General features: G+C 44.4%; 1 protein-coding gene across 1 annotated transcript; it reads left to right on the plus strand.

Annotated features, from left to right (window-relative positions):
- Positions 1 to 25,582: 25,582 nt before the first annotated feature.
- LOC122935839 (amine sulfotransferase-like) lies at positions 25,583 to 60,547 on the plus strand. The gene is made up of 7 exons (XM_044291746.1): positions 25,583 to 25,650; positions 42,807 to 42,979; positions 44,850 to 45,070; positions 50,841 to 50,967; positions 57,995 to 58,089; positions 59,231 to 59,411; positions 60,223 to 60,547. The coding sequence occupies exons 2-7, from the start codon at positions 42,823 to 42,825 to the stop codon at positions 60,351 to 60,353; spliced, it is 912 nt and encodes a 303-aa protein (XP_044147681.1). The 5' UTR covers positions 25,583 to 25,650; positions 42,807 to 42,822; the 3' UTR covers positions 60,354 to 60,547.
- The last annotated feature ends 11,542 nt before the right edge of the window (positions 60,548 to 72,089 follow it).

Here is a 72,089-nt window from a genome sequence, read left to right on the forward strand (position 1 = left end):
TATAGACCACCTAGCCAAGTCAAAGAATTAGATGATCTACTAGTTGAGGAAATAGCTAAAATGACATTGAAGGGGGAAGTTATCATTATGGGAGACTTCAATCTTCCAGATGTAAACTGGAAAACCAAAATAGCTAAATCTGCCAGGAGTACAGATATTCTAAATTCCCTACTGGGATTATCTCTACAGCAAGCAGTGGAGGAGCCAATCCGGAAGGAGGCCATTTTAGTATTCACAAATGGGAATTTGGTATCTAATATTACTGTAGGGGAAAGCTTGGGATCTAGTGATCACCAGTCAGTGTGGTTTACTATAAGTACAGTGACTGAGTCACACCACACAAAAACAAAAGTTTTAGATTTTAGAAAAACAGACTTTTCTAAAATTAGATTAGTGGTATACGAGTCCCTATCAGTTTCACTGGAGTCCAGGAGAAATGGGACTACTTAAAAGTGGCACTATTGAAGGCAACAGAAAATTGCATTAGGCTTGTCAGTAAAAGCAAAAAAAAGGAAGAGACCACTGTGGTACTCAGCAGAAGTGGCCAAAATCATTAAAAACAAAAAGATAGCATTTAGGAATTATTTAAAAAAAAACGAGGATGACAGACAAATTAATAAGATTAGGCAGAGAGAGGCCAAACAAGTTATAAGAGCTTCTAAAGCACAGGCAGAAGAAAAATTAGCTCAGTCAGGGAAAAAAGGCGATAAGGCATTCTTCAGATACATAAATGAAAAAAGGAAACTAAAACAAGGAATTACCAAATTAAAAACAAAAGAAGGAAGGTATATGGAAGAAGATAAAGAACTAGCTGACTGCGTCAATGAATACTTCTGTTCAGTTTTTACAAAGGAAAATAAAGGAGAAGGACCTCAGTTAGGAAAGAAGACTAATGAATCTTTTGATGCATGTGTCTTTACAGAGGAAGAGGTTCTAAGTAGGGATGAGCGAACTCGAACTGTATAGTTCGGGTTCGTACCGAATTTTGGGGTGTCCGTGACACGGACCCGAACCCGGACATTTTCGTAAAAGTCCGGGTTCGGGTTCGGTGTTCGTCGCTTTCTTGGCGCTTTTGTGACGCTTTCTTGGCGCTTTTTGAAAGGCTGCAAAGCAGCCAATCAACAAGCGTCATACTACTTGCCCCAAGAGGCCATCACAGCCATGCCTACTATTGGCATGGCTGTGATTGGCCAGAGCACCATGTGACCCAGCCTCTATTTAAGCTGGAGTCACATAGCGCCGCCCATCACTCTGCTCTGATTAGCGTAGGGAGAGGTTGCGGCTGCGACAGTAGGGCGAGATTAGGCAGATTAACTCCTCCAAAGGACTTGATTAACTGATCGATCTGCAGCTGTGGATCATTGAGCTGCTGATCCTCAATTGCTCACTGTTTTTAGGCTGCCCAGACCGTTTGTCAGTCACATTTTTCTGGGGTGATCGGCGGCCATTTTGTGTCTTGTGGTGCGCCAGCACAAGCTGCGACCAAGTGCATTTAACCCTCAATGGTGTGGTTGTTTTTTGGCTAAAGCCTACATCAGGGTGAAGCTGTCACACCAAGTGCATTTAACCAGCAATAGTCTGTTCATTTTTTGGCCATATACAAAATCAGGGGCAAGCTGCGCCTGTCACCAAGTGCATTTAACCCTCAATGGTGTGGTTGTTTTTTGGCTAAAGCCTACATCAGGGTGAAGCTGTCACACCAAGTGCATTTAACCAGCAATAGTCTGTTCATTTTTTGGCCATATACAAAATCAGGGGCAAGCTGCGCCTGTCACCAAGTGCATTTAACCCTCAATGGTGTGGTTGTTTTTTGGCTAAAGCCTACATCAGGGTGAAGCTGTCACACCAAGTGCATTTAACCAGCAATAGTCTGTTCATTTTTTGGCCATATACAAAATCAGGGGCAAGCTGCGCCTGTCACCAAGTGCATTTAACCCTCAATGGTGTGGTTGTTTTTTGGCTAAAGCCTACATCAGGGTGAAGCTGTCACACCAAGGGCATTTAACCAGCAATAGTCTGTTCATTTTTTGGCCATATACAAAATCAGGGGCAAGCTGCGCCTGTCACCAAGTGCATTTAACCCTCAATGGTGTGGTTGTTTTCTGGCTAAAGCCTACATCAGGGTGAAGCTGTCACACCAAGTGCATTTAACCAGCAATAGTCTGTTTATTTTTTGGCCATATACTACATCAGGGGCAAGCTGCGCCCGTCACCAAGTGCATTTAACCCTCAGTAGTGTGGTTGGTCAAGCTGTGACACCAAGTGCATTTAACCAGCAATAGTCTGTTCATTTTTTGGCCATATACTACATCAGGGGCAAGCTGCGCCCGTCACCAAGTGCATTTAACCAGCAATAGTGTGGTTATTTTTTGGCCATATCCCAGTCTAATTCTGTCACTAAATCCATACCGGTCACCCAGCGCCTAAATACTAGGCCTCAAATTTATATCCCGCTAAATCTCTCGTTACCGCTGTCCTGTTGTAGCTGGGAAAGTTATTTAGTGTCCGTCAAAGCACATTTTTTGTTCTGGGTTGAAGTACAATTCCCAATTTAGCAATTTCATAATTTAGTGGTTTCTGCTATATCAGAGCTATTTGAAATCTATCCCTAAAAGGGTATATAATATTCAAGGTGCACATTGGGTCATTCAGAATAACTTCACACACACCCGCTACTGTGTATTTTCAAGTCTAATTCTGTCACTAAACCCATACCTGTCACCCAGCGCCTAAATACTAGGCCTCAAATTTATATCCTGCTAAATCTCTCGTTACCGCTGTCCTGTTGTAGCTGGGAAAGTTATTTAGTGTCCGTCAAAGCACATTTTTTGTTCTGGGTTGAAGTACAATTCCCAATTTAGCAATTTCATAATTTAGTGGTTTCTGCTATATCAGAGCTATTTGAAATCTATCCCTAAAAGGGTATATAATATTCAAGGTGCACATTGGGTCATTCAGAATAACTTCACACACACCCGCTACTGTGTATTTTCAAGTCTAATTCTGTCACTAAACCCATACCTGTCACCCAGCGCCTAAATACTAGGCCTCAAATTTATATCCTGCTAAATCTCTCGTTACCGCTGTCCTGTTGTAGCTGGGAAAGTTATTTAGTGTCCGTCAAAGCACATTTTTTGTTCTGGGTTGAAATACAATTCCCAATTTAGCAATTTCATAATTTAGTGGTTTCTGCTATATCAGAGCTATTTGAAATCTATCCCTAAAAGGGTAGATCATATTGAAGGTGCACATAGGGTCATTCAGAATAACTTCACACACACCCGCTACTGTGTATTTCCAAGTCTAATTCTGTCACTAAACCCATACCTGTCACCCAGCGCCTAAATACTAGGCCTCAAATTTATATCCCGCTAAATCTCTCGTTACCGCTGTCCTGTTGTAGCTGGGAAAGTTATTTAGTGTCCGTCAAAGCACATTTTTTGTTCTGGGTTGAAGTACAATTCCCAATTTAGCAATTTCATAATTTAGTGGTTTCTGCTATATCAGAGCTATTTGAAATCTATCCCTAAAAGGGTATATAATATTCAAGGTGCACATTGGGTCATTCAGAATAACTTCACACACACCCGCTACTGTGTATTTCCAAGTCTAATTCTGTCACTAAACCCATACCTGTCACCCAGCGCCTAAATACTAGGCCTCAAATTTATATCCTGCTAAATCTCTCGTTACCGCTGTACTGTTGTTGCTTGGAAAGATATTTAGTGTCCGTCAAAGCACATTTTTTGTTCTGGGTTGAAGTACAATTCCCAATTTAGCAATTTCATAATTTAGTGGTTTCTGCTATATCAGAGCTATTTGAAATCTATCCCTAAAAGGGTATATAATATTCAAGGTGCACATTGGGTCATTCAGAATAACTTCACACACACCCGCTACTGTGTATTTTCAAGTCTAATTCTGTCACTAAACCCATACCTGTCACCCAGCGCCTAAATACTAGGCCTCAAATTTATATCCTGCTAAATCTCTCGTTACCGCTGTCCTGTTGTAGCTGGGAAAGTTATTTAGTGTCCGTCAAAGCACATTTTTTGTTCTGGGTTGAAATACAATTCCCAATTTAGCAATTTCATAATTTAGTGGTTTCTGCTATATCAGAGCTATTTGAAATCTATCCCTAAAAGGGTAGATCATATTGAAGGTGCACATAGGGTCATTCAGAATAACTTCACACACACCCGCTACTGTGTATTTCCAAGTCTAATTCTGTCACTAAACCCATACCTGTCACCCAGCGCCTAAATACTAGGCCTCAAATTTATATCCCGCTAAATCTCTCGTTACCGCTGTCCTGTTGTAGCTGGGAAAGTTATTTAGTGTCCGTCAAAGCACATTTTTTGTTCTGGGTTGAAGTACAATTCCCAATTTAGCAATTTCATAATTTAGTGGTTTCTGCTATATCAGAGCTATTTGAAATCTATCCCTAAAAGGGTATATAATATTCAAGGTGCACATTGGGTCATTCAGAATAACTTCACACACACCCGCTACTGTGTATTTCCAAGTCTAATTCTGTCACTAAACCCATACCTGTCACCCAGCGCCTAAATACTAGGCCTCAAATTTATATCCTGCTAAATCTCTCGTTACCGCTGTACTGTTGTTGCTTGGAAAGATATTTAGTGTCCGTCAAAGCACATTTTTTGTTCTGGGTTGAAGTACAATTCCCAATTTAGCAATTTCATAATTTAGTGGTTTCTGCTATATCAGAGCTATTTGAAATCTATCCCTAAAAGGGTATATAATATTCAAGGTGCACATTGGGTCATTCAGAATAACTTCACACACACCCGCTACTGTGTATTTTCAAGTCTAATTCTGTCACTAAACCCATACCTGTCACCCAGCGCCTAAATACTAGGCCTCAAATTTATATCCTGCTAAATCTCTCGTTACCGCTGTCCTGTTGTAGCTGGGAAAGTTATTTAGTGTCCGTCAAAGCACATTTTTTGTTCTGGGTTGAAGTACAATTCCCAATTTAGCAATTTCATAATTTAGTGGTTTCTGCTATATCAGAGCTATTTGAAATCTATCCCTAAAAGGGTATATAATATTCAAGGTGCACATTGGGTCATTCAGAATAACTTCACACACACCCGCTACTGTGTATTTTCAAGTCTAATTCTGTCACTAAACCCATACCTGTCACCCAGCGCCTAAATACTAGGCCTCAAATTTATATCCTGCTAAATCTCTCGTTACCGCTGTCCTGTTGTAGCTGGGAAAGTTATTTAGTGTCCGTCAAAGCACATTTTTTGTTCTGGGTTGAAATACAATTCCCAATTTAGCAATTTCATAATTTAGTGGTTTCTGCTATATCAGAGCTATTTGAAATCTATCCCTAAAAGGGTAGATCATATTGAAGGTGCACATAGGGTCATTCAGAATAACTTCACACACACCCGCTACTGTGTATTTCCAAGTCTAATTCTGTCACTAAACCCATACCTGTCACCCAGCGCCTAAATACTAGGCCTCAAATTTATATCCCGCTAAATCTCTCGTTACCGCTGTCCTGTTGTAGCTGGGAAAGTTATTTAGTGTCCGTCAAAGCACATTTTTTGTTCTGGGTTGAAGTACAATTCCCAATTTAGCAATTTCATAATTTAGTGGTTTCTGCTATATCAGAGCTATTTGAAATCTATCCCTAAAAGGGTATATAATATTCAAGGTGCACATTGGGTCATTCAGAATAACTTCACACACACCCGCTACTGTGTATTTCCAAGTCTAATTCTGTCACTAAACCCATACCTGTCACCCAGCGCCTAAATACTAGGCCTCAAATTTATATCCTGCTAAATCTCTCGTTACCGCTGTACTGTTGTTGCTTGGAAAGATATTTAGTGTCCGTCAAAGCACATTTTTTGTTCTGGGTTGAAGTACAATTCCCAATTTAGCAATTTCATAATTTAGTGGTTTCTGCTATATCAGAGCTATTTGAAATCTATCCCTAAAAGGGTATATAATATTCAAGGTGCACATTGGGTCATTCAGAATAACTTCACACACACCCGCTACTGTGTATTTTCAAGTCTAATTCTGTCACTAAACCCATACCTGTCACCCAGCGCCTAAATACTAGGCCTCAAATTTATATCCTGCTAAATCTCTCGTTACCGCTGTACTGTTGTTGCTGGGCAAGATATTTAGTGTCCGTCAAAGCACATTTTTTGTTCTGGGTTGAAATACAATTCCCAATTTAGCAATTTCATAATTTAGTGGTTTCTGCTATATCAGAGCTATTTGAAATCTATCCCTAAAAGGGTATATAATATTCAAGGTGCACATTGGGTCATTCAGAATAACTTCACACACACCCGCTACTGTGTATTTTCAAGTCTAATTCTGTCACTAAACCCATACCTGTCACCCAGCGCCTAAATACTAGGCCTCAAATTTATATCCTGCTAAATCTCTCGTTACCGCTGTACTGTTGTTGCTGGGCAAGATATTTAGTGTCCGTCAAAGCACATTTTTTGTTCTGGGTTGAAATACAATTCCCAATTTAGCAATTTCATAATTTAGTGGTTTCTGCTATATCAGAGCTATTTGAAATCTATCCCTAAAAGGGTATATAATATTCAAGGTGCACATTGGGTCATTCAGAATAACTTCACACACACCCGCTACTGTGTATTTCCAAGTCTAATTCTGTCACTAAACCCATACCTGTCACCCAGCGCCTAAATACTAGGCCTCAAATTTATATCCCGCTAAATCTGTCCCTAGTGCTGTAGCTGGGCGAGTTATTTAGTGTCCGTTCAAGCACATTTCTTGTTCTGGGTTGAAATACAATTCCCAATTTAGCAATTTCATAATTTAGTGGTTTCTGCTATATCAGAGCTATTTGAAATCTATCCCTAAAAGGGTATATAATATTCAAGGTGCACATAGGGTTATTCAGAATAACTTCACACACCCGCTACTGTGCATTTCCAAATCTAATTCTGTCACTAAACCCATACCTGTCACCCAGCGCCTAAATACTAGGCCTCAAATTTATATCCCGCTAAATCTCTCGTTACCGCTGTCCTGTTGTGGCTGGGAAAGTTATTTAGTGTCCGTCAAAGCACATTTTTTGTTCTGGGTTGAAATACAATTCCCAATTTAGCAATTTCATAATTTAGTCGTTTCTGCTATATCAGAGCTATTTGAAATCTATCCCTAAAAGGGTAGATCATATTGAAGGTGCACATAGGGTCATTCAGAATAACTTCACACACACGCTTCTGTGCATTTCCAAGTCTAATTCTGTCACTAAATCCATACCGGTCACCCAGCGCCTAAATACTAGGCCTCAAATTTATATCCCGCTGAATTTGAATACAATACATTGGGCCAAATAATATATTTGTTGTTGTGGTGAACCATAACAATGAGAAAAACATCTAGTAAGGGACGCGGACGTGGACATGGTCGTGGTGGTGTTAGTGGACCCTCTGGTGCTGGGAGAGGACGTGGCCGTTCTGCCACATCCACACGTCCTAGTGTACCAACTACCTCAGGTCCCAGTAGCCGCCAGAATTTACAGCGATATATGGTGGGGCCCAATGCCGTTCTAAGGATGGTAAGGCCTGAGCAGGTACAGGCATTAGTCAATTGGGTGGCCGACAGTGGATCCAGCACGTTCACATTATCTCCCACCCAGTCTTCTGCAGAAAGCGCACAGATGGCGCCTGAAAACCAACCCCATCAGTCTGTCACATCACCCCCATGCATACCAGGGAAACTGTCTCAGCCTCAAGTTATGCAGCAGTCTCTTATGCTGTTTGAAGACTCCGCTGGCAGGGTTTCCCAAGGGCATCCACCTAGCCCTTCCCCAGCGGTGAAAGACATAGAATGCACTGACGCACAACCACTTATGTTTCCTGATGATGAGGACATGGGAATACCACCTCAGCATGTCTCTGATGATGACGAAACACAGGTGCCAACTGCTGCGTCTTTCTGCAGTGTGCAGACTGAACAGGAGGTCAGGGATCAAGACTGGGTGGAAGACGATGCAGGGGACGATGAGGTCCTAGACCCCACATGGAATGAAGGTCGTGCCACTGACTTTCACAGTTCGGAGGAAGAGGCAGTGGTGAGACCGAGCCAACAGCGTAGCAAAAGAGGGAGCAGTGAGCAAAAGCAGAACACCCGCCGCCAAGAGACTCCGCCTGCTACTGACCGCCGCCATCTGGGACCGAGCACCCCAAAGGCAGCTTCAAGGAGTTCCCTGGCATGGCACTTCTTCAAACAATGTGCTGACGACAAGACCCGAGTGGTTTGCACGCTGTGCCATCAGAGCCTGAAGCGAGGCATTAACGTTCTGAACCTGAGCACAACCTGCATGACCAGGCACCTGCATGCAAAGCATGAACTGCAGTGGAGTAAACACCTTAAAACCAAGGAAGTCACTCAGGCTCCCCCTGCTACCTCTTCTGCTGCTGCCGCCTCGGCCTATTCTGCTGCTGCCGCCTCGGCCTCTTCCTCCGCCTCTGGAGGAACGTTGGCACCTGCCGCCCAGCAAACAGGGGATGTACCACCAACACCACCACCACCACCTCCGTCACCAAGCGTCTCAACCATGTCACACGCCAGCGTTCAGCTCTCCATCTCACAAACATTTGATAGAAAGCGTAAATTCCCACCTAGCCACCCTCGATCCCTGGCCCTGAATGCCAGCATTTCTAAACTACTGGCCTATGAAATGCTGTCATTTAGGCTGGTGGACACAGACAGCTTCAAACAGCTCATGTCGCTTGCTGTCCCACAGTATGTTGTTCCCAGCCGGCACTACTTCTCCAAGAGAGCCGTGCCTTCCCTGCACAACCAAGTATCCGATAAAATCAAGTGTGCACTGCGCAACGCCATCTGTGGCAAGGTCCACCTAACCACAGATACGTGGACCAGTAAGCACGGCCAGGGACGCTATATCTCCCTAACTGCACACTGGGTAAATGTAGTGGCAGCTGGGCCCCAGGCGGAGAGCTGTTTGGCGCACGTCCTTCCGCCGCCAAGGATCGCAGGGCAACATTCTTTGCCTCCTGTTGCCACCTCCTCCTTCTCGGCTTCCTCCTCCTCTTCTTCCACCTGCTCATCCAGTCAGCCACACACCTTCACCACCAACTTCAGCACAGCCCGGGGTAAACGTCAGCAGGCCATTCTGAAACTCATATGTTTGGGGGACAGGCCCCACACCGCACAGGAGTTGTGGCGGGGTATAGAACAACAGACCGACGAGTGGTTGCTGCCGGTGAGCCTCAAGCCCGGCCTGGTGGTGTGTGATAATGGGCGAAATCTCGTTGCAGCTCTGGGACTAGCCAATTTGACGCACATCCCTTGCTTGGCGCATGTGCTGAATTTGGTGGTGCAGAAGTTCATTCACAACTACCCCGACATGTCAGAGCTGCTGCATAAAGTGCGGGCCGTCTGTTCGCGCTTCCGGCGTTCACATCCTGCTGCTGCTCGCCTGTCTGCGCTACAGCGTAACTTCGGCCTTCCCGCTCACCGCCTCATATGCGACGTGCCCACCAGGTGGAACTCCACCTTGCACATGCTGGACAGACTGTGCGAGCAGCAGCAGGCCATAGTGGAGTTTCAGCTGCAGCACGCACGGGTCAGTCGCACTACAGAACAGCACCACTTCACCACCAATGACTGGGCCTCCATGCGAGACCTGTGTGCCCTGTTGCGCTGTTTCGAGTACTCCACCAACATGGCCAGTGGCGATGACACCGTTATCAGCGTTACAATACCACTTCTATGTCTCCTTGAGAAAACACTTAGGGCGATGATGGAAGAGGAGGTGGCCCAGGAGGAGGAGGAGGAGGAGGAGGAAGAGGGGTCATTTTTAGCACTTTCAGGCCAGTCTCTTCGAAGTGACTCAGAGGGAGGTTTTTGGCAACAGCAGAGGCCAGGTACAAATGTGGCCAGCCAGGGCCCACTACTGGAGGACGAGGAGGACGAGGATGAGGAGGAGGTGGAGGAGGATGAGGATGAAGCATGGTCACAGCGGGGTGGCACCCAACGCAGCTCGGGTCCATCACTAGTGCGTGGCTGGGGGGAAAGGCAGGACGATGACGATACGCCTCCCACAGAGGACAGCTTGTCCTTATCCCTGGGCAGCCTGGCACACATGAGCGACTACATGCTGCAGTGCCTGCGCAACGACAGCAGAGTTGCCCACATTTTAACCTGTGCGGACTACTGGGTTGCCACCCTGCTGGATCCACGCTACAAAGACAATGTGCCCACCTTACTTCCTGCACTGGAGCGTGATAGGAAGATGCGCGAGTACAAGCGCACGTTGGTAGACGCGCTACTGAGAGCATTCCCAAATGTCACAGGGGAACAAGTGGAAGCCCAAGGCCAAGGCAGAGGAGGAGCAAGAGGTCGCCAAGGCAGCTGTGTCACGGCCAGCTCCTCTGAGGGCAGGGTTAGCATGGCAGAGATGTGGAAAACTTTTGTCAACACGCCACAGCTAACTGCACCACCACCTGATACGCAACGTGTTAGCAGGAGGCAACATTTCACTAACATGGTGGAACAGTACGTGTGCACACCCCTCCACGTACTGACTGATGGTTCGGCCCCATTCAACTTCTGGGTCTCTAAATTGTCCACGTGGCCAGAGCTAGCCTTTTATGCCTTGGAGGTGCTGGCCTGCCCGGCAGCCAGCGTTTTGTCTGAACGTGTATTCAGCACGGCAGGGGGCGTCATTACAGACAAACGCAGCCGCCTGTCTACAGCCAATGTGGACAAGCTGACGTTCATAAAAATGAACCAGGCATGGATCCCACAGGCCCTGTCCGTCCCTTGTCCAGATTAGACATTAACTACCTCCCCATAACCATATATTATTGGACTCCAGGGCACTTCCTCATTCAATCCTATTTTTATTTTCATTTTACCATTATATTGCAAGGCTACCCAAAGTTGAATGAACCTCTCCTCTGCCTGTGTGCTAGGCCTAAATATATGCCAATGGATTGTTGCAGTGGTGGCTGACGTGAAGCCTCATTCTCTGCTATGACATGCAGACTGATTCTCTGGTGACATATAGCGAGATTGTCTGTTACGGGACCTCTCTCCTCTGCCTGGGTGCTGGGCCTGAATTTATGACAATGGACTGTTGCAGTGGTGGGTGACGTGAAGCCTGATTCTCTGCTATGACATGCAGACTGATTCTCTGGTGACATGAAGCCAGATCCTCTGTTACGGGACCTCTCTCCTCTGCCTGGGTGCTGGGCCTAAATTTATGAAAATGGACTGTTGCAGTGGTGGGTGACGTGAAGCCTCATTCTCTGCTATGACATGAAGACTGATTCTCTGCTGACATGAAGCCAGATCCTCTGTTACGGGACCTCTCTCCTCTGCCTGGGTGCTGGGCCTAAATATCTGACAATGGACTGTTGCATTGGTGGCTGACGTGAAGCCTGATTCTCTGCTATGATATGAAGACTGATTCTCTGCTGACATGAAGCCAGATTGTCTGTTACGGGACCTCTCTCCTCTGCCTGTGTGCTAGGCCTAAATATATGCCAATGGATTGTTGCAGTGGTGGCTGACGTGAAGCCTGATTCTCTGCTATGACATGCAGACTGATTCTCTGGTGACATGAAGCCAGATCCTCTGTTACGGGACCTCTCTCCTCTGCCTGGGTGCTGGGCCTAAATTTATGAAAATGGACTGTTGCAGTGGTGGGTGACGTGAAGCCTGATTCTCTGCTATGACATGAAGACTGATTCTCTGCTGACATGAAGCCAGATCCTCTGTTACGGGACCTCTCTCCTCTGCCTGGGTGCTGGGCCTAAATATCTGACAATGGACTGTTGCATTGGTGGCTGACGTGAAGCCTGATTCTCTGCTATGATATGAAGACTGATTCTCTGCTGACATGAAGCCAGATTGTCTGTTACGGGACCTCTCTCCTCTGCCTGTGTGCTAGGCCTAAATATATGCCAATGGATTGTTGCAGTGGTGGCTGACGTGAAGCCTGATTCTCTGCTATGACATGCAGACTGATTCTCTGGTGACATGAAGCCAGATCCTCTGTTACGGGACCTCTCTCCTCTGCCTGGGTGCTGGGCCTAAATTTATGAAAATGGACTGTTGCAGTGGTGGGTGACGTGAAGCCTCATTCTCTGCTATGACATGCAGACTGATTCTCTGCTGACATGAAGCCAGATTGTCTGTTACGGGACCTCTCTCCTCTGCCTGTGTGCTAGGCCTAAATATATGCCAATGGATTGTTGCAGTGGTGGCTGACGTGAAGCCTGATTCTCTGCTATGACATGCAGACTGATTCTCTGGTGACATGAAGCCAGATCCTCTGTTACGGGACCTCTCTCCTCTGCCTGGGTGCTGGGCCTAAATATCTGACAATGGACTGTTGCATTGGTGGCTGACGTGAAGCCTGATTCTCTGCTATGATATGAAGACTGATTCTCTGCTGACATGAAGCCAGATTGTCTGTTACGGGACCTCTCTCCTCTGCCTGTGTGCTAGGCCTAAATATATGCCAATGGATTGTTGCAGTGGTGGCTGACGTGAAGCCTGATTCTCTGCTATGACATGCAGACTGATTCTCTGGTGACATGAAGCCAGATCCTCTGTTACGGGACCTCTCTTCTCTGCCTGGGTGCTGGGCCTAAATTTATGAAAATGGACTGTTGCAGTGGTGGGTGACGTGAAGCCTGATTCTCTGCTATGACATGCAGACTGATTCTCTGGTGACATGAAGCCAGATCCTCTGTTACGGGACCTCTCTCCTCTGCCTGGGTGCTGGGCCTAAATTTATGAAAATGGACTGTTGCAGTGGTGGGTGACGTGAAGCCTCATTCTCTGCTATGACATGCAGACTGATTCTCTGCTGACATGAAGCCAGATTGTCTGTTACGGGACCTCTCTCCTCTGCCTGGGTGCTGGGCCTGAATTTATGACAATGGACTGTTGCAGTGGTGGCTGACGTGAAGCCTGATTCTCTGCTATGATATGAAGACTGATTCTCTGCTGACATGAAGCCAGATTGTCTGTTACGGGACCTCTCTCCTCTGCCTGGGTGCCGGGGCCTAAATATCTGAGAATGGACTGTTCCAGTGGTGGGTAACGGGAAGCCAGATTCTCTGCTATGATATGAAGACTGATTCTCTGCTGACATGAAGCCAGATTGTCTGTTACGGGACCTCTCTCCTCTGCCTGGGTGCTGGGCCTAAATTTATGAAAATGGACTATTACAGTGGTGGGTGACGTGAAGCCTGATTCTCTGCTATGACATGAAGACTGATTCTCTGCTGACATGAAGCCAGATTGTCTGTTACGGGACCTCTCTCCTCTGCCTGGGTGCCGGGGCCTAAATATCTGAGAATGGACTGTTCCAGTGGTGGGTGACGGGAAGCCAGATTCTATGCTATGGAACCTCTCTCCAATTGATTTTGGTTAATTTTTATTTATTTAATTTTTATTTTAATTAATTTCCCTATCCACATTTGTTTGCAGGGGATTTACCTACATGTTGCTGCCTTTTGCAGCCCTCTAGCCCTTTCCTGGGCTGTTTTACAGCCGTTTTAGTGCCGAAAAGTTCGGGTCCCCATTGACTTCAATGGGGTTCGGGTTCGGGACGAAGTTCGGATCGGGTTCGGATCCCGAACCCGAACATTTCCGGGATGTTCGGCCGAACTTCTCGAACCCGAACATCCAGGTGTTCGCTCAACTCTAGTTCTAAGTCAACTGTCTAAAATGAATACAAATAAGTCACAGGGGCCTGATGTGATACACCCAAAGGTATAAAAAGAGCTCAGCGGTGAACTAGCAAAACAATTAACAGATTTATTTAACCAATCACTTGCAACAGGAGTCGTCCCAGAAGATTGGAAATTAGCAAATGTTGTGCCCATTCACAATAAAGGTAGTAGGGAGGAATCGGGCAACTATAGGCCAGTAAGCCTGACATCAAATGTGGGGAAATTAATGGAAATCATACTTAAGGAGAGGATTGTGGACCATCTAAAATCCCATGGATTGAAAGATGAAAAACAGCATGGGTTTACTTCAGGGAGATCATGTCAAACTAATCTTATTGATTTTTTTGATTGGGTGACTAAAATAATAGATGGAGGAGGTGCAGTAGACATCGCTTATCTAGACTTTACTAAGGCTTTTGATACTGTCCCACATAGAAGGCTTATCAATAAAGTGCAGTCTTTGGGCTTGGACTCCCATATTGTTGAATGGATTAGGCAGTGGCTGAGGGATAGGCAACAGAGGGTTGTAGTCAATGGAGTATATTCAGACCAAGGTCTTGTTACCAGTGGGGTACCTCAGGGATCTGTTCTGGGACCCATATTGTTTAATATCTTTATCAGCAAAATTGCAGAAGGTCTCAATGGTAAGGTGTGTCTTTTTGCTGATGACACAAAGATTTGTAACAGGGTTGATGTTCCTGGAGGGATACACCAAATGGAAAAGGACTTAGGAAAACTAGGGGAATGGCCAAAAATCTGGCAACTAAAATTTAATGTTGATAAGTGCAAGATAATGCACCTGGGACGTAAAAACTCAAGAGCAGAATATAAAATCAGTGATACAGTCCTAACCTCAGTATCTGAGGAAAGGGATTTAGGGATCATTATTTCAGAAGACTTAAAGGTAGGCAGACAATGTCATAGAGCAGCAGGAAATGCTAGCAGAATGCTTGGGTGTATATGGAGAGGAATTACCAGTAGAAAGAGGGAGGTGCTCATGCCGCTCTACAGAGCACTAGTGAGACCTCATTTGGAGTATTGTGCTCAGTACTGGAGACCATATCTCCAGAAGGATATTGATACTTTGGAGAGAGTTCAGAGAAGAGCTACTAAACTGGTACATGGATTGCAGGATAAAACTTACCAGGAAAGATTAAAGGACCTTAACATGTATAGCTTAGAAGAAAGACGGGACAGAGGGGATATGATAGAAACTTTTAAATACATAAAGGGAATCAACAAGGTAAAAGACAAGAGAATATTTAAAAGAAGAAAAACTGCTACAAGAGGACATAGTTTTAAATTAGAGGGGCAAAGGTTTTAAAGTAATATCAGGAAGTATTACTTTACTGAGAGAGTAGTGGATGCATGGAATAGCCTTCCTGCAGAAGTGGTAGCTGCAAATACAGTGGAGGAGTTTAGGCATGCATGGGATAAGCATAAGGCCATCCTTCATATAAGATAGGGCCAGGGGCTATCCATAGTATTTAGTATATTGGGCAGACTAGATGGGCCAAATGGTTCTTATCTGCCGACACATTCTATGTTTCTATGTTTCTAAGGTACCTGGCCGAAATTTATTTTCACAAAAGGCAATCCCCAACCTGTACTCTATTGTGGAAAAGGAAGTCATGGCATGTCTGGCACACAGTGTTGGGGCAAGGGTCCATCTTACCACTGTTACCTGGTCTGCAAAGCACGGTCAGGGCAGGTATATCGCGTACACTGCGCATTGGGTAAACCTGCTGACGGCTGCCAAGCATGGAATGCGTGGCTCTACAGAGGAGTTGGTGACACCACCACGACTTGCAGGCAGGCCTGCTGCCACCTCCTCTGCGCCTCCTACTCCATCCTCTTTGCTAACCTCCTCGGCTGAGTCCTCTTCTTCTGCTGCGTCTTGCTCCACATCAACTGCACCCCCCAGCTCCCCAGGGGCTATTCCACATCCCGGATACGACAGTATCACGCCGTCTTGGGGTTGACTTACCTGAAAGCAGAGAGTCACACTGGACCAGCACTCCTGTCCGCCCTGAACGCACAGGTGGATCAGTGGCTGACTCCGCACCAACTGGAGATCGGCAAAGTGGTGTGTGACAACGGAAGCAATTTGTTGGCGACATTGAATTTGGGCAAGTTGACACATGTGCCGTGCATGGCACATGTGTTGAATCTGATCGTACAATGCTTTGTGCATAAGTACACAGGCTTACAGGACGTCCTCAAGCAGGCCAGGAAGGTGTGTGGCCATTTCAGGTGTTCCTACACGGCCATGGCGCACTTTTCAGATATTCAGCGGTGAAACAACATGCCAGTGAGGCGCTTGATTTGCGACAGCCCTACACGTTGGAATTCAACACTCCTAATGTTCGACCGCCTGCTCCAACAAGAAAAAGCCATTAACGAGTAGTTGTATGATCGGGGTGCTAGGACAGCCTCTGCAGAGCTGGGTATTTTCTTGCCACGTTACTGGACACTCATGCGCAATGCCTGTAGGCTGATGCCTCCTTTTGAGGAGGTGACAAACCTAGTCAGTCGCACCGAATGCACCATCAGCGACATCATCCCATTTGTTTTCTACCTGGAGCTTGCCCTGCGAAGAGTTCTGGATCAGGCTGTAGATGAGCGTGAAGAGGAAGAGAAAGAGTTGTGGTCACCATCACCACCAGAAACAGCCTCATCAGCATCGCTTGCTGGACCTGTGGCAACGCTGGAAGAGGAATCTGAGGAAGAGGAGTCAGAGGAGGAATGTGGTTTTGAGGAGGGGGAAGACCAACCACAGAAGGCATCCCAAGGTGCTTGTTGTCACCTATCTGGTACCCTTGGTGTTGTACGTGGCTGGGGGGAAGAACAGACCTTCAGTGAGATCAGTGAGGAAGAGGAACAGGACATGAGTAGCTCGGCATCCAACCTTGTGCAAATGGGGTCTTTCATGCTGTCGTGCCTGTTGAGGGACCCTCGTATAAAAAGGCTGAAGGAGAACGACCTGTACTGGGTGGCCATGCTACTAGACTCCCCGTATAAGCAGAAAGTGCCTGAAATGTTACCAAATTACCGGAAGTTGGAAAGGATGCAGCAGTTCCAAAACAAGTTAAAAAGTTTGCTTTACACAGCGTATAAGGGTGATGTCACAGCACAACGGGAATCTAACAGGGGAAGAGGTGAAAGTAATTCTCCTCCTACCACGACCAAGCCGGCAAGGACAGGACGCTTTACAGACGTGTTGTTGATGGAGGACATGTGGAGCTTTTTAAGTCCTACGCATTGCCACAGCCCTTCAGGGTCCACCCTCAGAGAACGACTCGACCGACAGGTAGCAGACTACCTCGCATTAACTGCAGATATTGACACTCTGAAGAGCGATGAACCCCTTGACTACTGGGTGTGCAGGCTTGACCTGTGGCCTGAGCTATCCCAATTTGCAATAGAACTTCTGGCCTGCCCCGCTTCAAGGTCAGAAAGGACCTTCAGTGCAGCAGGAGGTATTGTCACTGAGAAGAGAAGTCGCCTAGGTCAAAAAAGTCTAGATTACCTCACCTTTATTAAGATATATGAGGCATGGATCCCGAAGGGACTGACTAAAAAAGGCCTGATGAGATGAGATGCCTTGGGCTAAAATGGTCCACACGCTACTGTATTTTATCTCTGCATGCCAGATGACTTGCATGACTTCTCCGCCACCAACTAGGGTTCAAGCCGCAATGTTTTAGTGCACTTTCTGTGTGGAAAACATCAAATTTTCAGGCATGTGTACATACCTAATTTTTCTGGCCTCTGGTGCTGCACTGTGGCTGCAAAAACAAAACAAAAAAAAAGGCACATACATGTGTAAATTCCCCTTCGTGATCGTTACCTTGTTGTGGTGAAGGGGCTTGCGTATCACAATGAAGCGATCACCTCTATGAGTGTGTTGGCAATACCAATCTTGGCACACCCCAGATGATAAGGTCGTTGCTTCATTGTGAACAGACCAAAAGCGATCGGCTGGATAATTTTGCATAGAAAAAACATTAATTTTCTTTTTGATCATCTAAGGTGATCATTAAAGCCTACTAGGCCAACAAAAGGCCCACACTGCAGAATCATTGTTTTCTGGGTCACTTAACTGTCACTGAATTACCTCAGCACGGCCATAGGCTTTGAAAATCCGCCATCGCCTGCAATCTCCCAAACGTGCGCACGAGCACAGACATCACTACATGAAGATTGACGCATAGAGGAATAAAATTTATGTCATGAGTGTGTCAACTATTGACAACTCTTTGCAGTTGTCTAAAATCTATTCGATACACGTCCCCTGATAGGGGATGTAACAGGGATTAAACTGATAGGAATAGTACTACTTAAAACACCACTCATATCTGGTGGCACAGTACATTGCACGGAGCATGCACAGTGCCCCAAATTGGAAGTAAGAGGACCAACCAAGCATCTTTTTCCATCTCCCAGTTCCTAAAATCTATTCCATAGACCGGCCCCTGATAGGGGACGTAACAGGTATTAAACTGATAGGAATAGTACTACTTAACATACCACTCATATCTGGTAGCACAGTACATTGCAATGCATATGCGCAGTGCCCCAAATTGGAAGTAAGAGGACCGACCAAGCATTTTTTTCGATCTCCTGGATACTAAAATCTATTCCATACAACGGCCCCTGATAGGGGACGTAACAGGGATTAAACTGATAGGAATAGTACTACTTGGGGCGGGATGACGTGAGGGAGCGCGTCTCGATCCTCCCCAGTGCTGGTCTCTCCCCTCCAGGCTAATGCTGACCAGCTGAAGCCAAACAGCTGATGCCAAGACTCGTGCTCTGAGACGCTGAATCTTACCTGGTCTGGCCGCTGATCGCTTCTCCTGTTGCTGCCGTGTGCTGCTGCTGCTTCTCTCGTCCTGCTCTGGGTGTTCTGTCCCTCGGCCGTGCTTCCTTGCCTCCTCGCCTGCCCCGCTCCTCTGCCTGCTGTCTGCCGTTCGGCGCTTCTTGTCTGCCATCCTCGCTGTGGCTGCTCTGCTTGGGCCCTTGACTGGCTCTGATTGATGGGCTCTGCTGGTGCTGCTCTGCCTGCTGTCTTCCTCTCCCTGTGGCCGAACTGCCTTGCTCGCCTGGTTTCACCCTGCTGCTTTCTGCGGATGCTGGACTGTCACTCTGCCGGATATCTTGCTGCCGTTATACCTTATATCGCCGTCGCCCCTCTCCTCCGTTAGCCACAGCGTGCACTGGGACTAAGGCTCTGGACATCACACTCTGGTCACGTGAGAAATAAGTATTCCATTTTATTCAGTCTACACTTGCAGTACTGCTGATTTCTATGCTATTGGTGAAGAGAGGGGTTAGTAGTGTACATGGCAGCAAAAAAAAAAAAAAGGCAGCCGGCGTGAAAAGAATCAAAAGAAATATAAAGGAGAGTACAAAGTAAAAGAAAAGACAGAGGCGAGGATATAGGGGAGGCAGGGGGGGGGGGAAGGAAAAAAAAAACAACCAGGGGAAAAAGCTGTGGCAAATCAAAGGAGGAAGGAAGGAGAGGAAAAAAAAAAAAGGCAACAGAAAAAAAAAAAAAGGGGGAAATCTTGGGAGAATGGCCCCAAAACGACGCTCAGTTGATTCCTCTGCAATTAAGCCTGGGGCAAAGACCCCAGAGAACAAAATCGACAAGTTTTTGAAGTCGCCCTTTCTAAATGATAAAAATCCTGCTAAAACCAAACTCCCTGCTAAGACGAAAAAATCCGCTAAAACCTCCCAAAACGATGAACTCTCCCAGGATGGTCTAGAGGACGCGGATCAGGAGGTAGGCGAGGAAAGCCTCTCTGTACAAATGCGAACCGAATACGACCCAGCTGTCTTGGACAGAATCCTAAGTGCTGTGGAAAATAATGGCACTTTAGTGCAAGGAATGTCCACTCAATTGGGGTCAGTGCAGAGCGATATCTCATTAATAAGAGAAGATCTAGTAAAGATTCGGGATCGAGTCCATAGCATGGAAAAATCCGTTGACTCTCTGCAAACTGACATGGGCATATTAAAATCTAAAACTTTGCTTCTTGCTTCAGAAAATCAAGCACTTCAAAACAAGATAGAGGACTTAGAAAATAGATCAAGGCGCAACAACGTTCGTATAATCGGTTTCCCAGAAGGAGTTGAAGGCCGTCATCTAGAGGAACAACTTAAAGATGTGCTTATGAATAGCTTTGGCAGCGATAACTTTTCCTCTATGTTTCAAATAGAAAGAGCCCACCGAATTCCGGGAGGGAAACCCATCCCAGGGAGACCCCCGCGTGCAGTCTTAATTAAATTATTACTGTCCGCGGATAGAGATAGTATCTTGAGGAGAGCAAGAGAATGTACACCTATTGAATATCAGGGTACAAAACTGCTCTTCTTTCCTGATTTTGCGCGGCAGACTCAGGAAAGAAGAAGAAATTTTATAGAGATAAAGAAACGCTTGGCGGCTAAGGAGGTTAAATACTCCTTACAATACCCAGCGAAATTAAGAGTAATTCATAACGGGTCTTCCCTTTTTTTTGAGTCACCACAACAGTCATCAGACTGGATGGATCAAATGGGCATCTGAAATTGTGCTTCACTATGATTGGAGGGATAGGAGGGGGGGCCAGGCTGGGGGAGAACGGCCGGAGGTTAGAGGTTCGCTGACTAGCTCGGGCGGATCAAGAATGGGGGGGGGGGGGACCCACCTTGCAGGAATGCTCTTTCTTTTTTTTTTTTTTTCCTTTTGTGAGAGATGTCCACTAGAATTGTAGCTTGGAACGTCAGAGGACTTGGGGAAAGAGTTAAAAGGCAAGCGATTATGGACGCATTAAAAAGATATCTTCCAGCAATTATCTGTATAGTAGAAACTCACCTAACTAGGGAAACCTTGTCCCGCCTGACAACGGGATGGCAGTCCCAATCGTATCATTCTACCTTTAGTGGCTCCTCCAGGGGTATTTCGGTTCTTATTCATAACTCCATAGACTTCACCCTTATAAAATCTCATATAGATGCCCAGGGCAGATTTATTTTCTTGCATGGCAAGCTTAATGGTGATAGTTATATCCTAGCCTTTTTCTATATACCTCCTCCATTTTCAATGTACCCACTGCTTCAGTTAATGCTCTTTTCTGAAAAGAGACCAGAATGCCGCTTAATCCTGATAGGGGATTTTAATGCGGTCATTGATCCCAATAAAGACAGATTTTCACTTGATGGGGAAAAGGTGAGGTATCCTTGTAACTCCCCGCTGCCTCAATTCTGCTCTGAGGTGGGAGTGGTGGATATATGGGAACATCTTGGTGGAGGAAAGAGAGTATACTCCTGTGTCAGTAGGGGGGGCAGAGCAATGTCTAGGATCGATCTAGCATTTACTAATGAGAGCAATCTGAGTAATATCTGTAAGATGCGATACGGAGTAAGAACAGTTTCGGACCATTCACCCCTACTGGTTGAGGTTCGCAGCGGGAAGAATAAGGATACTAGGGGGCTAGGATTTAAGCTAAATCCATATTGGCTCACTATTCTGGACAATCTGCAGACGATTAAACTACTGATATCCTCCTTTTGGGAGGTTAACCTTCCCTCTGCTAATATCAACATAGTATGGGATGCCTTGAAAGCATATTTGAGGGGGGTCTTTATAAGTGAGATTGCCGCAGTAAAGAGAACATTTAGGAAGAAAGAGGAGGAACTGGGTAAGATCGCTGCACTCACAGCTGAGCGATACGCTAGCCATCCCACTGAGCACAATAGGCAAGAGATGCAGAAGGCTAGTTGCTCCTTGGAGAAATATGTAACAGAGAAAGCAAATCACAGGGTATTCTTCAAGGGGCTCAATTATTTCATCGAGTCTGGATGTCCGGGCAAGCTTCTAGCTAGAATAATTTCGCAACAAGATAAGAAAAAACAATCTATCATCTCAATTCGTAATGTAGAGGGCGAAACCATAACAGACCCAGAGGGAACTGGGAATATTTTTCTACAATATTTTGCTCATATATATAGATCTTCCCCTGGACTGTCGTCTGAACTGGTGATGCGGTTCCTGGAGAAAATTCCACTTTCTACGTTAAATGAAACTCAAAAAGAATATCTGGAGGAGGAGCTCTCTCTTGCTGAGTTGCAGGAAGCCCTTGGGTCCGTCTCGGGGAACTCATCGCCAGGAACAGACGGCCTTCCATATGAGGTCTATCGCAAGCATAGTGAGGTGATCCTCCCCCAGCTGCTGGAGGTTTTTTCCCAAGCAGCACAGGGAGGGAGATTACCACACTCTATGATGGAGGCCCTTATTGTTCTAATTCTAAAAAAGGATGAAGATCCGGCCGAATTGAGCTCCTATAGACCAATCTCCCTATTAAACACAGACGCTAAGTTACTATCAAAAGTCCTTGCTAGGAGGCTCTCGCGGGTTATTCCTACGATTATTCATCCGGATCAAAACGGCTTTATGCCAAACAGGGGCACCCATCACAATTTGCATAGGCTATTTATGAATATTCAATCCCCGGGGCGTGGCGCCCGCTCCATCCTGTCGTTGGATGCTACTAAAGCCTTCGACAGGGTGGAGTGGATTTTTCTTTGGGAGGTAATGAAAAAAATGGGCTTCGGCCCAAAATTTATGGCAATGGTCCAGCTACTCTATAACTCCCCAGTCGCCAGGATTAGGATCAATGATTTGATGACAGAGAGCTTTATTCTGGGAAGAGGCACCCGCCAAGGCTGTCCCCTTTCTCCCCTTTTATTTAATATTTATATCGAACCCTTAGCGGCCATGATACGACATGATCCGGAGGTGGCCGGTTTTGGCATAATGGGGAAGCATGACCGTGTGTCCCTCTACGCAGATGACATTCTGGTTTTTATTCATCAAACAAATACCACCCTCCCTCGCATAATGGATCTGGTCGGTCACTTTTCCGACATATCCGGACTTGAGATCAATTGGGAGAAGACCGTACTTCTCCCGATAGACGAGCTGCGAGGCGAATTAAATAATCAGATAACGATCTCTGATTCAATAAAGTACCTGGGGATAATAATTTCCGCCAAACCTCAGGAATATCTACAGCTTAACCTATTCCCCTTGCTGATGAAGTTGAGAGCAAAAATTAAGATATGGCAGAAAATTCTGCAAGCAAGAGCGGATAGAATTTCATTAATAAAAATGGTAGTGCTGCCCCAGGTTCTTTATGTCCTGCACAACTCGCCTATATGGATTACAGACAAGCATTTCAGATTGATAGAGCGGATGCTTAATGACTTACTATGGGGGAGGAAGCGTGTGAGACTGAAGGCACTTTATTTCTCCATGCCTTATAGGCGGGGAGGTCTTAATCTCCCATATTTTAGGGGTTATTTTGGGCCTCCCAACTCTGCCTTTTTAGTGACTGGGAAAATAGTCCTTTCTGCAGTAAAGTGGTGAAGGAGGCAGGTTTTTCTGATTTCTTCACTGTACTGGAATCCGATTACCTATTAAATATACTGAGCGGGTACACACTTTTCTGCAGAATGGCTATAAAGACCTGGTCGGTTATAAGGGCTTGGTGCGCAGTTAAGGCATCGCTTATCTGCACCCCATTATGGCACAATCCGAAACTTCTTAATCGAAACGATTTAAGTTGCAGTCAGTACTGGAGGACTAAAAATGTGCAGTACTTACATCAAGTAGTCAGCGGTGGACAAATTCTGCCCCTTATGGAACTAAGGGCAAAATTAGGTGAGGTGGCCTGGTTCGCATATTTTTAATTGAGGTCAGCACTCTTTAGCACTTTGAACAGTCACCTTTTTATTATAGACACTCCTTTATTTTTACAGGATTTAATTTGTAAGAAAACTGCCACGAGAATTAAACTATCTTACTGTTATAGACACTTAATGGATAATTTTTTTCGGGATGTTCTTTCTCCAGGACAGAGAGCCTGGTCTTCTCTTCTTTCAGAGGAGGGTCCCCCAAACTGGGAGAATATAGGGGAAAGCTTAAAATTGGTTTCACACAATTCTAATCACATTGTTGTTCAATTTAATATTCTGCACAAAATTTATGCGACACCTATATGGCTATACAGAAGAGGACTCCGGTGGGAAGAGACGGGGAAAATGCTATCTGTCCGGCTTTTCAGCATTGTCGACACTATTATGTATATTCGTATGAAATTATTGTCAACCACGTTCACAGATTAGAATTGGCGGACTTATGGATCTTATAATGTTAATTATGTAATATGTATTTAAGTTTTTGTATCACAATAAATAAAATTTTATAAAAAAAAAAAAAAAAAAAAGGAATAGTACTACTTAACATACCACCCAGGGGGCTTGTTGTCACCTTTATGTTGTACGTGGCTGGGTGGAGGAAGAGACCTTCAATGACGTCAGTGAGGACAAGGAACGGGACATGGCTAGATTTGTATCCAACCTTGTGCAAATGGGGAGTTTGCGGTTGTGCAAATGGACTGTTTGTGGTTGTTTGCGGTGCGTTAAACGGGGAGTTTGGTCTGTCATAGTTTGGTCTGTCACTGTGAAGCGGGCGTAACCTTTACACTACCTGATCGATACAACATCATACCTGATGTTTTAAAGCACGTTATCCCAAACAATTTAGAAATGTTAGGTGATTTATGCCCTTTATGGATTAAATCCAGACTCTGCGTCAACTACGTAATTTTCCATGGGAGTTTTGCCATGGATCCCCCTCCGGCATTCACTATTGTGGCCAGAAAGAGTCCCTGTGGGTTTAAAAATTCGCCTGCCTATTGAAGTCAAGGACGGTTCGCCCGTTCGCGAGCATTTGTGGAAATTTTATGTTCGCGACATCTCTAGTGTTCAATTTGTTTCTAAGTTTTGTATAGCATTTTGTCAGAGGTGTGAGCTTTCATTGTCCTTTTCATCAGCTTTTCATCCTGAGACTAATGGGCAGACTAATTGTACCACTGTTATATCCTGGTTTGACCTTGCTTGTTTGACCTCCCTGTATTTGTCTGTTTGTCCTTCCCTCCGCAATTACGCAGGATAGGGATCGCCACCCAGTTGAGCTCCGTTGCCTAGGACGGATGGTGCAAGTAGGCAGGGTCAGAGGTGTTGGTGGAGTCAGGGATGCACTACTCCCTAACCCCTTTTCGTGACAATGGGGCTGAGCTACAATAATAAGCACAGCTATTATCCAATAGATGGAGCTGTACTTGGTAAGCTAAGAGGAAGCCGCAGCACTCACAAGAGTTCTGCAATCTCTTTAAACAGATAATTGGTAGTGGTGCCAGGAGTAAGACCCTTGATGGTCTGATATCGATGACCTATCCTGAGGATAGGTTACCAATATCCAATTCCAGGAAAACTCCTTTAAACTTAAAGGAGAGAAGCTAGTCTGCCAAAAGGGATTGTTTATTTAATTCCATTAATAGGGATTCCACAATGGATCCAAACCACTGAACCAATTTCTCAGACCCCCATACAGTTATGTTATATCCTTCTAGAACTCAGAAATATTATCCAGGGTATTTGCATTTGTGTCTTATTTAGTACTTGAATTAGGTTAAGACCATCATATTACATTTTATTATTAGAATTGTATTTTTATCAAAATTGATTGTCATTAAAATCAGTGGAATCCAGTGGGTGTCGGCTTCTAAACATCTGTTGTTCAAAAAGAAGAAGAAAGAAAAAGAAGAGAAAAAGTGTGAATTATGTGTATTCTGCATGGAATAATACCATATTACAGTCACTCACAGAGGCACTCAATAGTTAAGTTTAGTTGGTAGAATAAGAAGAATGAGAATAAAAGCTGAATGGAATGGGTTGGACTTTGCTGGTTGCCACATCTTGGCAGGGATCCTGGTAATCTTCTGTTAGTAAGGAAAGCAATAGCTTTCATCCAGCTCAGTCTACGAGTGCGGAGCAAGAAGAGCATACATAAGTAAGTTACATCATGAATTAAGGCTAAAAGGGTGGAACTGTGTTCAGTTATGTTTTAGTTGTTTTTCAATCATGTTATACAGTTATGTTATATCCTTCTAGAACTCAGAAATATTCTGCAGGGTATTTGCATTTGTGTCTTATTTAGTACTTGAATTAAGTTAAGACCATCACATTACATTTTATTATTAGAATTGTATTTTTATCAAAATTGATTGTCATTAAAATCAGTGGAATCCAGTTGGTGTCGGCTTCTAAACATCTGTTGTTCAAAAAGAAGAAGAAAGAAAAAGTGTTAACATGGCCAATGATACCTGTATGAACCCATAATGAACATGCTTCCTTTGGTTGTTTGTGACCAAAAATGTTGAAATGTGTTACAAACTGTGCTTACCAGGGAGAGCATGGATTCAAAGCTCAATATGAGGGAAGCAATATTTCACATGTTTTAAGAAATCAATCAGTGTTCAGTTTTGTAATGACTACTGTAATAACATTAAAATGATAGATACTCCTAATTATGTGTATTCTGCAGAGAATAATCCCATATTATAGTCACTTACAGAGGCACTCAAGAGTTAATTTTAGTTGGTAGAATAAGAAGAATGAGAATGAAAGCTGAATGGAATGGTTTGGACTTTGCTGTGTTGCCACATCTTGGCAGGGATCCTGGTAATCTTGCAATAGCATTCATCCAGCTCAATCTACGAGTGTGGAGCAGGAAGAGCATACAGTGCTGCCCATAATTATTCATACCCCTGGCAAATTTTGACTTAAAGTTACTTTTATTCAACCAGCAAGTAATTTTTTGAAGAGAAATGACATAGGTGTCTCCCAAAAGATAATAAGACGATGTACAAGAGGCATTATTGTGGAAAAAAAAATAAAAATTTCTTAGCTTATTTTTACATTTGAGCAAAAAGTGTCCAGTCCAAAATTATTCATACCCTTCTTAATAATCAATAGAAAAGCCTTTATAGGCTATTACAGCAATAAAACGCTTCCTATAATTGCAGACCACAGGTATTTTTGCCCATTCATCTTTAGCAATGAGCTCCAAATCTTTCAGGTTGGAGGGTCTTCTTGCCATCACCCTGATCTTTAGCTCCCTCCACAGATTCTCAATTGGATTCAAGTCTGGACTCTGGCTGGGCCACTCCAAAACGTTAATGTTGTTGTATGCTAACCATTACTTTACCACTTTTGCTGTGTGTTTTGGTTCATTGTCATGCTGAAATGTTCACTGGTGCCCAAGGCCAAGTTTCTCTGCAGAATGCCTGATGTTGTCGTTGAGAATCCTCATGTATTGCTCTTTTCATGGTGCCGTTTACTGTGATTAGGTTCCCTGGTCCATTGGCTGAAAAACACCACCAAAGCATTAGGTTCCCACCACCATGTTTGACAGTGGGGATGGTGTTCTTTGGGTTGAAGGCTTCTCCTTTTTTACGCCAAATAAAGGAAACATCATTGTGATCAAACAATTCAATTTTTGTTTCATCTGACCATAACACAAAAGATCAGAAGTCTTCTTCTTTGTCCATATGAGCTTTTGCAAAGGCCAAGCGAGCTTTTGTGGGCCTTATCTGGAGAAGTGGCGTCCTACTTGGTCTGCATTGTGCAGTGTCCGTTGGATTGTCTGCCTTGAGACATTGCCACCAGCAGATTCACCAGGATGGCCTTGGTGGTGATCCTTGGATTCTTTTTCACCTCTCTAAGAATCCTCCTGGCCAGCACAGGTGTCACTTTTGGTTTCCGACCACGTCCTCTGAGATTTTCCACAGTGCGGAACATCTTGTATTTTATGCTCAAATGTAAATAAAAGCTGAGAAATGTTTTTTTCCCCACAATAATGCCTCTTGTACATCGTCTTATTATCTTTTGGGAGACACCTATGTCATTTCCCGTCAAAAAATTACTTGCTAGTTGAATGAAAGTAACTTTAAGTCAAAATTTGTCAGGGGTATGAATAATTATAGGCAGCACTGTATATATATCAGTTATATGACATCCAAACCTGAAGTCACTGTAAATAACTCTGCTTTTGTCTTTAACACACAAACATAGGAACTGTATTAAGGATATTGGCAGGTCTAGCTGTATAAACATAGGACAGGTCTTAGCTGGCCATCTACATGCCCTGCTACAACTCGAGCAACGTAACTTGCAGAAGTACTGGGGCCCTCCATTGCTTGGTATGGAAGAATTAGGGCCTTTATCACCACCTCTTGAAATTGTAGGAATGTTCTTGTCTGGCCTCTAGATCTAAATAGCACATACGCATTGTACAGCGCCATCTGTACAATGTGCACAACCAGCTTTTTGTACCACAGTTTTGTTTTTTGTGTTGCACTGTAGGGCTTCAGAACTTGATCTGCCTGCTGTAGTCCAGAATGCAGTCTTATTTGGGGACAGTGGAATTGGTACCACGTACAGGGGCAAGGGAGCTGGTGTTACTGAATGGTGATCAGCAAAAGGACATCCCTCTTGTCCTTGTACTTAACCACCAACATGTTCTCATTGAGGAGAGCACAGCTGTCTCCTTTTCTTAGTGGTTGCCCTACCAGGGATCTAGGGAGGTCTCTCTGATTTTTGCGTACAGTGCCGCACGCCACAGTACCTCTGGAACTTAGTGACTTGAACAGTGGTAGACTTGTGTAGTAATTATCCACGTATAGATGGTAACCCTTATCCAGCAGTGGGTGCAGTAAGTCCCACACCATCTTCCCACTAACTCCTAGGACGGAAGGAGGCATTCTGGGGGTTCAATTTGGGTGTCCCTCCCTTCATAAACCCAGAACTTGTGAGTGTACCCATAGCTACTCTCACATATTTTATACAGTTTTGTGCCATACCTTGCCCGCTTGCTGGGCAGGTACTGGCGGAATCTTACCCTCACTTTGAAAAGTAATAGGGATTCGTCTATGCAGACATTTTGTTTTGGGGTGTACACTCCTGAAAACTTTGCGTTGAAGTGGTCAAGGACGGGCCTAATTTTGAACAGTCATTTTGGGGGTCATTCTGAGGTGGGCACTGTGCATTATCGTTGTACTGCAAAAACTTATGTATTGATTGGAATCGATTATGGGCCATGGTATTACTGTAAATTGGAGTGTGGTACAAGACATCCTTACTCCAATACTGATTAATCTTAGTTTTTTTTAATAACACCCATATGCAGGAAGAGCCCACAAAAGGTCATCATTTCTGCTGGATTTACTGGAGTCCAACCTTGGGGTCTAGCGTATAGTATTGTGGGGTTATGGAAAATAAATTGCTGGGTGTATAAATTTGTTTGGGTTACAATCAAATTTATAAAATCTTCAGAGAAAAAGATAAAAAGAAAATCTATTTCTGTGAAGCCCGCACAATCTATCGGAATTCCTGAGTTGCCCACCAACTCAGAAATCTGGAGCTGGTAATTCTAAGGGGGTGGGGTCCATGTGGGCTCACTCTGGGGGCTGCCTCTGCTGCTACCCTGGGGCACCTTCTAGAGGGTCCCTCATCAGCATCCTCTTCTCCCTCACTGGCAGACTCAGTATCGGAGGCAAGCATGGCATATGCCTCTTCAGCTGAGTATACTCTTTGGGATGGATTGGACATTTTTATTTTATTGGAGTGTGACGTGTGAAATGTATAAACCTTTATTTAGTGTGAGGGGTGTATATGTTGTGTTTTCACACGTGAAGGTGCTTGAAAAAATGTGAAATTAAATTTAGGAGAAAAATGTGTAAAAATAAAAATACCCAAAAATTATTTTCTCCCCAAAAAAGTCTTCTGCACAAAAAAAACTTGCAGTGCAAACTGAGCAGACACAATCAGTAATGGACACTACTGATCGGTGCTCAGTGGTTGCAAAATGCACGTATACAGATGGTGTGTTCCTGCAAAAATCTAAACTGACACTAACTGAAATGTATTAACTACCACTAACTGCAGGACTTTAAAAAAAATTAAGTAAAAAAAATAAAATCAAAATCAAAAATGTGCAGAAGCAAATGAGCAAACTACTGATCCGTGCTCTGTAAAATGCACACACGCAGATGGTGCGTTCGTGCAAAAATCTAACTGAAATTTATACATATATAAAACTAACTACCACTAACTGCAGGTCTTTTTTCACAAAAAAAGTAAAAAATAAATAAAAAAAATGTGCAGATGCAAATGAGCACACTACTGATCGGTGTTCTGCAGCACGCACCCACACAGATCATGCATGGGAGCAAAAACTGTAGAATAAAAATTTACTACAGTGTTAAAAAAACTGTGAACATTGGCTAAAAATTTACTTATAGCTATATATATATAGAAATATAGAACTCTATATATATTTATATAAAGCCCTAACTACAATTTCTTCTTTTTGAACAAAAAAAAGGGAAAATTGGCAGAAAAATCACGAATGTGGGGGGAAAAAAGCGCAAAAAAAAAACCCCCAGGTGCTTATCAGGCACGTATGCACTGAACAGCACTTGGCGGTCACAGCTCGCACGCTGGAAAAGTGGTGCAGAACTTAAAAATTGTAAAAAGGATGGGGGACTGGGGGGGAATGGAGGGTAGTTTAGGAATCTGGAACTGGTGCAAATGAAAAAAAAATCAGAGCAGCAATTCCAGATGTTCTTCTTCTTTTCTTCTTTCAGCAGGAAAGGGTTAAAAATCACAGTGATTGTGCACTACAAGTCACAGCAAGCCAACAGCAGCACAGAAAGGCACAGAACCTGTCTGCATGCAGTCACCAGCTAGAATGGCTGTATGAAGGGAAGTTCAGCCCTTTCCTATGCAGCTATAGCGCTGCTATTGGCTGGAGGGTTGTTCCAGCTAATCGCAGCTCTGGCAGGGGACCTCAAACACTGGTGTCCCCTGCCTGACCTCGGGGGAGACTAGTGCTGATTAGTTCAGCACCAGTCACCCCCGTACAACCCCTGCACCACACCCTGCAGCTCCATGAATGATCCGGAGCTGTGATTGGCCGGTCTGCAGAAACCTTCCAATCGCAGTGATCGGGGCTGCAGGGGGGTGGAAAAACCTCCTTGTGCCCGTAAGAAAGATGGCTGCCTGCCGTGCAGAGCAGCCATCGTACCGCGGTCACCGAGCGATTTCGCTCAGGGACCGGGTGTACAAAGCTCTGTACATGTACGGCGCTGGGATTTCTGACCTGCTTCTCTGCTCTGTACATGTGTACGGCACTGGTATCCTACAGGTTAAACAACTATTTCTCCTGACTCCCTCAAACTTTCTCATACACGTTTGGCTCAGGGTTGTTTTGATGACAAGCACATGGATTTCTTCAAGGCTCATTCAGATTAATGAAACTGAATTTTAGTAGCAGGAATTTCTATAATAATAATAAGAAGAAGAAAAAGAAGAAGAATATGAATATATATAATATTAACCCCTTCAGGACCTTGCCATTTTAGGACCAGGCCATTTTGGGGAAATTTGACATGTGTCACTTTATGTGGTAATAACTTTGTAAGGCTTTGACTTATCCAAGCCATTCTGAGGTTGATTTCTCGTGACACATTGTACTTCATGATATTGGTAAATTTCTGTCAATATTTTTCATTTTATTTAAAAAAATACCAAATTTACCAAAAAATTAGAAAAATTTGCAACTTTCCAAATTTCAATATAATAGTTATTACTTTACATATCCCATATGTCTACTTTATGTTTGGATCATTTTGTGAATGCCATTTTATTTTCGGGGACGTTAGAAGGCTTTTCAGAAAATTTCCAAAACCCACTTTTTAAGAACATGTTCAGGTCTGAAGTCACTTTGTGAGGCTTACATAATAGAAACCACCCAAAAATGACCCCATTTTAGAAACTACACCCCGCAAGGTATTCAAAACTGATTTACAAACTTTGTTAACCCTTTTGGTGTTCCACAAGAATTAAAGGAAAATGTAGATGACATTTCAGAATTTCACTTTTTTTGCAGATTTTCCATTTTTATCCATTTTTTCCAGTAACAAAGCAAGGGTTAACAGCCAAACAATACTCAATATTTATTACCCTGATTCTGTAGTTTACAGAAACAAACCATTTGTGATCGTAAACTGCTGTATGGGCACACGGCAGGGAGCAGAAAGAAAGGAACGGCAAATGATTTTGGAGGGCAGATTTCACTGGGATAATTTTAAGTTGCCATGTCACATTTGAAGACCCCCTGATGCACCCCTAGAGTAGAAACTCCAAAAAAAGTGAACCCATTTTGGAAAATACACCCCTCAAGGTATTCAAAACTGATTTTACAAACTTTAGTAACCCTTTGGGTGTTCCGCAAGAATTAAAGGAAAATGTAGATGATATTTCAGAATATCACTTTTTTGGCAGATCTTCCATTTTAATCAATTTTTTTCGAGTAACAAAGCAAGGGTTAACAGCCAAACAATACTCAATATTTATTACCCTGATTCTGTAGTTAACAGAAACACCCCATTTGTGATCGTAAACTTCTGTATGGGCACATGGCAGGGTGCAGAAGGAAAGGAGCGACGTGGTTTTTGGAGGGCAAATTTCACTGGGATCATTTTAAGTTGCCATGTCACATTTGAAGACCCCCTGATGCACCCCTAGAGTATAAACTCCAAAAAAGTTACCCCATTTTGGAAACTAAGGGATAAGATGGCAGTTGTATTGGTACTATTTTAGGGTAGATATGATTTTTGGCTGCTCTATATTACACTTTTTGTGAGCAAGGTAACCAAAAATAGCTCTTTTGGCACTGTTTTATTTTTTGTTATTTACAACATTACATCTGACAGGTTAGATCATGTTCTATTTTTATAGAGCCGGTTGTTATGGCTGCGACAATACCAAATATGACTACTTATTTGTTGTTGTTTGTTTCAGTTTTACATAATAAAGCATTTTTGAAAAAAAAAAAAATGTTTGTGTCTCCATATTCTGAAAGCCATAGTTTTTCTTTTGGGGACTGTCTTATGTAGGGGCAAAATGTCGGGATGAGATGATGGTTTGATTTGTAATATTTTAGGGTGCATATGATTTTTTGATTGCTTGGTATTACACTTTTTGTGATGTAAGGTGACAAGAAATGGCTTTTTAACACCGTTTTATTTAATTTATTTTTATGGTTTTCATCCGAGGGATTAGGTCATGTGGTATTTTTCTAGAGCAGGTTGTAATGGATGCAGCAATAACTAATATGTCTACTAATTTTTTATTTTTTTACATTTAACACAATAATAGCATTTTTGAAACAAAAAAAATCATGTTTTAGTGTCTCGATAGTCTGAGAGCCATAGTTTATTTTTTTTTGGGCGATTGTCTTAGGTAGGGGCTAGGGATGAGCGAACTCGAACTGTATAGTTCGGGTTCGTACCGAATTTTGGGGTGTCCGTGACACGGACCCGAACCCGGACATTTTCGTAAAAGTCCGGGTTCGGGTTCGGTGTTCGTCGCTTTCTTCGCGCTTTTGTGACGCTTTCTTGGCGCTTTTTGAAAGGCTGCAAAGCAGCCAATCAACAAGCGTCCTACTACTTGCCCCAAGAGGCCATCACAGCCATGCCTACTATTGGCATGGCTGTGATTGGCCAGAGCACCATGTGACCCAGCCTCTATTTAAGCTGGAGTCACATAGCGCCGCCCGTCACTCTGCTCTGATTAGCGTAGGGAGAGGTTGCGGCTGCGACAGTAGGGCGAGATTAGGCAGATTAACTCCTCCAAAGGACTTGATTAACTGATCGATCTGCAGCTGTGGATCATTGAGCTGCTGATCCTCAATTGCTCACTGTTTTTAGGCTGCACAGACCGTTTGTCAGTCACATTTTTCTGGGGTGATCGGCGGCCATTTTGTGTCTTGTGGTGCGCCAGCACAAGCTGCGACCAAGTGCATTTAACCCTCAATGGTGTGGTTGTTTTTTGGCTAAAGCCTACATCAGGGTGAAGCTGTCACACCAAGTGCATTTAACCAGCAATAGTCTGTTCATTTTTTGGCCATATACAAAATCAGGGGCAAGCTGCGCCTGTCACCAAGTGCATTTAACCCTCAATGGTGTGGTTGTTTTTTGGCTAAAGCCTACATCAGGGTGAAGCTGTCACACCAAGTGCATTTAACCAGCAATAGTCTGTTCATTTTTTGGCCATATACAAAATCAGGGGCAAGCTGCGCCTGTCACCAAGTGCATTTAACCCTCAATGGTGTGGTTGTTTTTTGGCTAAAGCCTACATCAGGGTGAAGCTGTCACACCAAGTGCATTTAACCAGCAATAGTCTGTTCATTTTTTGGCCATATACTAAATCAGGGGCAAGCTGCGCCTGTCACCAAGTGCATTTAACCCTCAATGGTGTGGTTGTTTTTTGGCTAAAGCCTACATCAGGGTGAAGCTGTCACACCAAGTGCATTTAACCAGCAATAGTCTGTTTATTTTTTGGCCATATCCCAGTCTAATTCTGTCACTAAATCCATACCGGTCACCCAGCGCCTAAATACTAGGCCTCAAATTTATATCCCGCTAAATCTGTCCCTAGTGCTGTAGCTGGGCGAGTTATTTAGTGTCCGTTCAAGCACATTTCTTGTTCTGGGTTGAAATACAATTCCCAATTTAGCAATTTCATAATTTAGTGGTTTCTGCTATATCAGAGCTATTTGAAATCTATCCCTAAAAGGGTATATAATATTCAAGGTGCACATTGGGTCATTCAGAATAACTTCACACACACCCGCTACTGTGTATTTCCAAGTCTAATTCTGGCACTAAACCCATACCTGTCACGCAGCGCCTAAATACTAGGCCTCAAATTTATATCCAGCTAAATCTGTCCCTAGTGCTGTAGCTGGGCGAGTTATTTAGTGTCCGTTCAAGCACATTTCTTGTTCTGGGTTGAAATACAATTCCCAATTTAGCAATTTCATAATTTAGTGGTTTCTGCTATATCAGAGCTATTTGAAATCTATCCCTAAAAGGGTATATAATATTCAAGGTGCACATTGGGTCATTCAGAATAACTTCACACACACCCGCTACTGTGTATTTCCAAGTCTAATTCTGGCACTAAACCCATACCTGTCACCCAGCGCCTAAATACTAGGCCTCAAATTTATATCCCGCTAAATCTGTCCTTAGTGCTGTAGCTGGGCGAGTTATTTAGTGTCCGTTCAAGCACATTTCTTGTTCTGGGTTGAAATACAATTCCCAATTTAGCAATTTCATAATTTAGTGGTTTCTGCTATATCAGAGCTATTTGAAATCTATCCCTAAAAGGGTATATAATATTCAAGGTGCACATTGGGTCATTCAGAATAACTTCACACACACCCGCTACTGTGTATTTCCAAGTCTAATTCTGGCACTAAACCCATACCTGTCACCCAGCGCCTAAATACTAGGCCTCAAATTTATATCCAGCTAAATCTGTCCCTAGTGCTGTAGCTGGGCGAGTTATTTAGTGTCCGTTCAAGCACATTTCTTGTTCTGGGTTGAAATACAATTCCCAATTTAGCAATTTCATAATTTAGTGGTTTCTGCTATATCAGAGCTATTTGAAATCTATCCCTAAAAGGGTATATAATATTCAAGGTGCACATAGGGTCATTCAGAATAACTTCACACACCCGCTACTGTGCATTTCCAAATCTAATTCTGTCACTAAACCCATACCTGTCACCCAGCGCCTAAATACTAGGCCTCAAATTTATATCCCGCTAAATCTCTCGTTACCGCTGTCCTGTTGTGGCTGGGAAAGTTATTTAGTGTCCGTCAAAGCACATTTTTTGTTCTGGGTTGAAATACAATTCCCAATTTAGCAATTTCATAATTTAGTCGTTTCTGCTATATCAGAGCTATTTGAAATCTATCCCTAAAAGGGTAGATCATATTGAAGGTGCACATAGGGTCATTCAGAATAACTTCACACACACGCTTCTGTGCATTTCCAAGTCTAATTCTGTCACTAAATCCATACCGGTCACCCAGCGCCTAAATACTAGGCCTCAAATTTATATCCCGCTGAATTTGAATACAATACATTGGGCCAAATAATATATTTGTTGTTGTGGTGAACCATAACAATGAGAAAAACATCTAGTAAGGGACGCGGACGTGGACATGGTCGTGGTGGTGTTAGTGGACCCTCTGGTGCTGGGAGAGGACGTGGCCGTTCTGCCACATCCACACGTCCTAGTGTACCAACTACCTCAGGTCCCAGTAGCCGCCAGAATTTACAGCGATATATGGTGGGGCCCAATGCCGTTCTAAGGATGGTAAGGCCTGAGCAGGTACAGGCATTAGTCAATTGGGTGGCCGACAGTGGATCCAGCACGTTCACATTATCTCCCACCCAGTCTTCTGCAGAAAGCGCACAGATGGCGCCTGAAAACCAACCCCATCAGTCTGTCACATCACCCCCATGCATACCAGGGAAACTGTCTCAGCCTCAAGTTATGCAGCAGTCTCTTATGCTGTTTGAAGACTCCGCTGGCAGGGTTTCCCAAGGGCATCCACCTAGCCCTTCCCCAGCGGTGAAAGACATAGAATGCACTGACGCACAACCACTTATGTTTCCTGATGATGAGGACATGGGAATACCACCTCAGCATGTCTCTGATGATGACGAAACACAGGTGCCAACTGCTGCGTCTTTCTGCAGTGTGCAGACTGAACAGGAGGTCAGGGATCAAGACTGGGTGGAAGACGATGCAGGGGACGATGAGGTCCTAGACCCCACATGGAATGAAGGTCGTGCCACTGACTTTCACAGTTCGGAGGAAGAGGCAGTGGTGAGACCGAGCCAACAGCGTAGCAAAAGAGGGAGCAGTGGGCAAAAGCAGAACACCCGCCGCCAAGAGACTCCGCCTGCTACTGACCGCCGCCATCTGGGACCGAGCACCCCAAAGGCAGCTTCAAGGAGTTCCCTGGCATGGCACTTCTTCAAACAATGTGCTGACGACAAGACCCGAGTGGTTTGCACGCTGTGCCATCAGAGCCTGAAGCGAGGCATTAACGTTCTGAACCTGAGCACAACCTGCATGACCAGGCACCTGCATGCAAAGCATGAACTGCAGTGGAGTAAACACCTTAAAACCAAGGAAGTCACTCAGGCTCCCCCTGCTACCTCTTCTGCTGCTGCCGCCTCGGCCTATTCTGCTGCTGCCGCCTCGGCCTCTTCCTCCGCCTCTGGAGGAACGTTGGCACCTGCCGCCCAGCAAACAGGGGATGTACCACCAACACCACCACCACCACCTCCGTCACCAAGCGTCTCAACCATGTCACACGCCAGCGTTCAGCTCTCCATCTCACAAACATTTGATAGAAAGCGTAAATTCCCACCTAGCCACCCTCGATCCCTGGCCCTGAATGCCAGCATTTCTAAACTACTGGCCTATGAAATGCTGTCATTTAGGCTGGTGGACACAGACAGCTTCAAACAGCTCATGTCGCTTGCTGTCCCACAGTATGTTGTTCCCAGCCGGCACTACTTCTCCAAGAGAGCCGTGCCTTCCCTGCACAACCAAGTATCCGATAAAATCAAGTGTGCACTGCGCAACGCCATCTGTGGCAAGGTCCACCTAACCACAGATACGTGGACCAGTAAGCACGGCCAGGGACGCTATATCTCTCTAACTGCACACTGGGTAAATGTAGTGGCAGCTGGGCCCCAGGCGGAGAGCTGTTTGGCGCACGTCCTTCCGCCGCCAAGGATCGCAGGGCAACATTCTTTGCCTCCTGTTGCCACCTCCTCCTTCTCGGCTTCCTCCTCCTCTTCTTCCACCTGCTCATCCAGTCAGCCACACACCTTCACCACCAACTTCAGCACAGCCCGGGGTAAACGTCAGCAGGCCATTCTGAAACTCATATGTTTGGGGGACAGGCCCCACACCGCACAGGAGTTGTGGCGGGGTATAGAACAACAGACCGACGAGTGGTTGCTGCCGGTGAGCCTCAAGCCCGGCCTGGTGGTGTGTGATAATGGGCGAAATCTCGTTGCAGCTCTGGGACTAGCCAATTTGACGCACATCCCTTGCTTGGCGCATGTGCTGAATTTGGTGGTGCAGAAGTTCATTCACAACTACCCCGACATGTCAGAGCTGCTGCATAAAGTGCGGGCCGTCTGTTCGCGCTTCCGGCGTTCACATCCTGCTGCTGCTCGCCTGTCTGCGCTACAGCGTAACTTCGGCCTTCCCGCTCACCGCCTCATATGCGACGTGCCCACCAGGTGGAACTCCACCTTGCACATGCTGGACAGACTGTGCGAGCAGCAGCAGGCCATAGTGGAGTTTCAGCTGCAGCACGCACGGGTCAGTCGCACTACAGAACAGCACCACTTCACCACCAATGACTGGGCCTCCATGCGAGACCTGTGTGCCCTGTTGCGCTGTTTCGGGTACTCCACCAACATGGCCAGTGGCGATGACACCGTTATCAGCGTTACAATACCACTTCTATGTCTCCTTGAGAAAACACTTAGGGCGATGATGGAAGAGAAGGTGGCCCAGGAGGAGGAGGAGGAGGAGGAGGAAGAGGGGTCATTTTTAGCACTTTCAGGCCAGTCTCTTCGAAGTGACTCAGAGGGAGGTTTTTGGCAACAGCAGAGGCCAGGTACAAATGTGGCCAGCCAGGGCCCACTACTGGAGGACGAGGAGGACGAGGATGAGGAGGAGGTGGAGGAGGATGAGGATGAAGCATGGTCACAGCGGGGTGGCACCCAACGCAGCTCGGGTCCATCACTGGTGCGTGGCTGGGGGGAAAGGCAGGACGATGACGATACGCCTCCCACAGAGGACAGCTTGTCCTTATCCCTGGGCAGCCTGGCACACATGAGCGACTACATGCTGCAGTGCCTGCGCAACGACAGCAGAGTTGCCCACATTTTAACCTGTGCGGACTACTGGGTTGCCACCCTGCTGGATCCACGCTACAAAGACAATGTGCCCACCTTACTTCCTGCACTGGAGCGTGATAGGAAGATGCGCGAGTACAAGCGCACGTTGGTAGACGCGCTACTGAGAGCATTCCCAAATGTCACAGGGGAACAAGTGGAAGCCCAAGGCCAAGGCAGAGGAGGAGCAAGAGGTCGCCAAGGCAGCTGTGTCACGGCCAGCTCCTCTGAGGGCAGGGTTAGCATGGCAGAGATGTGGAAAACTTTTGTCAACACGCCACAGCTAACTGCACCACCACCTGATACGCAACGTGTTAGCAGGAGGCAACATTTCACTAACATGGTGGAACAGTACGTGTGCACACCCCTCCACGTACTGACTGATGGTTCGGCCCCATTCAACTTCTGGGTCTCTAAATTGTCCACGTGGCCAGAGCTAGCCTTTTATGCCTTGGAGGTGCTGGCCTGCCCGGCAGCCAGCGTTTTGTCTGAACGTGTATTCAGCACGGCAGGGGGCGTCATTACAGACAAACGCAGCCGCCTGTCTACAGCCAATGTGGACAAGCTGACGTTCATAAAAATGAACCAGGCATGGATCCCACAGGACCTGTCCGTCCCTTGTCCAGATTAGACATTAACTACCTCCCCATAACCATATATTATTGGACTCCAGGGCACTTCCTCATTCAATCCTATTTTTATTTTCATTTTACCATTATATTGCGATGCTACCCAAAGTTGAATGAACCTCTCCTCTGCCTGTGTGCTAGGCCTAAATATATGCCAATGGACTGTTGCAGTGGTGGCTGACATGAAGCCTGATTCTCTGCTATGACATGCAGACTAATTCTCTGCTGACATGAAGCCAGATTGTCTGTTACGGGACCTCCCTCCTCTGCCTGGGTGCTGGGCCTAAATTTATGACAATGGACTGTTGCAGTGGTGGCTGACGTGAAGCCTCATTCTCTGCTATGACATGCAGACTGATTCTCTGCTGACATGAAGCCAGATTGTCTGTTACGGGACCTCTCTCCTCTGCCTGTGTGCTAGGCCTAAATATATGCCAATGGACTGTTGCAGTGGTGGCTGACGTGAAGCCTGATTCTCTGCTATGACATGCAGACTGATTCTCTGCTGACATGAAGCCAGATCCTCTGTTACGGGACCTCTCTCCTCTGCCTGTGTGTGTGCTGGGCCTAAATATATGCCAATGGACTGTTGCAGTGGTGGCTGACGTGAAGCCTCATTCTCTGCTATGACATGCAGACTAATTCTCTGCTGACATGAAGACAGATTCTCTGTTACGGGACCTCCCTCCTCTGCCTGGGTGCTGGGCCTAAATATATGCCAATGGACTGTTGCAGTGGTGGGTGACGTGAAGCCTCATTCTCTGCTATGACATGCAGACTAATTCTCTGCTGACATGAAGCCAGATTGTCTGTTACGGGACCTCTCTCCTCTGCCTGTGTGTGTGCTGGGCCTAAATATATGCCAATGGACTGTTGCAGTGGTGGCTGACGTGAAGCCTCATTCTCTGCTATGACATGCAGACTAATTCTCTGCTGACATGAAGACAGATTCTCTGTTACGGGACCTCTCTCCTCTGCCTGTGTGTGTGCTGGGCCTAAATATATGCCAATGGACTGTTGCAGTGGTGGCTGACGTGAAGCCTCATTCTCTGCTATGACATGCAGACTAATTCTCTGCTGACATGAAGACAGATTCTCTGTTACGGGACCTCCCTCCTCTGCCTGGGTGCTGGGCCTAAATATATGCCAATGGACTGTTGCAGTGGTGGGTGACGTGAAGCCTGATTCTCTGCTATGACATGCAGACTAATTCTCTGCTGACATGAAGACAGATTCTCTGTTACGGGACCTCTCTCCTCTGCCTGTGTGTGTGCTGGGCCTAAATATATGCCAATGGACTGTTGCAGTGGTGGCTGACGTGAAGCCTCATTCTCTGCTATGACATGCAGACTAATTCTCTGCTGACATGAAGACAGATTCTCTGTTACGGGACCTCCCTCCTCTGCCTGGGTGCTGGGCCTAAATATATGCCAATGGACTGTTGCAGTGGTGGCTGACGTGAAGCCTCATTCTCTGCTATGACATGCAGACTGATTCTCTGCTGACATGAAGCCAGATCGTCTGTTACGGGACCTCTCTGCTCTGCCTGTGTGCTAGGCCTAAATATATGCCAATGGACTGTTGCAGTGGTGGGTGACGTGAAGCCTCATTCTCTGCTATGACATGCAGACTGATTCTCTGCTGTCATGAAGCCAGATTGTCTGTTACGGGACCTCTCTGCTCTGCCTGTGTGCTAGGCCTAAATATATGCCAATGGACTGTTGCAGTGGTGGGTGACGTGAAGCCTCATTCTCTGCTATGACATGCAGACTGATTCTCTGCTGTCATGAAGCCAGATTGTCTGTTACGGGACCTCTCTGCTCTGCCTGTGTGCTAGGCCTAAATATATGCCAATGGACTGTTGCAGTGGTGGGTGACGTGAAGCCTCATTCTCTGCTATGACATGCAGACTGATTCTCTGCTGACATGAAGCCAGATTGTCTGTTACGGGACCTCTCTCCTCTGCCTGTGTGCTAGGCCTAAATATATGCCAATGGACTGTTGCAGTGGTGGCTGACGTGAAGCCTCATTCTCTGCTATGACATGCAGACTAATTCTCTGCTGACATGAAGCCAGATTGTCTGTTACGGGACCTCTCTCCTCTGCCTGGGTGCTGGGCCTAAATTTATGACAATGGACTGTTGCAGTGGTGGCTGACGTGAAGCCTGATTCTCTGCTATGACATGCAGACTGATTCTCTGCTGACATGAAGCCAGATCCTCTGTTACGGGACCTCTCTCCTCTGCCTGTGTGTGTGCTGGGCCTAAATATATGCCAATGGACTGTTGCAGTGGTGGCTGACGTGAAGCCTCATTCTCTGCTATGACATGCAGACTGATTCTCTGCTGACATGAAGACAGATTCTCTGTTACGGGACCTCCCTCCTCTGCCTGGGTGCTGGGCCTAAATATATGCCAATGGACTGTTGCAGTGGTGGCTGACGTGAAGCCTCATTCTCTGCTATGACATGCAGACTAATTCTCTGCTGACATGAAGACAGATTCTCTGTTACGGGACCTCTCTCCTCTGCCTGGGTGCCGGGGCCTAAATATCTGAGAATGGACTGTTCCAGTGGTGGGTGACGGGAAGCCAGATTCTCTGCTATGGAACCTCTCTCCAATTGATTTTGGTTAATTTTTATTTATTTAATTTTTAATTTAATTCATTTCCCTATCCACATTTGTTTGCAGGGGATTTACCTACATGTTGCTGCCTTTTGCAGCCCTCTAGCTCTTTCCTGGGCTGTTTTACAGCCTTTTTAGTGCCGAAAAGTTCGGGTCCCCATTGACTTCAATGGGGTTCGGGTTCGGGACGAAGTTCGGATCGGGTTCGGATCCCGAACCCGAACATTTCCGGGATGTTCGGCCGAACTTCTCGAACCCGAACATCCAGGTGTTCGCTCAACTCTAGTAGGGGCTCATTTTTTGCGGGATGAGGTGATTGATAAATTAGTACTATTTTGGGGGGCATACGCCTTTTTGATCACTTTGTGTTGCACTTTTAGTGATGTCAGGTGAAAAAAAAATTTTTGGGCAGTTTTTATTTCATTTTTTTCAAGGTGTTCACCTGAGGGGTTAGGTCATGTGATATTTTTATAGAGCCAGTCGTTATGGACGCTGCGATATCAAAACATATTTCTACAGTTTTTCTATTTTATTTAAAATGTGTTTTATTTTGGGAAAGGGGTGTTTTTTTTTACTTGAAACTTTATTTATTTTTTATTATGAAAAACACCGTTTTTTTTTAAACTTTCTATTTTTGTCCCACTCTGGGACTTCAACTTCAACATCCTGCATTGTAATGCATTTCCGGTCAGCTGTTATGCTGACAGCCTGACTGTGAGACCCAGCCTAAGGGGCTGGATCTCACAGGCTTCCATAGAAGGCATCGGGCTGCCTTCTCTGCCATTGGGTCCCTGTCACTGCAGCGAGGGGACCCGATGGGGAAGCAGAGGGCATGTGTACCCTCCACAAACCCCGTACATGCTGCTGTCAGTTTTGACTGTGGCATTAAAGGGGTTAATATGCCAGCATGATTGTTTTCACCGATGCCGGCGTATGCAGCAGGGGTCCGGCTGTCAGTGACAGGGGTACGTCCATCAGCGCCGTACATGTATGGCGCGGGTCCTTAAGGGGTTAATATACTGTATTTACACGTTATGCTAACTTTAATTTGCTTGTTACTACAGGAAGCATCATCTAACGATGGACATCATTACTCCAGTTTTACGGGACTCAAATCTTTACCGATATAAAGGGTTCTGTTTTTTAAAAGAATTCATGAAACCAGAGTTCATAGAGTCACTGCAGGACTTCAAAATAAGAGACGATGACGTATTCATGATTACATATCCAAAATCAGGTGAGTTAAGGGGTCGTATTGTACAAAATCCACTTTTAAATACCCTATTACTGAATTCTAAGATAATTGAGGGGTTGTACCTGAAATACACATTTAAAAACTGCCTTAATAGGACTCTCAAAGGAGTATTCTCGGAATTATTTAACTATTTAATTATGGCCCTTTGATTGAATTACCTAAAGGAAAATTCATACTTCTCTTCCCCTGCCACTTCAGTCCTGCCTCCTGGGTCCTATTCCACCATTTTCCAGTTTCCTTGTTTATGTCTAGATGGGTATGGACTTGGTCACATGCATCGCTGCAGCCAATCACTGGCATCAACAGTGCTTTATACCAAATCAGTGACATGCTGCTTGGTTCACATCATCACTGATTGTCTTCAGGAGCACATGTGACTATGTCCATAAGCAGCCGGAAGTAAACAACCTCGGGAGTTGAAGATTGCAGAATGGGAACCAGAACGCAGTACACAGCGTCAGAGAGCAGACAAGTATGAATCCTTCATTAGGTGATCCACGCTAAGGGCCATAAGTGAATAATTAATAATTCCCACAAAACCTGTTTAAGGATGAATACTTTTAATTTATGTAAAACATAAAAGTAATGACTCACATTAGGGCTGCTTGTTGAACTGAAATAGTAGAAAAATTGCAAAACATTGCTTGCCTTGCAATACGGTTGCTTGTTCCAATATTTTGACATTTTGGTCACTGTGGCATGGGTATTACACCACCCCTACTTGTATATGTTTATAAAAGTGCATACCGATTAAAGAGGTTATTCCATGATTAACATAAACATGAAAATCATAAATCATTACATGACAATCTCTTTCTAACAAAACTAGAACCAGCCCTGTACCTCATATGGATCCAGAGATCTCCCCATTCATTGCTCTGCTAGATTTATATCAAGCTTACAGCTCAAGGGGAGTGTCCTTTCTGCTGCAGGTAAGGGGGCATGTCTGTGCTCTCCCTATCACTGCTCAGGAGGCAGTTGAAGGATTGAACTGAGCATGTGCGTCCACCTCAGCAAGGTAGACAGAGAAATAAGAAAAAAACATATACATACATACATATACATTTTATTGAATAACTCAGTGGCTATACAAAATTTTTCTGAAAAGTATTATGATCCAGGAACTGGTTTGAAAACTGCTAAATATTTTTTGTGTAGGAAATCTGTAGAGGTGATTGCCTCTATAATAATGTTCAGGAAATTGAATAATAATGCTTATAATCAGAAAGTAAATACAGATTAGAAAAAAAAGGAGATTTGTTACTATCTGGTTGTAACTGGCAGATAACATATTTGGTGACACGTTTCCTTAAAATAAGTAACTCCATGTATTGCCAGTTACATCATAAACTCCAGTGACGTAACTGGCCATATATGCACAGTTACTGGTCAAATATGCTTTTGCAGGGTGAGGGCAGCATGGCAGGAGAACCGCAGCGTTAGACCTGCAGCCGCTCATCAGGAGCAGTTGATGGGGATCACGTTCGGAAAATGTGAAGCTGCACCATCACATAGAAGAAAGAGGATGTACTGAAAACTGCAGCGCCTCCTATGACCTCAGTAGTTCTTTGGGTAACCAGGGTGTGTGCTTGTGTGAGTGGGCTTTATGGGTGCCTATATGCCTATATAATGGAAGATCATTGCAGCCTTCTGTAAGAATATACATGTATTAATAATAGTAATAATAATAATATATAATAATATATAATAATAATATATTTCAGGAGACCTCCAGATGTATACCTCCCCGACAGGAAAAAAATCACAGTGTGAACCTATCTACAACTATTGATACATGATATATGACTTTCAGTCCACTCGAATTGTAATAAACTCTCTTTTTTCTTACCAGGAACTATTTGGACACAACAGATTCTAAGTTTAATATACAGTGAAGGGTACAGGAATGGAACAGAACAAACAGAAACTTCAAAAAGAGTACCATGGATTGAATTTCAGTTTTTCAGTAAGGATCCAAATAAAGACTTTAACAGTCGTCCCTCTCCTCGTTTGTTTGCATCACATTTGTCATATAGATTTGTACCACAGGGACTGAAAAATAGAAAGGCAAAGGTAAGCGTAGCTTATGACCCGTTATATCCGGGGGATAGGTGATAATTAGAAAACCATTTCATATTTTTGCTTTCTCATGCAATTCTGTAACCAATTCTGCTAGACCAGAACATCTCCCATGTTGTTCTGCCTTGCAACATAAGAGAAATGGGGCATTTACTTGTTTTAACTGTGTTCCAATTTTTCAATCACAGACCCAATTCAGCTGAATTTAAATTCCTCTTGACAACTCTCTAAGGCTAGATTCACACTAGCGGTAGGGATTCGGCAGGCTGTTCCCTGCCGGGTCTCTCTGTATTCTGACATTCCCGTAAGCTTGAATCTCTCCGTCCAGCCCCATTAATTACAATGAGGACCGGCAGAGATCTGGCCGCAACCCGGCAAATATGCTGAGAATCGTCTGGAAGGAAACCGCTGTCCGCTAGAACAGCCTGCCGGATCAATAGCGCTAGTGTGAAACTAGCCTAACATAACTGGCTTGCAAACACAGTAGCCACATAATTTTTACACATCACAAGCGCTCACAATGACAGCTTAACTTCCTAACAGTCACATTAAAATTGGAAAAACCGTCAAAAATTCACTTTTTTATTGTAGATTTTTAATGTGCGTCTGCAGTAAATCTTGTTGGCGCACAACTCAGGGAACACAATTTAATTTTTAACCTCTTAGTGACATTAGTTTTAGCCTTAAAGGAGTTATCTAACCTCCAAATGCCCAGGCCTCTCATACAGATTGTATGACCGCATGACCACCGTTGCACCTCCCTGTCGCGTGGATGAAATCACCCGCAATGCTAATGAGGCTCGTTCCTGTTGCGGCCAGCTATTGGTTAAACCCCCCCCATTGCCAGATGTTCTGATTCGTGCAATGGGGAGAGGCAGTGTTGGCCATGCAAGCAGCAAAAGCAGCCCCCTCCCCTTCCATTTACACTTTCCCACAGCCGGAGCTGAGCTTGGCAAAACAGTTAGGTGGTGTTGCGGAAATTTTATTATGCAGAAATTTTATCTTAGGATGTGTGTGTGTTTTTATAGATTGTCATCTGTCTCCCTGTGTCGGATTTAGCCAAAGAACGCTCTAGAAGAGGGTACTTGGGTTAAATCTGGACCAGTGGTAAAACCGTCAGTATGAAAACCTTCTCATGGGCTTGGAGACGTGTTCTCAGTGTGTAGGGGAACGTTTGCCGGTTTATGAGCACTAAGTGCAATGCACTGGGCTTCGTCCCTTCAAATGTCTATACACATTAGAGAAGTAAAGTCTGCATAACGAGAGATACATATTATACCTCTGCAGATAATCTCAAACCTATAAGAACCAGTCGAATGATCTTCGTTAGATACTAGTCACTGTTGAGCAGTATTGAATGGGATCCATGCTGACAGTGATGGGGGTGGGCGGCCACCTGGCTGATCAGACAATAGACATGACTCATCCTTCCTTATACAGGGATGGGGTGTGTGCATTGTCTGTCCAGCCACATTGATGCCCTTCCCTGTCCTTTGACATGTCATCACTTCCTGTATGTCATCACTTCCTGTATCCTTATCTTGGGCCAGCCCTTTTTACACCTTTTGTGAGTAAACAGACTGGGCAGGGAGGAGGAGGAGTTGCTCAGAATTTAAGATGGTTACACCTGGATCTGGCTCTAAATGCGGCTGAGGGAAAGGGGGTTTACATTTCCTTACACAAAGAGATTGGAGAGCAGATTACAACTATTAATATTTCTAAAACAGTTGTTAAAGGGGTTTTCTGGTAATAATTACATTATATTTAATGCCTGCAGCCTGCCTCCTGACATACTGTAGAAAATTCATACTTACCGCCACTCCGATTCTCCTTGCTGCCCCATTGTGTCCATGTTCCGGTCCCCGGAGTGTTTACATTCCGCAGTGCATGAGCATGGTTACATGCTCCACTGTAGCCAATGACTGCTTATGACCACATCACCGCTGAAGCCAGTCATGGCAAGCTGCTGGAATTACATTAAAAGCAATTATTATTACTGGAAAAACTCTTTAAGCAAATATAAAAGGCAAAATCCATGTAAAACTATCTCTGCTTCCCGCCTCCTTGTGAGTATGCATTTAGGAGACAAAATAATAGGCTTAGCTTTACATATCAGGAGCCTGTAGGGACAGACTGACATCTTAGAATCCACTAGTCAAATCCCCCATATGATATCCATGTGTGGCTTTAATAGGGTTGTCCGAGCTACAGATGATGACCTATTTTCATAATAGGTCATCAGTATCACATTAATAGTGGTCCAACTCCTAGCACCCCCACTGATCAGCTGTTTGAAGAAGCCACAGGGCTTATTCGAGTACTGCATCCTCCATGATCAATGTTTACCTGCACATTGTCTCCGTTGCACCGCCACGGTGCAGTGTATTTATAGCTGTTTGTCCCATTTAGAGAGGAAACTGTGATTTCACTGCACTGCCTCTACAATGTAGACCACGTGCAGGTAAACATTGAAGTGGAGGTAGCACACACACAGGCTTCAAACAGCTGATTGGCGGGAGCATTGGGAGTTGGACCCTCAACGTAGTTTCCATATAAACTAGAAAATGAGTAACACACAACTCAGGAGAAGGGACTGGCAAGTACTACTGGTGCACTGTGTATTAATCTTAAGGACCCACATATATCAGGAGAATAGGGTCCATTGACCCCCTATTTGGCACTACAGAAAGCGGAATATGAGTCAAGAGGTGGTCATTTATGTGTATGGCTCTCTCCATTGTAGTTTATAGATGTTATGAAATGCTAAGAAGTTATCACAACACCCATAGTCTATTATTTATGTCTGGTTTCCTACTCTCTGGAGTGTTTACTTGGGAGAAAGGGATGCCCATCATCACAATAGGTGTTTGCCCTTGTGAGGGAACCTGCACAACATCTATCAGACATTTAAAAGATAACTGTCACATTTAGACCCTAATTTCAATTTTCATATATGTAGTTACTAATAACATGATATTCCAGAATCAGTTACTATTAGACTGACTTACCCCATATTTAATAAGATTCAGCCCTTAGCAACCAGTCTGCAAAAAAAAAGCAATTTCACTATTCAGTTAAGATGGCCGCCACCGCCACAGGCTAATCCCGCCTGCCCTCACTAGCCAGTAACAATAGCCCCCCAAAAGTGTCAGTAACCAGAGCCCTCCCCCTAAAGGGTTAATCTCCAGCAGCACAAAGGGGTCCTCTTACTACATGTTGCTTTCATTTATACACTGAGCAGATGGTAGATCTCCCTTCTCTGTTGTGCGCTGCTTCAACTCTGCATTGTCCAGCTCTGCTGAGTGAGGGAGTGTCTGCCAAGCACAGGGACAGGGAGAAGTGCACACAGCCCAGGCACTGTTATCAGCTGCTGGGGAGGACCTGGCTTTAATCATTTACTTACAGTCCCTGGCTGTCAATAAAGTGACCTTGCACGCTGAGTGCTCCATCTATCTGTTTAGACGGACCATGCCTAGCAACCCTATTTTAAGCACAGGTAAAATAGGCAGTAAAGGGAACAAAAATTTGGAATTAAGGGGTAATTGAATACACATTGAAAAGTTGAAATAGGGCCACCAAGGTCATATTAAGCACCACAATCCAATACTCCCCCCCAAAAAAATATACGACAGTTATCCTTTAAGACAGTTACTTATGATGTGCCATAAAAGTCAAAGATGGCAATACTCTTTTAGGTTTTAGGAGCGAGTATATGGAAGCGAGTGGGGGCGACTATCTGGCGCCAAATGGACACAAATCGCATTAATTAAAAACAATTGATTTATTCCTAGTACATAAAACCAAACAAATGCAACATTACAATAGACTGAATATCTTAATTACTATATGGTATGATGATACATAGATAATAAAGACTTGATGAAAAATGAAAAAAATAAAGAATGAATAAATAAAAAGCTAAAAAAACTGCGGTAAATAGATAAAGTCCCTGATATTAGTATTGAGTACTACGACAATCGAGATTCAAAAAGAGTCAATATGGAGGTCGTTGGACCAGTTGATTAGTCTGTTGAATGTCCCAGAGTTTAGGGAAAAGACTGGACATGTACAGTATATGTGCAGCGCACAGTTAGTATGGAATATTAGTACATAATTATGTGGCAGAATAGTATTCAGGTAGATCTGGCAGTGATAGCTGCAAATACTCAGTATTCAGGAAGTATAATCCACAGTTAGTATACAGTGTTAGTTCACTGCTATTTATCGCGTAATCACTTCCACATAAAGTTGGCAGTGTTTAATACGGTACTTTACCAGTCTTGGAGTCGTTGTATGGCGTGTTGTGGTTAGACGGCTATATTCAGCAGGACCTTCCGTAGGTCTGATGATGGCATGTCACATGTTGATACGTGGTTACGTATTGGCCCACGTGAACGAACGAACTGAGTCACGTGATATATACTGCCGTAGTGTGATGTCTGGACAAAACTTAAAAAAGCTTGCTGTATGCTGTAGAAACAAAGTACAGACTGTAGCTTGCAGGCTTTTCAAAAGACGTGTTAGCCAATTCAGAATATAAGTGTGTGGGTCACTTCTTGCTGTGATTACTGCGGTACACAAAATGCATTTCGGGGCGGAACGTGCCCCTTCCTCAGTCCCTGGGACATTCAACGGACTAATCAACTGGTCCAACGACCTCCATATTGACTCTTTTTGAATCTCGATTGTTGTAGTACTCAATACTAATATCAGGGACTTTATCTATTTACCGCTGGTTTTGTTCGCTTTTTATCTATTCGTTGTTCACCGGTGCTTTATCCTTCAAGTCTTTATTATCTATGTATTACCATACCATTTAGTAATTAAGATATTCGGTCTATTGTAGTGCTACATCTACTTGGTTTTATGTACTAGGAATAAATTTTTTTTTTTTTATTAATGCGATTTTTGTCCATTTGACGCCAGATAGTCGAGTGTCCCCACTCTCTTCCATATACTCGCTCCTCCACTTATATCCGAAAAGGGGTAGTTGGCGGGTGAGCACCAAACCATTGCTATCTAGATTGGTTGAGCCACTATGACCCAAAGCTATCACTTTTAGGTTTTAGGCTGGGGATATATGGTGACATGTTAAGTGTGAAGATTGTGATGTTGCATTGCATGTGACCTACTGTGACATGACTGTCACAAAAATTGTCACTGTTAGATTTTTGGCTACAAATTGCAAGCAACTTTTCCACAAAATAAAAACAACTTTTCAGACTCAGAGCTGAATGTCTACAATCTCAACAAGTTCCTCTAATCTCCTGTGACCGAGATAACATGTCAAATAAAAGATGTTCCCAGCCTTATTGCAGCCCTTCATAGTGGTTCAGTGTGACAATATGGCCTTCAAACCAGAAAAGGTTCTGCACCCCAGATGTACAGCCTTTCCGTTGTCATTCCCTGGATGTCTTACTCTGGCTACCACTGTGGTCACCTAATAAACATAACAATAAGTATCATTTTCAAATGAATACACAGAATTCAGTGTATTCATGTAGGAATATTCCCTTCAGTAAGCACCTTGCCCCACAAGGCAGCCTATAGGCAGAGGCCTACTGTGCATATGGGTAAATCAAACCCTGGACTTGGCTGAAGCCATGTATAAATGTACCACTTTTTGATTGAAAGAAAGTTTAAATTATGATGTATACCTTTTAGTACTTAGACCATTTTAAATAATAATTTCAATGTCTTTTCATTTGTAATTGTGGAATTTTTTTCATTCCATTCATAAACTATGTTGTACATTTTTATTAAGATTATCTATGTGATGAGAAATCCAAAGGATGTTATAAAATCTCTGTATCATTTTGAAGCCATAGCAACCTGTACTGAGACCTCTCCAGATTTTGACCACTTCTTTCAAAAGTTTTTAGATGGTGATGGTAAGTGTTAGTATTTTCAGACATATACTGTAGATAATAATATAATAAAGTTGGTCTTTATTATAGCAAAATAAGAGCTAGAAAATGTTATAAATGACTAAAGAAAAATACATAGGACCTATTCACTGTATGATATATATGACCGAAATGTTGAATTTTTTTTTATATTTAATAATAATATTTTATTATTAGGCCAGGGGTAGGGGGGCCCACAGCGAACTGCTCCTTACGTTGCCGACATGCGCTGTAGTTTCACTGCATTTTCTATCTGCCCTCACTAGGGCAAGCTCAGATTTCATTGGTTTCAATAGTAACTGTATAAATACCTATAAACTTAGTTCCCCCTAGTGGTGGCTGCAGGAAGCCAGTTTTATCATTGAGTGAAAGAAAGCAGGAGATTTATTTATGCCTTTATGCAAGTAGTGTGGTGTAAATGCATTGAGAAATAAGGTGTTCATAATTAGCCCCATATTTATGAAATACCTGTTCCACTTACATGTCAGATACAGTGGGTTAGGCGAAGGATGACTTTTTTTATTATATTTATTTATTAAAAATATATTCCTCTTAATAAAAAGAAACTGCAAATTCATCATAAATTTGGGCAGTTGCGCTTTACATTCCACATTGAGATATACATATTTAGGACCTAACCTGGGTAAGGTTATTTCACTAGTTTATTTACAAATGCCTACACAGGCTATAGAACCTATCTTGACCCAGGTAAAAATTAATACTTCACTTTTATTATAATATATATTAAAAACTAGACACTAAGTGTGTGAGTGGTGCACTCTTTAATTATTCTTAAACAAAACCAAAAATAAAGGGGTGTTAAAAACACAGTCGCCACTTCAGGCTTCCAATATGGGTATCCCCACCCCCTCGCCGTTGGTTCAGATAAGGGACGTTCTTGACCTAGCCTCCAAGGCACTGAAGCAACATATTCCAACAGCTCTCCGCCTTTCAACTACTCCCATCATATCTCTATATACAGAGTCTGGAGTTCTGTTGGAGGGAGATGCCTTTTGTGCGGCCTTGAATGTCCCTTATGCCAACCCTCTCATTATTTCCTTTTTAAAGAATCATATCACTAGACTTATTCCATTTCATTCTCTTCTAAGACCTATCACATGGTTAGAACATATGATCCAGACTCAATCCCCCCCTGTCAAACCTATATCACAAATATATAAAAGGCTTAACTCAAAACCGGCCACCAAAACCGGCCTTCATAAGCCTTTGGGAGAAGGACCTTGATTGTAGTTTTTCCTCGAGGGAACTGACTCGCATGTACATGACCCCTCACTCCTCATCCCGTTGCGTAAGGATACAGGAGAACGGGTATAAAGTATTAACCAGGTGGTATAAGACCCCGGATATAACATGCAGGTATAAAGAAGGGAACTCGGATATCTGCTGGCGATGTGGCCAAGCAAGAGGTACCTTTTACCATATTTGGTGGCTATGTCCGAATATCTATAAGTGGTGGGTTACAATTTTCGATAAATGCAATCTGATCTGTGGCTCAAAAGTTCCACTGTCCCCCCTACTTGCCCTCTTAGGTAGCCCTGAAGGTGTCAAACCAATTAAAGTTCCCTTCCTCTTCTACCAGCTAATTGTGGCTGCACGTCTGTTGGTTCCGCTGCAATGGTTGTCTCCAGACACCCCATCGGAGACTTCTTGGGTTAACAAAGTAGATGCCATATACCGCTTTGAGGAGATAGCATCATGGGAAAACAGATCCCATGCTAGATTTAAGACAAAGTGGGCGCAATGGGAAAGGTTTAGGAAGTTCTAAATCTGTTTATTTACCATCTTGCCATTGAAACATTATCCGTATTGTCCTCTTATAACTTCAATCTGCCTACATGTCAGTCACTTCATACATGCTTTCAATGTGTGCGATATCTACCTATAATTTGTGTTTGTGTATGTTCTGTTCGGCCTAGGTCGACAAATGTTTCTTGATATGCTTATTGCTATGTATCACATCTTATTTGCTCAATAAAAGTTAAAAAAAAAAAAAAAAAACACAGTCGCCACTCCACTGATGGAGCTATTTGTTGGTCAATTACAAGGGGCGAAGAGATGTGCACTATCTCTCACCCTTATCACTATAGAGGCAGGATACTGCCGTAACACCGTTTGCAGTGTTATTGCCAGCTGAGTGGGGTTGTCAAACCAACCATGTGATGTAGCGGGAGAATTGATGTATCAACCCACTATGAAATTAACGCATTAAACGTCTCATGTACTCTCAGACTGACAAATGTGTTAGTGCCAGTTAGCACTGCAAGCGGACATATCACACAGTAGTAGATACCGTGTCTAACTAATTGTTGAACCGAACATAGCAATGTGGGCCAGCCGGACTACAAACCGGATTCCAAAAAAGTTGGGACACTATACAAATCGTGAATAAAAACTGAATGCAATGATGTGGAGGTGCCAACTTCTAATATTTTATTCAGAATAGAACATAAATCACAGAACAAAAGTTTAAACTGAGAAAATGTACCATTTTAAGGGAAAAATATGTTGAATCAGAATTTCATGGTGTCAACAAATCCCCAAAAAAGTTGGGACAAGGCCATTTTCACCACTGTGTGGCATCTCCCCTTCTTCTTTCAACACTTCACAGACGTCTGGGGACCGAGGAGACCAGTTTCTCAAGTTTAGAAATAGGAATGCTCTCCCATTCTTGTCTAATACAGGCCTCTAACTGTTCAATCGTCTTGGGCCTTCTTTGTTGCACCTTCCTCTTAGGATGCACCAAATGTTCTCTATAGGTGAAAGATCTGGACTGCAGACTGGCCATTTCAGTACCCGGATCCTTCTCCTACGCAGCCATGATGTTGTGATTGATGCAGAATGTGGTCTGGCTTTATCTTGTTGAAAAATGCAGGGTCTTCCCTGAAAGATATGACGTCTGGATGGGAGCATATGTTGTTCTAGAACCTGAATATATTTTTCTGCATTGATGGTGCCTTTCCAGACATGCAAGCTGCCCATGCCACACGCACTCATGCAACCCCATACCATCAGAGATGCAGGCTTCTGAACTGAGCGTTGATAACAACTTGGGTTGTCCTTGTCCTTTTTGGTCCGGATGACATGGCGTCCCAGATTTCCAAAAAGAACTTCGAATCGTGACTCGTCTGACCACAGAACAGTCTGCCATTTTGCCATACTCCATTTTAAATGATCCCTGGCCCAGTGAAAACGCCTGAGCTTGTGGATCTTGCTTAGAAATGGCTTCTTCTTTGCACTGTAGAGTTTCAGCTGGCAACGGTGGATGGCACGGTGGATTGTGTTCACTGACAATGGTTTCTGAAAGTATTCCTGAGCCCATTCTGTGATTTCCTTTACAGTAGCATTCCTGTTTGTGGTGCAGTGTCGATTAAGGGCCCGGAGATCACGGGCATCCAGTATGGTTTTACGGCCTTGACCCTTACGCACAGAGATTGTTCCAGATTCTCAGAATCTTCGGATGATGTTATGCACAGTTGATGATGATAGATGCAAAGTCTTTGCAATTTTTCGCTGGGTAACACCTTTCTGATATTGCTCCACTATCTTTCTGCGCAACATTGTGGGAATTGGTGATCCTCTACCCATCTTGGCTTCTGAGAGACACTGCCACTCTGAGAAGCTCTTTTTATACTCAATCATGTTGCCAATTGACCTAATTAGTGTTAATTGGTCTTCCAGCGCTTCGTTATGCTCAAATTTACTTTTTCCAGCCTCTTATTGCTACTTGTCCCAACTTTTTGGGGATTTGTTGACACCGTGAAAATTTGAATCAACGTATTTTTCCTTTAAAATGATACATTTACTCGGATTAAACGTTTGATCTGTCATCTACGTTCTATTACAAATAAAATATTGACATTTGCCATCTCCACATCATTGCATTCAGTTTTTATTCACAATTTGTTTAGTGTCCCAACTTTTTGGGAATCCGGTTTGTACTATTTGCTAGTTAGCAGTGGAGTGGTGCACAGCATATAAAAACTAAAACTGCCCCCCGACATGTTTCGCCAGTATTCTGGCTTCTTTAGGGGTAAATGGGCAGCCATGAGTGACCCCAGCCAACTGGAGGTTTAAATACAGTGTGTGGAGATTGATAGGCTTGCCATCCTATCAACTACAGGGCAAGACGCTCAACCAGCCAATAGTATCTAAGAACACACCCCTACAAGCTGGTTGAAGCACCAGACTCCGTCGCCTACTATGTGCGTCAGTGACGCGCTGTACTCAAAATACCTGCGCAAACACTTAGAGCTCCACAGCTAATACTATGGGACTGCGCATGCGCTGCGCTGCTTGTGGCTGCGCACAGACTCAAAACTTAGAGGAGGGAGACCTGAGCAGAAAAAGGCTGCGCTAACACTTACAGGTAAAAGCTGATGTTGTTAGGAATACACACATGTTGCGCAGTACAATGATGCGTATTAACACTGCCTAATAAAGGTGCTGCGAAGGGCATCACTGTGCATGGACTAACAAATAGACCAATGTTGAATAGGCACATAGTTACTCGTCTGCTACGCTGATTACTGCAGTGTGCAGACTATAAAACGACACAACCCTGCAGAACAGACCTGGGTGTATGTCTATGATACAAATGCAGATGTGTTCTCCTTAGTGTCTTGGACTTAATACAGAGGGAATAAATTGGATTGTGATGGCGCATCATCTGCAGTACCACAGCTGCATAGTTAAGGGAGTGGCATTGGTATTTAGAATGGCAGTGCGTATACTTTTTGCCCAGAAGACGTGTCAGTGTCTTTGTTACTAATACATTGACACTATATGTTCCAATAGAAAACGTAATTATTAATCAAACCAGTGAAAGGGGTACACAAACATTTTTGGCTCAATGTCTATACTGTCGTGTACGTGTCCATTGACACTTAAAAAGTAGAGAAATAACAAAATAAAACAAATAAAAGACCAAATCCCCTCCTTAATTCTCAAAGAAAAGCAGTGAAGGCAAAACCTTTATTGAGCCCTTTTGAATTGAGACTATCTAGACCAGGCATCCTCAAACTGCGGCCCTCCAGCTGTTGCAAAACTACAACTCCCAGCATGCCCGAACAGCCTACAGGTATCAGCCTACACCAGGGCATTGTGGGAGTTGTAGTTTTGCAACAGCTGGAGGGCCGCAGTTTGAGGATGCCTGATCTAGACGATAGATCCACCTAGTTTCTTCTTGCAATAGGACCTATTCACTGTATGATATATATGACTGAAATGTTGTAATTTTTTTAATATTTAATAATAATATTTGTAATAATATATTTAATAATGTATATAATAATATATATATAATAATATATTTAATAATAATATAATAATATATTTAATAATAATATTTTTCTATATTTAATATTTATGTACTTTTGTGTTTTAGTTCCTTTCTTCAGAAGTCTCTTTTTACTGTTGTGCAAGTTAACATTGTTGGTTACATTGAAAGACTTGTAGCCCGAACCCCTACCCCTATCTTCAGGAATCCATAGTGGCATACCTGGAACAGAGGCAGCCCATGCGATTGCTATGGAGGCCAGGGGTAGGGGGGCCCACAGCGAACTGCTCCTTACGTTGCCGACATACGCTGTAGTTTCACTGCATTTTCTATCTGCCCTCACTAGGGCAAGCTCAGCTTTCATTGATTTCAATAGTAACTGTATAAATTCCTATAAACTTAGTTCCCCCTAGTGGTGGCTGCGGGAAGCCAGTTTTATCATTGAGTGAAAGAAAGCAGGAGATTTATTTATGCCTTTATGTGAGTAGTGTGGTGTAAATGCATTGAGAAATAAGGTGTTCATAATTAGCCCCATATTTATGAGATACCTGTTCCACTTACAAGTCAGATACAGTGGGTTAGGTGAAGGATGACTTTTTTATTATATGTTTTATTAAAAATATATTTCTCTTAAGAAAAAGAAACTGCAAATTCATCATAAATTTGGGCAGTTGCGCTTTACATTCCACATTGAGAGCACATGTGTACTGGCAAACTGGATGAGACAGGGGGGCCCATAGTACATTTTTGAGTTTAACATGCCAAATTTGGGGCCAGTCAGTGGAGAGCCTGGCAGCAAAATTTGCAGAAACAGAAATCCCTAAGCTAGGACCTTCAAGGCTGCAAGCTCCTTTGTCCCAGTCATCGCGGACGTTCCACTGCCTATACCAGACCACCGTTAATTTCTGACATATCAGTATGTAACAAATTTGTACATTCTGTCAGCTCCTTCTCTGCGGGCCTCATAATGTCTTGACAGACTCGCTGGTTTCGTTGGTCTGTCACTGGTGCGTTAATATTAAGTAGTTTTATAGAACTGAGCTGCCAATCATCATCCAGATGGCGGGAGAGGGCAGCTTGCATAGCAAGCACTTCATCAGACTCATCTCTTGGCGCACTAGTGCACACTTTACAGTTTCACTGAAATAGGCAGGTCTGTCTGTGCTCTGTCATAAGGGAGCTTGCAAGTTCCCTTTAAAATTAACATGCATAAAACAGAATAACTTTTTTTAACCTCTTGAGGACCCGCTCTGTAAAAGTATGGCACAGACATGTGCCCTCAGAGGACCTGCACCATAATACTACTTTGCTCTGAGTCTGATCCTGAGGACACTGTCACTGGTGCAGGACTGTAGCTGTAATACACAGCCCTGGTCTGTTCTAGCGAAAGAAAGCAGAGAAACCTCAGATCGCCATCATTGGGAAAGCAAATTGGGAATGTCTGTGATTATTACTTATACAATACTGTACGTGGATAGTCAGCCCAGTGTTCAATGAAGGACCCTATGGCTGTCTGTTCATAATGCATGTTGCTAGGGCATAGTCATGGTGTGCTGCTTTCTTGCAAACGTATGTGCACTTCTGTTGCTAATGGATGAACACATTCTGTTTGATGGCCTTGATTAGGGCCCATTATTTTCATTCAGCACAATATTAGAGAGTTCTATAGTTGTATTCAAAAAGGTTCATACAGTACATTTTATTTTTATTCCCTAGTCTTTGCTGGTAGCTGGTTTGATCATGTTCGAGGATGGTACACTCATAAAGATTTTTTCGAAATCCTTTTCATAAAGTATGAAGATATGATCATGGTAAAGCCAAATGCATCTTTTTTTATTTTTTTATTTCGTCATGTTGATTTTATATAAAGTTTGTAGTTCAGTGTCAGAGTCAAATATCAGCTATTTGTTATTGACCATGCACATGGCGGAGTAGAGTAGAATAGTCATGTATGTAACACTCTGAGGACTTCTAGGACTGCAAGCGACCGTTTTCAAGTTCTTTTTATCGCCAAGGTGGCATTATTAATGACAAATCAATAGCAACATATTTGACTATGGGTAAATGGAGGTAGCACCTCGAAACAAACAGCCTTTTTAAAAACACATGCACTGTAAGATTTTTTTAAATTAAAGGGGTTTTCTCATCTCAGACAATGGGGGTATATCACTAGCATATGCCCCGATTATCTTATAGGTGCTGGTCCCACCGCTTGGACCCACACCTATATCGAGATCAGAGCCCCGAAAGTGAAGGAGAGCACACTGCGCATGCGCGTCCACCCTCCATTCATTTCTATGGGGCCGCCGAAAATAGCCGCCATCTGCGGCACGCTCCCATTCACTTCTATGGGAGAGGCGGGGATTAGCGATTGGTGGTGGACGGATCCCGGGAAATCTGGGGTCCTCCAGCCACAGCGCTGCCCGCTCCGTTCTCGATATAGGAGCGGGTCCCAGCGGTGGGACCCACACCTATAAGACAATGGGGGCATATCCTAGCGATATGCCCCTATTGTCTAAGATGGGAATACCACTTGAAAATAAGTATCAAAAAATATCCCTTTTGGAGGCAGATGACTTCTTCTCAGTTTTCAGTACAGTAAAATAGTGGCCAACATTTTGTGCAATTTGTGCCAGACAAATCCCCCAAAAAATTGATTTGTTGCAAACCAAGGTTTTTGGGAAATTCATAAGAAATTCAATTAGTTTAGGATTGATTTGCTCAACTATAGTACAGAGCCAAAATATGACACAAACCTTTGGTGCCATTTTCCACTGGATGCTGCAATGTGGAGATTTCCCACCAAAAACCATTGCTTATTCATTAGGGTGGAGTACAGTTATCCTTCAAAATACAAAAAAACCCTACATCATAAATAATAACTAAATATGTAATACTTATTGTTGTCATTATGCTGTTATTCCATTAAAATATGTGCTTTAACCCAAACAGGATCTGCGTTCGGTTGTCCAACAAATGTGCATATTTTTAGGGAAAGAATTAGATACTGAATCTATGGACATTGTTGTGAAACGAGCAACATTCAATGAAATGAAAAATGATCCTCTTGCAAATAACGAAAATATGCCAGAAGATTTTTTTGATTTAAAGAATGGGAAATTTATGCGAAAAGGTAAATATGAGTAATGAACAACTATTTAATGCAACTGGGACTGGATGCTACTGACAAAATGCTATATAAGGCTAACACAGTGACCCATCAGATCACTGCTAAAAGGTTAAAAGTAGTGATTTGTTGACTAAGCACTCTTATGGTAATGTGTTCTTGTTATACCTGTGCACTACATATCCCTAATGGTCATCTATGGGCAGCAGTTGACTATATAGAAAATAAATCAGACTGAAGGACTTTTTATTGGGGTGTGCTTGATGGTTTGCTATGCAAGACAAGGGTCTTACAAAGACCCTAGCTATATATCTAATAGATTGTCAGTTTATTTCTGACAGTTAATAATTCTTTAGTCTACTGAATATACTAAAGCATTATATGTGCAATCAGCAGATTGCATTGTGAAGTCCCTTAGTGGGAGTTGAAAAACAATTCTAAAAGTATAATAAAAAAAAACAAGCGCTTATAAAATGACTTCAATGGGAAATATAACAAAAAATGTATTGCCCTCTCAATGCAGCAATGAAAAAAAAATTGGTGGTCATCAGTACCAAAATACAATATTTGCCATTTCAAACAATAGCCCAGCAAGTACAGGTGGCAGGGGTGTACAATAAAAACATGGTAACATTTAATTCTTTGTGTGTTATTAGTTTAAGCAGACTGTGATTGTCTATTGTTGTGACTTAGATGAAGATCATATCACATTTTATGACCAATTTGTGCAGAAATCCATATCATTCCAAAGGGTTCACATACTTTTTCTTGCAACTGCATGTCTGGTTTATGCCTCAGCATGTGACTTTCTCTGCAGGTACTGTTGGAGACTGGAAAAATGCCATGACTGTAGCACAGAGTGAAACAGTTGACCGTATCTTTCAGGAAAAGATGGGAGATTTAGATCTACACTTTACCTGGGACATCAATGAGAAAAGGTCCTTATAGACAAACCTCCCATGTAGTTTTTTGCCAAAGTTGAAAGTGGATCAAAATGGAATGGGAAATATCAAACTTTCCTTACTGTCCTGTTTACTGTGCTCTACTTTGTTTGGGTAAATTTGTACCATTTTAAGTTAAAATTAAAGCTACCTACAAATTTGACTTTGACTAGTACTAATTTTTTATTTTTTTTTTACCCATTCATAAACTAAAATAGATACGTTCTTAAACTTACTATGTGTTCTGTATTATACAATTTGTTACCATAAAAATTCATATCAGATATAATGTGCTTCCTGTATTTGTTTTTGATTGTTTACCTTTTCTTACATAAGACATATTTTTATTTTAGCATTGCAATTCGAACATACAGTGGATATAAAAAGTCTACACACCCCTGTTAAAATGTCAGGTTTCTGTGATGTAAAAAATTAGACAAAGATAAATCATTTCAGAACTTTTTCCACCTTTAATGTGACCTATAAACTGTACAACTCAATTGAAAAACAAACTGAAATCTTTTAGGTAGAGGGAAGGAAAAATATAAAAATAAAATAATATGGTTGCATAAGTGTGCACACCCTTAAACTAATACTTGGTTGAAACACCTTTTGATTTTATTACAGCACTCAGTCTTTTTGGGTATGAGTCTATCAGCATGGCACATTTTGACTTGGCAAGATTTGCCCACTCTTCTTTGTAAAAACACTCAAATCTGTCAGATTGTGAGGGCATCTCCTCTGCACAGCCCTCTTCAGATCACCCCACAGATTTTTCATCGGATTCAGGTCTGGGCTCAGGCTGGGCCATTCCAAAACATTAATCTTCTTCTGGTGAAGCCATTCCTTCGTTGATTTGGATGTATGTTTTGGGTCATTGTCATGCTGAAAGATAAAGTTCCTCTTCATGTTCAGCTTTCTAGCAGAAGCCTGAAGGTTTTGTGCCAATATTGACTGGTATTTGGAACTGTTCATAATTCCCTCTAGCTTAACTAAGGCCCCAGTTCCAACTGAAGAAAAACAGCCCCAAAGCATGATGCTGCCACCACCATGCTTCACTGTAGGTATGGTGTTCTTTTGGTCATGTGCAGTGTTGTTTTCGCGCCAAACATATCTTTTTGAATTATGGCCAAAAAGTTTAACCATGGTTTCATCAGACCATAACACCTTTTCCCACATGCTTTTGGGAGACTTAAGATGTGTTTTTGCAAAATGTAGCCTGGCTTGGATGTTTTTCTTTGTAAGAAAAGGCTTTCGTCTTGCCACTCTACCCCATAGCCCAGACATATGAAGAATACAGGAGATTGTTGTCACATGTACCACACAGCCAGTACTTGCAAGATATTCCTGCAGCTCCTTTCTTTAATAAATCTTTATTGTTATCTTGACATTATACAAAAACAGATTTAACCATCATTCATTTACACAGCATTCCACATATCAACCCCACCTCCCTTGTTTTTAACTACTCCCCCCAAAACATGTTTTTTTTTTCTTTTTTCCCTCTCTTCCCCGCTCCCCTCCCGTCCACCCTCTCTCCACCACACCTCAATACTCCAACTCAGACTACCCATCTCTCCAAATAAATTCCACTATAGTTGCCATTTCTGCCATAATCTAGCGAATCTGTATATTTTCTTAAGATTTACCAGATGGAATTCCTCTCTAATGAGTGCGGTTCTGGTAAGCCTTTCCCATTCCCTAACCGTGGGAACAGCGCTACCACCCCAATGCCCACAGCATATGCTGTGAAGATACTAGATGTGCAGCACCTGAAACTACAGATACTGGAAGCCTGTGCTCATTTCTCCTGCAGTGTTGCTATCAGTGTGTGAAGAGTGGGAGAAGAGGGTTGCATTGAAAATCCAACACAATGGGCAGCACATTGAACACATTTTATAAGAGGTCAGAAACTTGTAAATAACTCATGAAAGAATAAAGTTACGTTAAAACCAAGCACACCATTGTTTTTCTTGTGAAGTTCCGAATAAGTTTGATGTGTCACATGACCCCCTTCCCATTGAAAAAAACAAAAGTTGGATTCAAAATGGCCGCTATGGTCACCACTAGGGATGAGCGAACTCGAACTGTATAGTTCGGGTTCGTACCGAATTTTGGGGTGTCCGTGACACGGACCCGAACCCGGACATTTTCGTAAAAGTCCGGGTTCGGTGTTCGTCGCTTTCTTGGCGCTTTCGTGACGCTTTCTTGGCGCTTTTTGAAAGGCTGAAAAGCAGCCAATCAACAAGCGTCATACTACTTGCCCCAAGAGGCCGTCACAGCCATGCCTACTATTGGCATGGCTGTGATTGGCCAGAGCACCATGTGACCCAGCCTCTATTTAAGCTGGAGTCACATAGCGCCGCCCGTCACTCTGCTCTGATTAGCGTAGGGAGAGGTTGCGGCTGCGACAGTAGGGCGAGATTAGGCAGATTAACTCCTTCAAAGGACTTGATTAATTGATCGATCTGCAGCTGTGGATCATTGAGCTGCTGAAATTCAATTGCTCACTGTTTTTAGGCTGCCCAGACCGTTTGTCAGTCACATTTTTCTGGGGTGATCGGCGGCCATTTTGTGTCTTGTGGTGCTGCGACCAAGTGCATCCAAGCTGCGACCAAGTGCATTTAACCCTCAATGGTGTGGTTGTTTTTTGGCTAAAGCCTACATCAGGGTGAAGCTGTCACACCAAGTGCATTTAACCAGCAATAGTCTGTTTATTTTTTGGCCATATACTACATCAGGGGCAAGCTGCGCCTGTCACCAAGTGCATTTAACCCTCAATGGTGTGGTTGTTTTTTGGCTAAAGCCTACATCAGGGTGAAGCTGTCACACCAAGTGCATTTAACCAGCAATAGTCTGTTAATTTTTTGGCCATATACTAAATCAGGGGCAAGCTGCGCCCGTCACCAAGTGCATTTAACCCTCAGTAGTGTGGTTGGTCAAGCTGTCACACCAAGTGCATTTAACCAGCAATAGTCTGTTCATTTTTTGGCCATATACTACATCAGGGGCAAGATGCGCCTGTCACCAAGTGCATTTAACCCTCAATGGTGTGGTTGTTTTTTGGCTAAAGCCTACATCAGGGTGAAGCTGTCACACCAAGTGCATTTAACCAGCAATAGTCTGTTCATTTTTTGGCCATATACTACATCAGGGGCAAGCTGCGCCCGTCACCAAGTGCATTTAACCCTCAGTAGTGTGGTTGGTCAAGCTGTCACACCAAGTGCATTTAACCAGCAATAGTCTGTTCATTTTTTGGCCATATACTACATCAGGGGCAAGCTGCGCCTGTCACCAAGTGCATTTAACCCTCAATGGTGTGGTTGTTTTTTGGCTAAAGCCTACATCAGGGTGAAGCTGTCACACCAAGTGCATTTAACCAGCAATAGTCTGTTCATTTTTTGGCCATATACTACATCAGGGGCAAGCTGCGCCCGTCACCAAGTGCATTTAACCCTCAGTAGTGTGGTTGGTCAAGCTGTCACACCAAGTGCATTTAACCAGCAATAGTGTGGTTATTTTTTGGCCATATCCCAGTCTAATTCTGTCACTAAATCCATACCGGTCACCCAGCGCCTAAATACTAGGCCTCAAATTTATATCCCGCTAAATCTGTCATTACCGCTGTACTGTTGTGGCTGGGCAAGTTATTTAGTGTCCGTTAAAGCACATTTTTTGTTCAGGGTTGAAATACAATTCCCAATTTAGCAATTTCATAATTTAGTGGTTTCTGCTATATCAGAGCTATTTGAAATCTATCCCTAAAAGGGTATATAATATTCAAGGTGCACATAGGGTCATTCAGAATAACTTCACACACACGCTACTGTGCATTTCCAAGACTAATTCTGTCAGTAAATCCATACCGGTCACCCAGCGCCTAAATACTAGGCCTCAAATTTATATCCCGCTAAATCTGTCGTTACCGCTGTCCTGTTGTGGATGGGCAAGTTATTTAGTGTCCGTCAAAGCACATTTTTTGTTCTGGGTTGAAATACAATTCCCAATTTAGCAATTTCATAATTTAGTGGTTTCTGCTATATCAGAGCTATTTGAAATCTATCCCTAAAAGGGTATATAATATTCAAGGTGCACATAGGGTCATTCAGAATAACTTCACACACACGCTACTGTGCATTTCCAAGTCTAATTCTGTTAGTAAATCCATACCGGTCACCCAGTGCCTAAATACTAGGCCTCAAATTTATATCCCGCTAAATCTGTCGTTACCGCTGTCCTGTTGTGGATGGGCAAGTTTTTTAGTGTCCGTCAAAGCACATTTTTTGTTCTGGGTTGAAATACAATTCCCAATTTAGCAATTTCATAATTTAGTGGTTTCTGCTATATCAGAGCTATTTGAAATCTATCCCTAAAAGGGTATATAATATTCAAGGTGCACATAGGGTCATTCAGAATAACTTCACACACACGCTACTGTGCATTTCCAAGTCTAATTTTGTTAGTAAATCCATACCGGTCACCCAGCGCCTAAATACTAGGCCTCAAATTTATATTCAGCTGAATTTGAATACAATACATTGGGCCAAATAATATTTTTGTTGTTGTGGTGAACCATAACAATGAGGAAAACATCTAGTAAGGGACGCATACGTGGACATGGTCGTGGTGGTGTTAGTGGACCCTCTGGTGCTGGGAGAGGACGTGGCCGTTCTGCCACGTCCTAGTGTACCAACTACCTCAGGTCCCAGTAGCCGCCAGAATTTACAGAGATATATGGTGGGGCCCAATGCCGTTCTAAGGATGGTAAGGCCTGAGCAGGTACAGGCATTAGTCAATTGGGTGGCCGACAGTGGATCCAGCACGTTCACATTATCTCCCACCCAGTCTTCTGCAGAAAGCGCACAGATGGCGCCTGAAAACCAACCCCATCAGTCTGTCACATCACCCCCATGCATACCAGGGAAACTGTCTCAGCCTCAAGTTATGCAGCAGTCTCTTATGCTGTTTGAAGACTCTGCTGGCAGGGTTTCCCAAGGGCATCCACCTAGCCCTTCCCCAGCGGTGAAAGACATAGAATGCACTGACGCACAACCACTTATGTTTCCTGATGATGAGGACATGGGAATACCACCTCAGCATGTCTCTGATGATGACGAAACACAGGTGCCAACTGCTGCGTCTTTCTGCAGTGTGCAGACTGAACAGGAGGTCAGGGATCAAGACTGGGTGGAAGACGATGCAGGGGACGATGAGGTCCTAGACCCCACATGGAATGAAGGTCGTGCCACTGACTTTCACAGTTCGGAGGAAGAGGCAGTGGTGAGACCGAGCCAACAGCGTAGCAAAAGAGGGAGCAGTGGGCAAAAGCAGAACACCCGCCGCCAAGAGACTCCACCTGCTACTGACCGCTGCCATCTGGGACCGAGCACCCCAAAGGCAGCTTCAAGGAGTTCCCTGGCATGGCACTTCTTCAAACAATGTGCTGACGACAAGACCCGAGTGGTTTGCACGCTGTGCCATCAGAGCCTGAAGCGAGGCATTAACGTTCTGAACCTGAGCACAACCTGCATGACCAGGCACCTGCATGCAAAGCATGAACTGCCGTGGAGTAAACACCTTAAAACCAAGGAAGTCACTCAGGCTCCCCCTGCTACCTCTTCTGCTGCTGCCGCCTCGGCCTCTTCCTCCGCCTCTGGAGGAACGTTGGCACCTGCCGCCCAGCAAACAGGGGATGTACCACCAACACCACCACCACCTCTGTCACCAAGCGTCTCAACCATGTCACACGCCAGCGTTCAGCTCTCCATCTCACAAACATTTGAGAGAAAGCGTAAATTCCCACCTAGCCACCCTCGATCCCTGGCCCTGAATGCCAGCATTTCTAAACTACTGGCCTATGAAATGCTGTCATTTAGGCTGGTGGACACAGACAGTTTCAAACAGCTCATGTCGCTTGCTGTCCCACAGTATGTTGTTCCCAGCCGCCACTACTTCTCCAAGAGAGCCGTGCCTTCCCTGCACAACCAAGTATCCGATAAAATCAAGTGTGCACTGCGCAACGCCATCTGTAGCAAGTTCCACCTAACCACAGATACGTGGACCAGTAAGCACGGCCAGGGACGCTATATCTCCCTAACTGCACACTGGGTAAATGTAGTGGCAGCTGGGCCCCAGGCGGAGAGCTGTTTGGCGCACGTCCTTCCGCCGCCAAGGATCGCAGGGCAACATTCTTTGCCTCCTGTTGCCACCTCCTCCTTCTCGGCTTCCTCCTCCTCTTCTTCCACCTGCTCATCCAGTCAGCCACACACCTTCACCACCAACTTCAGCACAGCCCGGGGTAAACGTCAGCAGGCCATTCTGAAACTCATATGTTTGGGGGACAGGCCCCACACCGCACAGGAGTTGTGGCGGGGTATAGAACAACAGACCGACGAGTGGTTGCTGCCGGTGAGCCTCAAGCCCGGCCTGGTGGTAATGGGCGAAATCTCATTGCAGCTCTGGGACTAGCCAATTTGACGCACATCCCTTGCTTGGCGCATGTGCTGAATTTGGTGGTGCAGAAGTTCATTCACAACTACCCCGACATGTCAGAGCTGCTGCATAAAGTGCGGGCCGTCTGTTCGCGCTTCCGGCGTTCACATCCTGCTGCTGCTCGCCTGTCTGCGCTACAGCGTAACTTCGGCCTTCCCGCTCACCGCCTCATATGCGACGTGCCCACCAGGTGGAACTCCACCTTGCACATGCTGGACAGACTGTGCGAGCAGCAGCAGGCCATAGTGGAGTTTCAGCTGCAGCACGCACAGGTCAGTCGCACTACAGAACAGCACCACTTCACCACCAATGACTGGGCCTCCATGCGAGACCTGTGTGCCCTGTTGCGCTGTTTCGAGTACTCCACCAACATGGCCAGTGGCGATGACGCCGTTATCAGCGTTACAATACCACTTCTATGTCTCCTTGAGAAAACACTTAGGGCGATGATGGAAGAGGAGGTGGCCCAGGAGGAGGAGGAGGAGGAAGAGGGGTCATTTTTAGCACTTTCAGGCCAGTCTCTTCGAAGTGACTCAGAGGGAGGTTTTTGGCAACAGCAGAGGCCAGGTACAAATGTGGCCAGACAGGGCCCACTACTGGAGGACGAGGAGGACGAGGATGAGGAGGAGGTGGAGGAGGATGAGGATGAAGCATGGTCACAGCGGGGTGGCACCCAACGCAGCTCGGGTCCATCACTGGTGCGTGGCTGGGGGGAAAGGCAGGACGATGACGATACGCCTCCCACAGAGGACAGCTTGTACTTACCCCTGGGCAGCCTGGCACACATGAGCGACTACATGCTGCAGTGCCTGCGCAACGACAGCAGAGTTGCCCACATTTTAACCTGTGCGGACTACTGGGTTGCCACCCTGCTGGATCCACGCTACAAAGACAATGTGCCCACCTTACTTCCTGCACTGGAGCGTGATAGGAAGATGCACGTGTACAAGCGCACGTTGGTAGACGCGCTACTGAGAGCATTCCCAAATGTCACAGGGGAACAAGTGGAAGCCCAAGGCCAAGGCAGAGGAGGAGCAAGAGGTCGCCAAGGCAGCTGTGTCACGGCCAGCTCCTCTGAGGGCAGGGTTAGCATGGCAGAGATGTGGAAAACTTTTGTCAACACGCCACAGCTAACTGCACCACCACCTGATACGCAACGTGTTAGCAGGAGGCAACATTTCACTAACATGGTGGAACAGTACGTGTGCACACCCCTCCACGTACTGACTGATGGTTCGGCCCCATTCAACTTCTGGGTCTCTAAATTGTCCACGTGGCCAGAGCTAGCCTTTTATGCCTTGGAGGTGCTGGCCTGCCCGGCGGCCAGCGTTTTGTCTGAACGTGTATTCAGCACGGCAGGGGGCGTCATTACAGACAAACGCAGCCGCCTGTCTACAGCCAATGTGGACAAGCTGACGTTCATAAAAATGAACCAGGCATGGATCCCACAGGACCTGTCCGTCCCTTGTCCAGATTAGACATTAACTACCTCCCCTTAACCATATATTATTGGACTCCAGGGCACTTCCTCATTCAATCCTATTTTTATTTTCATTTTACCATTATATTGCGAGGCTACCCAAAGTTGAATGAACCTCTCCTCTGTCTGGGTGCCAGGGCCTAAATATATGCCAATTGACTGTTCCAATGTTGGGTGACGTGAAGCCTGATTCTCTGCTATGACATGCAGACTAATTTTCTGCTGACATGAAGCCAGATCCTCTGTTACGGGACCTCTCTCCTCTGCCTTGGTGCTGGGCCTAAATATCTGACAATGGACTGTTGCAGTGGTGGCTGACGTGAAGCCTGATTCTCTGCTATGACATGCAGACTGATTCTCCGCTGACATGAAGCCAGATTGTCTGTTACGGGACCTCTCTCCTCTGCCTGGGTGCTGGGCCTAAATTTATGAAAATGGACTGTTGCAGTGGTGGGTGACGTGAAGCCTGATTCTCTGCTATGACATGAAGACTGATTCTCTGCTGACATGAAGCCAGATTTTCTGTTACGGGACCTCTCTCCTCTGCCTGGGTGCTGGGCCTAAATTTATGAAAATGGACTGTTGCAGTGGTGGGTGACGTGAAGCCTGATTCTCTGCTATGACATGAAGACTGATTCTCTGCTGACATGAAGCCAGATTGTCTGTTACGGGACCTCTCTCCTCTGCCTGGGTGCTGGGCCTAAATTTATGAAAATGGACTGTTGCAGTGGTGGGTGACGTGAAGCCTGATTCTCTGCTATGATATGAAGACTGATTCTCTGCTGACATGAAGCCAGATCCTCTGTTACGGGACCTCTCTCCTCTGCCTGGGTGCTGGGCCTAAATATCTGACAATGGACTGTTGCATTGTTGGCTGACGTGAAGCCTGATTCTCTGCTATGACATGCAGACTAATTCTCTGCTGACATGAAGCCAGATTGTCTGTTACGGGACCTCTCTCCTCTGCCTGGGTGCTGGGCCTAAATTTATGAAAATGGACTGTTGCAGTGGTGGGTGACGTGAAGCCTGATTCTCTGCTATGACATGAAGACTGATTCTCTGCTGACATGAAGCCTGATTGTCTGTTACGGGACCTCTCTCCTCTGCCTGGGTGCTGGGCCTAAATTTATGAAAATGGACTGTTGCAGTGGTGGGTAACGTGAAGCCTGATTCTCTGCTATGACATGAAGACTGATTCTCTGCTGACATGAAGCCAGATTCTCTGTTACGGGACCTCTCTCCTCTGCCTGGGTGCCGGGGCCTAAATATCTGAGAATGGACTGTTCCAGTGGTGGGTGACGGGAAGCCAGATTCTCTGCTATGGGACCTCTCTCCAATTGATTTTGGTTAATTTTTATTTATTTAATTTTTATTTTAATTAATTTCCCTATCCACATTTGTTTGCAGGGGATTTACCTACATGTTGCTGCCTTTTGCAGCCCTCTAGCCCTTTCCTGGGCTGTTTTACAGCCGTTTTAGTGCCGAAAAGTTCGGGTCCCCATTGACTTTAATGGGGTTCGGGACGAAGTTCGGATCGGGTTCGGATCCCGAACCCGAACATTTTCGGGAAGTTCGGCCGAACTTCTCGAACCCGAACATCCAGGTGTTCGCTCAACTCTAGTCACCACCCATCTTGAAAAGTGATCTACAGCCTGCCAGCCGCGATTGTTTGCTGGCAGGCTGTAGATGCGATTTTTTTAACCCCTAACAGGTATATTAGACACTGTTTTGATAACAGTGTCTAATATACCTGCTACCTGGTCCTCTGGTGGTCCCTTTTGCTTGGATCGACCACCAGAGGACACAGGCAGCTCAGTAATAAGTAGCACCAATCACCACACTACACTTCACCCCCCTGTCACTTATTAACCCCTTATTAACCCCTGATCACCCCATATAGACTCCCTGATCACCCCCTGTCATTGATCACCCCCTGTCATTGATCACCCCCCTGTCATTGATCACCCCCCTGTAATGCTCCATTCAGACGTCCGTATGTGTTTTATGGATCCACGGATCCATGGATCGGATCCGCAAAACACATACGGACCTCTGAATGGAGCCTTACAAGGGGGTGATCAATGACAAGGGGGTGATCACCCCATATAGACTCCCTGGTCACCCCCTGTCATTGATCACCCCCCTGTAAGGCTCCATTCAGACATCCGTATGTGTTTTACGGATCCACGGATCCATGGATTGGATCCGCAAAACACATACGGACGTCTGAATGGAGCCTTACAGGGGGGTGATCAATGACAGGGGGGTGATCACCCCATATACACTCCCTGATCACCCCCCTGTCATTGATCACCCCCCTGTAAGGCTCCATTCAAATGTCCGTATGTGTTTTACGGATCCACAGATCCATGGATCGGATCCGCAAAACACATACGGACCTCTAAATGGAGCCTTACAGGGGGGTGATCAATGACAGGGGGGTGATCACCCCATATAGACTCCCTGATCACCCCCTGTCATTGATCACCCCCCTGTCATTGATCACCCCCCTGTAAGGCTCCATTCAGACGTTCGTATGTGTTTTACGGATCCACGGATCCATGAATCGGATCCGCAAAACTCATACGGATGTCTGAATGGAGCCTTACAGGGGGGTGATCAATGACAGGGGGGTGATCACCCCATATACCCTCCCTGATCACCCCCCTGTCATTGATCACCCCCCTGTAAGGCTCCATTCAGACGTCCGTATGTGTTTTTACGGATCCACGGATCCATGGATCGGATCCGCAAAACACATACGGACTTCTGAATAGAGCCTTACAGGGGGGTGATCAATGACAGGGGGTTGATCACCCCATATAGACTCCCTGATCACCCCCTGTCATTGATCACCCCCCTGTCATTGATCACCCCCCTGTAAGGCTCCATTCAGACATCCGTATGTGTTTTACGGATCCATGGATCGGATCCGCAAAACACATACGGGCGTCTGAATTTAGCCTTACAGGGGGGTGATCAATGACAGGGGGGTGATCACCCCATATACACTCCCTGATCACCCCCCTGTCATTGATTACCCCCCTGTAAGGCTCCATTCAGACGTCCGTATGTGTTTTACGGATCCACGGATCCATGGATCGGATCCACAAAACACATACGGACGTCTGAATGGAGCCTTACAGGGGGGTGATCAATGACAGGGGAGTGATCACCCCATATACACTCCCTGATCACCCCCCTGTCATTGATCACCCCCCTGTAAGGCTCCATTCAGACATTTTTTGGGCACAAGTTAGCGGAAATTGATTTTTTATTGTTTTTGTTTTTTCTTACAAAGTCTCATATTCCACTAACTTGTGTCAAAAAATAAAATCTCACATGAACTCACCATACCCCTCACGGAATCCAAATGCGTAATTTTTTTTAGACATTTATATTCCAGACTTCTTCTCACACTTTAGGGCCCCTAAAATGCCAGGGCAGTATAAATACCCCACATGTGACCCCATTTTGGAAAGAAGACACCCCAAGGTATTCGCTGAGGGGCATATTGAGTCCATGAAAGATTTAACTTTTTGTCCCAAGTTACGGAAAGGGAGACTTTGTGAGAAAAAAATAAAATAAAATCAATTTCCGCTAACTTGTGCCCAAAAAAAAATATGCCATGCCCCTTATTGAATACCTTGGGGTGTCTTCTTTCCAAAATGGGGTCACATGTGGGGTATTTATACTGCCCTGACATTTTAGGGGCCCTAAAGCGTGAGAAGAAGTCTGGAATCCAAATGTCTAAAAATGCCCTCCTAAACG

The sequence above is a fragment of the Bufo gargarizans genome, chromosome 4, assembly GCF_014858855.1.
Source record: "Bufo gargarizans isolate SCDJY-AF-19 chromosome 4, ASM1485885v1, whole genome shotgun sequence".
Taxonomy (NCBI): Eukaryota; Metazoa; Chordata; class Amphibia; order Anura; family Bufonidae; genus Bufo; species Bufo gargarizans.

Coding starts and splice junctions, on each gene's coding strand:
- LOC122935839 (XM_044291746.1), top strand. CDS start 42,823: ATGGACATCATTACTCCAGTTTTACGGGACTCAAATCTTTACCGATAT. Junction 42,980..44,849: donor GATTACATATCCAAAATCAG/GTGAGTTAAGGG, acceptor TTTTCTTACCAG/GAACTATTTGGACACAACAG. Junction 58,090..59,230: donor AGTATGAAGATATGATCATG/GTAAAGCCAAAT, acceptor TAACCCAAACAG/GATCTGCGTTCGGTTGTCCA.